The sequence below is a fragment of the Sinohyriopsis cumingii genome, unplaced genomic scaffold (genome assembly GCF_028554795.1).
Source record: "Sinohyriopsis cumingii isolate HCF-2022 unplaced genomic scaffold, ASM2855479v2 utg001101l, whole genome shotgun sequence".
NCBI classification, from domain to species: Eukaryota; Metazoa; Mollusca; class Bivalvia; order Unionida; family Unionidae; genus Sinohyriopsis; species Sinohyriopsis cumingii.
The window spans coordinates 683,594-755,682 of record NW_028315960.1 but is presented as its reverse complement, the minus strand read 5'-3'; the positions used below and the strand labels follow the sequence as shown (position 1 = coordinate 755,682).

Below are 72,089 nucleotides of genomic sequence, written 5' to 3'. Positions count from 1 at the left end.
ATTTCCTATGTTCATTGATGGCTATAAATCATTCAATAAAATGTATATTTTACATAAATAAAAGCAAATTAAGAAAGGTTCTGCTTGAGACAAGCGCGGTTGTCTGTATATAAAAGGTATGAATGCTTGAATATAAAAATTGCGACTACTTGTGTATAAAATGTATGAATGCTTGTATATATACGGTATGAACGCTTGTAGATAAAATGTATGTAATCTGTAAATAAAGGGCAATGAATATCAAATATATTGTCTATAGGTGAAAACTCTTCTATCTCATGTACAGAAGACCACATCTTTGAAAATTACAAATGACTTATAATGCAACAATCATGCAGTTATAGGCACTTTGTGCAATAGCATGTAGTCGTTTAATTAGGTGGAGTATGAAATATGAATCATAATCATGACCGCTTTAGAACGAGTACGCATGCTTAGTCATTGAATTCATATTCAATGATAACGACAAAAAAAGAAAGAGTGGGAGGAGAGTAGAGAAGTAGAGGAGAATATTACAACCAATAAAGTTGAAGAAAGAAAGATTACATACCACCATGGATTTCTCCAACTTCGTGACAAGAGGGTCCTGTTGCAACTGTTTCACATAACAGTTTATGAGTTCCTTGATAAATAGCTTAATATCAGATATGTATAAGTCGAGTGCATTTGAATTTGAGTGGGGTTCTCTATACAGATGTACTTGTTCCTGTTTCTATGCAAAGCACTCTCGTTGCGAATTATTGGGATCTAAATTTGAAGAAGCATGGGTTATGATGTCAGCACCCCTCCAATTTTTGAAGGAATCGTCCATTGCGTTAAACTTGATGGGCACTTAAGGTTGACGGTCTCTCTGTATATTTATCCATTTAAACGGATCTGACCACTCAATATATATAACTCAATATATATATATATATATATATATATATATATATATAACCCGGACACAAAATAATTGTTGACACTAGTTCCATTTTCGATACAGGCTAACCACAAAATATAACCTTAACACAACCACCGTAATGACTGAATCCTACAAATTTCAGGACTGTAGGAATTAGATATTCTCACGCCAGGACTAGTCATACTCCAAACATCGTAGAAATATGACTGAACAATTGTTAAAGCTACGTTAAGATCGAAATCACACACACAGTCATTTGAACTCGCTCGAAAATTTGTTTCAGTAATTGATTATAAATTTATTCAGGATTGTAGCATGAATGAACAGAAATATACCCAGAATATTTGACACTGTGACTCTTGGATACATAATTACAAGGTGTCAGCAACATCACTGACAAGGAAGAAAAATTGATGTATTGATATATATAGGTATTCGGGTTACAAATTTAAATAAATCAACTCGAATAAATGTATGCAAACATACTGGTACAATTTGTTCGCATTACTTTAGTGTTAGTTGTATCAATCGTCGTTTGTTCATTAAGGTAATAGACGAAATACACCTTTTTTGGCTAATGTTATTTAAACCCTTTATAAACGCCTTTCCGGTAATTGTTTGTCACACAGGTAAAATCTACTATTCTTTACATAGGTTGTCGCTAATTGCTTGCACAATTATCTAGAATGAGCTGTATATTTGTATATAAGCTACAGAACTTTACGTGGCACAACATATATTTCTGGTTGTTACATTGTAAAGGATTTATATAAATTTTGTAGGTATCAGTTTATAATGTGTTAGTATAAAACTAAAAATGCGCGTTTGGTAATAAAAACCACAAGTACACACTCATGGTATCTATGTTGTGTGGACTTCTTGTTGTGTGGACACAGTTGTGTGGACTTCTATCTGATCAGTGTAACGAAGGATATATCTCATCTGGCTGGGTTGAAAACTCTATGTATAACCGTGATGAAATCATCAATTCTAGAAAGTGTTTGAAGTGATTTTAAGTAGCATGTGCTTACGAAATGCTTGTAAAATTTCACTGAAATGTTTCTCTGCAAATAGCACCGATATTCATGTAGTGTATTTCAGTATAGTGGCCTAACGTTTTATAACAATATTTGGTGCTCCTAATGAAAATACACAGTGATTTGAATGAGGAGATCCTTGTAAAGGAGATGGAATGATAAGGCTGATTGCGTTATAAACAAACAAGTTGCTGAAATTACCTATACGTGCAGAGATTTTGTCAATCCTGTATTAATAGAATGTATCAGCTAGATTATCTCAAAGATTGACGCTGTTCTTTCAACAGTATACACTATATAAAAAGAGCTCAAAAGAGAATCGAAGAATTTTCACAAATTATTACATTCATCTTAGAAAGTGGTAATAACTACGAAGTTTATTTTACGCTATTAAGTACCATCTGCTATTTTGAAGTACATACATTTCAATAGAATCTGTTGTGATTTGAAGACTTTACACTTTTTAAAATGATATTGAATTCAAAATAGGTACATCATTCAAATGATCTGTAAAATATATCAATATCCTATATTATCATGCTGTAATTGCTCTAACATACACTAAAATACATTTATTTATGGAAGAGGAACGTTTTTGAACATCGGGCCATTGTATATAAAAAGCTGGTGTCACTTTTGTTACATAGTGAATGCAAATATAAAAATTACAACTAGAGCTTAATATAGTTATATTTTAAAACAAATAAATACATTAACAACCAAAAATGTAGAAAAGAAGTGCAACGTGACCGACTTCTTCAAAGAAGAGTAAAGCTGTCATTCATGGTTTTTATTTCAGAAATGGGAAAGGAAAAAATGAAAAGACATTTTACATTGCCCACACTCCAAGATAATGTTAGCACTTCGAAGCAGAAAAGGTAAGTCGTAGTAAGCAACGTATGTGTTCTGTCATTATATATATATATATATATATATATATATATATATATATATATATATATATATATATATATATATATATATAACTGAAATTATCATAAGCAGGGAAAGTGTTTAACATTTATCTTAGTCAGATTCAACAGATATCATGTATGTAAACAATTCAATCTAGTCTTGAAAGAAATGGATATAACCAATCTTAGCAGAACATACTAAACAAAACTATTCCCTCAGCGAGCTATTTCCACGGATTTCTAGTATTTTGCCAGCACGTGTATAAGTTACAATGGTCGATGTATGGGGCTAGGATTACATCGATGCGTGTGTTCTTTAAGTTCCATTGATATTGAAAATTCTCCATCAGTCTTTGCAAACATTAATTATCATGCTGAACATGATTCCATATTAAAATGACTATGATAAAACAACGTTAGCCCCTTCTCGACTCCTAACATGTTGACTTCAATCTTTGAAATACCTACCTACCTAACAACCTACCACAAGATGACACGAAAGAAATAAAATGAACATAATTTCACATGATTCCAATAATAGAAGTACTATAATTAATAAGTCCCAGGGATTCATGCTATTTTTCTATACAAAATATTTATTATTTCTTGAAAATCTGTTTTGGAACTTAGTGTTATTGTACCCGTCTGTCAGCCTAGTTTTCGTAGTAAAGTCACAGTCAATCGGAACCTTGGAGCAACAGCACCAGTAAATGCCAACTTAAGCAATAACGATTACCTTGATGCGTCACAACTAGTGATGCTTCCTAAGAAACTTGTAGTGTACTATTCTCACTCCTCTATGCATTCATATGTATAATAGACAGTTAACCTGTTTAGTATCAGCCACCACAATATTCAACTTTACCATTAAACAAACACTTGTATTGTTTCTGTTCACTTCACAGCTCATCATGAGACTACTACGCAAGATAGGATGTATCTAGTATGGATACTATGTGATGATAACTAAAACAACCACTTGGCCCATGTTAGGAAAACATAAATTGTAGGTCTCAGTGATCGCCTTGTATGTAGGCACGCTGCACTAGCATACATACGTGATTCCAATTAATATGTGTTATGATTGGAAAACAAAGGGACCCAATAAATGGACTTAAAACATACAATTTTGACAGAATTGCAAAAGCCAAATACATCGGTCGCACAGACCTCTTTTTGTAATACGTTTGTAGAACCTATCAAGATGCATCAACACATAAAGGTTCATTATTCTAAGCTCACGTTGTCATGATCTAAAAACGAAAACGTGACAAAACGCAATAAACGATGTAACTACAGATCACAATAATGTTGTGTTTAATAATGTATGAGATATTAAGTAAAATGCACATCACCATGGAACACAAAATTTGAGCTAGGTCCGTGAAGCCCAAAATATTATCCACAGTGATCTACAAATAAAATGAGAGACTTGTGCCCATTAAATGCAATTCCACACCTAGTGTCATGACTCTAAATAGGATAAATTGTATATAGCATACCAAACATAAACGTGGTCGTGAGCTACATGCATAGATTTAACATACACCGGTAAGTTGTGAAATGTAGGTCATCACGACCTTTTGTAGCAATATGTGATACTAATATAGGAGTATACACTTATCTAGTCAGATGATTTTCCCATACATAGTTCTTCAACCAAGTTAGTGAAGCGAGTTATATGTGGCACCGCGATTAACTTTTGTGATGAGGGTCTAATACTCCGCAAGATCCATCTCGTCAACAAGGTTCTAGAGTCTATATATAATAGGATGTATAAAGGTTTAAGAAATGAGCTGAACGCTACAAGAATCGTCGAAGGAATCCATGACAAGTTCATTTTTAGTTGTAATCCCAAGATATCTAGACATCCTATAAAGTATTTCAGTTAATATACCATTGAAGATGATTAACAAGAGCATGATTTCAAGATGGCCAATATGTCAACCATAATGGAAGCCATAGTATTGTAGTAAATTTAGAGTATGTGCACTTGGTTGTAGTGCCCCGTTTTAAGCAATTCTTAGATTTGTGTGATTACTTGTTTGATTATTGGAATTCGGCGCCATGGAAATATTCCTGGCCCGAACTAATGAGCTAATGAATAGGAGCAAACGTCACAGAGTGAAGTGTTAGTGTGTTTCCATGATGTCCCGGTTGACTAGTAGTGAATTCCGACCAAAACCGAATGAATGTCCCTGTCGTAAAATAGTACATATTAAAATCTAGTGGTATACATTGGTAGCGTGACTGCAAGGACAGTACTTACGGTATTAAACCGGTAAATTACACAAGGGCATAAATAAAAAGGGACTTGACAGACACCGTTCATGTCGCCATGTGGGCGAATATGGTGCAGTTATATCGGCGAAATGTGCCTGGAAAGCATACATTGACTGGCCTAAGGTGGCGGAGTTAAAATAGTTCCCATTGTTAGGGAGTACTCATATATGTTCTAAGGCGTGAACGGTTGGTAGCACGGAAACATAATGAAGCCAAAACACGCAGATGTACGGTTGATAGATAGTTGGCAGTTTGGTTTATCTGTGGTCTTGCATTAATTAGAGGAAAATTTAGGTATAGAATGGACACGTCGGGCTTTCTGATTTACAACTGAGGTTGTATGGAAGTCTTTGGAAAGTCGGGGAAACTTATGACTTCTAGCGAGAATCGCGCCAGGGTTTGACAACCGCTCGGTCAAGTAAATACCCGTGTGCGTGTAACAGTATAATCATATAAAAGCCTACTGTACAACATATGACGTCTTGCAGTGAAAACGCCATATCAGCATTATTTTGGATATCTGAGTGAGGCCACTTTTATTTATGACTAACCAGACAATAGGATGATTGTGTGGGTAAGGTTTCGTGGCAAACTTGGAGCTTAGGAGGAATAACGAAACAAAACGTGCGCTAACGGACTGACAGTGCAAAGTAAGTAAATTTAATCAAATAATATTGAAAAATGTTCAAGTCAGTCAGCCTGTAGATCATTTTATATTTTTCATAATGAGGAAATTCAGGCTTTTAATACTAGCGAAGGATATGAAATTTTTATTTGATTACCTTAAAAGCCTTATAGGTAATGACGACATTTATAAATTCATAAGGTCTTGAAACATGGGCAAAATGTCTGCACTGGATACAGTGAACGAGTGTGTATAATACGGTTGAACATATGTTGCCTTATTCACAGTTTTGTTTAATATATATTTTCATACTTTTAGTTTGTGATAGTAATTTATATCGTACACTTACATGAAAAATGCCTGATTACTGACATTGAAGGAATAGTTTTACTTAGTGCAATAAGAACGTTTTTACCCATGTTTCGAGAAAAAGACAATTATGTGGACACAAGAAAATGACTATATGTCCTGAGGATCAGGTTGGATTTAGGTCAGCTATGTATCTACTAATAGATAGCATATTTACTCTTAAAAATTCCAACGATATACAAACATTGTTTAGGAAGATTTAATATACATGCGTTCGAGTAGACCAAAGCAGCATTTCATGGCTAGTGAGAATTAATGGACTTATGTAAACACTTGGGTTTTGAGACCCTTGATTGCAGCAAGGAGTAGGTAGCATTGATGTCTTTGTTACAAGGAGTATTGTGTGGTTTGAAATAGTGCGTATGTTATTTTGACTTTTTAAGTATTTTTAATAATGTTTCAGTCATATCGCTACGATGTCTGCATTTTGCCAGTTTATAGCAATGTCTAGCATTGGGATATCATGCCGCAGACATTTAGCACAATATCTCACTCAGTTATATTGGCTGACACTAGGTCGACCAGTCTTAATACTAACCTCTTAATGCTGAGCGCCAAGCGAGGCAGCTTTTAGTACCAATTTTATAAGTCTTTAGTATGATTCGGTCGGGGTTCGATACCGCGAACTCCAGCATCGGAAGCTACAAGTGGATTTCTTGGCTTGACTCTTGTTTGATTATGCAAACTTTTGTTCTCTCATACAGAATTATTTCCTCTGATGAATTATTGAATCGCACTAAGTAAGCCGCTAAAGTCTTATTATAGACTGAATGTCAAAATAGATGTATAGACTGAGCCTCCAATAGTATAACATGAAAAGAAAGATGGATTTGTACAGTAATACGGGACGAATTTTAAATTTACAGTTTTCTTGTAATATGTACGCAAGTATCTACCTGAATAGTATGAGTCCAGATGTATCGATCACTCAAGTAATGCACAGAATAATAAAGTTATTTTACTTTCAGATCTTTTAGTGTTAATCGTTCATTTCTGTGTATTGTCTGTTCCAGACTAATGTTGTACCAATTAATAAATATTAATAATCATCATGATTCAAACATTAGTGTATATGCCAAAGTTATGAAAATGTTACTATTCTCAATTTCATAATGTTAATATATGTCTACCATAACTACATTTTTATATTATTTAATTTGCATACTTATGTTTGAAAAATCCCGATATCCTACAATTCAATAAAAATATTTTATTATTGTAGTTGTTTGTCTCTTGTATTCATCGTGTAGCATTGTGTGGGGCAAATAGTGGCATTTTGTGCATTCAGTATATCTTCTCATTTGATCATGTCTTTTGTTTTACCTCTTGTATGAGCTGATCGTTTTAATCCACTCAAAATCGATAATGTTCCCGAAATCTGTCTAAACAGATGTTTCAGTTGATAGTTAAACGGTGCACAATTATCTAAACCATACCAAGTTCAAATGCCAATCATCGCATAATAATAGCATTCGGTTAATGCACAAAATGACATAGAATGAAAAGAATCGGTTCACTAAGGATAGCTCACATTTCTCATCCCACCTCGTGTTTCATTGTCAAACAGTACAAATAAAAATAATTAAAGTTGGTCACATTCTTATGCAGAATTTGTTACTTATCGCCAGGCACGAAAAGCATTCATGTAGATTGTTCTTTCTTAACAATGGTATTTGAGGATACCGTTGCCAGGTATCAGATATTTTTGCTCGTCGAGACAGATATCAATTGAAAAGAACCATGACGCGCACAGTTTACTTAAAGGTAAAAGCGGCGACATAGTAATTGTACAAGTAAAATCAGAACATATTTATTTTTATATCGCGTTTTCTACGTTTGGATCATCAGAAGGTCACTGCAACCTGCATTTTTATCTTTTAACTAAAATTGGTGAAGTGTTACTGTTTATCGAAGGACAACATATTGTATCCATAATGTGTACAGCCTAGTCTACATGGTGGGCCCGTTCTGACTACTGTTGGATCATTATGTGCATTCAGTGTTAGACATCCTATATGAATTGTTATGCATTGTATATTGTGGTAGGTTTCCCTCAAATAGGTTAACATTGTACTGGACATGTAAATTGATATAGGAGTTAGGCAAGTGAGCTGCACACATTGCTTGTGAGGTCTTGCCCCATTTGATATTGTTGTTTCTCTAGAAATACTATTTCAGCCACAAGCAAAATTTTGTATGAATCTTCAAAATTGCCTGCTCGTACAATTACCTCATCTGCTGAGGTAACAACAAAACAATATCAATATCACCAAAAGGTCGACCTCGAAATCAAATGATCTGATTTGTCTTTTGGCTCCTTGCCTAGAAAATGTGTTCTTATTGCTTGATTTTTAACTGCATATGTGTGATTATTCTACAGACCTGATTGCTACGGTGGAACGAAGAGTCGAGTTGGGTCAGATGTTTGGTTGAGTGGTGTGGTGTGGGCAGGTATTAAATGAGACGAGCAGTGTCTTTTATAAATTGTCCGTTGTTTTTATTTTGTCTGCGTTATTCCAGCCTATAGTAGATCTCAACAGGAACAAATTCGGAAACTGACCAGAATGTATGTCGCCTTACTTTGCATATTATATTAAGTCGCCTTACATTACATATTATATTGCCGACTTTTTAACAATATTTGTCATATAATGTCCTTGCATTGTTCTGACCTAATGATGCTTTTCCAAGTTTAGAAATCAGGGTATTTTATCGCCAGTGCCAATCCCTCAATCACTATGTAAACGAGTATAAATCTGATTCATGGCGTCTCATTCTTAAAAACGGCAGTTATAGGTTCTCTAACATCCTAGTTACACAGCCCGCATTTCTGTTATCACCACTAATTGACAATGGCATAGGACGAGTCCAAAATAGTCGTTGATTCATATTCAAGTATTAATACAGGAATAAGATGTATGTCGATTTACGGCAAGTTGCAGAGCAAAACTTCTGATATTAAGAGACTTTTTGATGTTTCAGTATTTTAGGTCATTTTCATTGGATGTGCACGCCACTTCATGTCGTGAAACAAATGTTAAGCAACTGTAGAGGTTCTCTTAAAATTTGTGAATAGTGTGATCTCCAAAAATATATATGTGTTATGTCTTGCTAAGTAAGCTTATTGCGTGGCATACGTTTGATTTTTACATATTCATTTCAGTATCAAATAGACGGATTTATTTGTCGTTGCCAACGAGAATCATACGCGTTCCATGGGATGTGCCTGTACCGATAAGGGACACACTAATATTGCCTAAATAATAATATGGCACTACAATGTATCCAATTGAAGGAACAAAGCTTTGAAAAGTTGGAATTTATTATTCAAGTCTGATCTTTAATTCTGCGTTGATATATATTTAAAACGGCATTGTTTTGAATCTGCACGTTCAAAATATCTCTGTTCTCATTATGAATATTAACCACAGACACACCTGTTTGGATAGAAACATTTCGCATGTCATAAAAGAAACAAAACAATGTGCCTTTTGCAAAATAAGTAATTAATCGTGTAAACGAACTTTCCAACGCCTAATGATATCACAAGGCATATGTACTACCAGCATACACAAAAGTTTCCGACTAAGGATCTGCCAGAGATAAAATAGAAAATGATATTTTAAAGGTATTAGCGCAAGGATTTTGAAATGCAATTTGTCATTGAGCTCGTAGAAGACATAGTAGTAAGCATGTTTTATTATATGTAATACAGTCCTGGCTGCTCAAAAGAGAACATTGTAACAGAAAAACGTTTCTAATGACTAACAATATTATCACAAAATTAATTACCTTGTAGACCTAGCTGGACACACAAGTCAGACAAACAAAACCATTGCAAACCTCCACACAGATTACGTGCTAGAGTCTTGACAATGATGATCCATTTGTCTCAAAATATTTATAATAGTAAATAATTTATAATTATAACTTAGAATGAATTCGCCAACTTTGCAACGCAGTTTCAAAAGATCGCAAAAGACGCATTTTTCGAGTCAAAATCTCAGCTTATAGTCAATAAATGGCAAACAAAGTACGAAAATGGATCAATGCCTGACAGCTTGCGCTTGGTTAGATACGAGAATGTTTTCAAGGACACAATTAAAGGTGATTAAATCAAGACTAATGTTGATTGTGTTTTCTAATGTCTACATAATCTCGGAAATAGGTACTTCATTCTTAGATAAACACTCCGATATATTTGTTGTTAAACTAAGCCTGGGGAGAAGACCATTGAAGCTCAAGAGGCTTTGCGGCATTTGTACAGTCATTTCATACAAATTGCTTTGGACGTAATTCCTATTTGCCAGACTATACTAAAATTTCATAATTCTAGGTGCTACAGGATCAGAAACGTATCATCTTGAGACTTTTATATCGATTACGATATGTACATTGATGGTAATGTTCCCATCAGACGTTTGGCTTAATCAGTCCTCAGCTACCGTTCGTCTAATGTATTTCGGCAGACAAAACACATATATCTTCTATTATAGCTTGGAATTACCCAAATATGAACCGCGTACAGTGCCCATAGCATTGTTGTTTGAAATAAGGATTTTCATCACACAGCACTTGACCGACTCTTATCAACCTTCCGGCCCAGTCAGCAAAGCATACATTGGTAATAACCATGAAGTTGTTAAAATCAGAAACGAATCTGAGCCCTAGTAATTTAAACGAGCCAACCTGAAGCCCTTCTATATAAATAAGTAACCAAACATATAAATACAAATTCGAAAAAGATTTTTTTTAAACTTTTTCAACGGGTCTTTTTTTTAAATAATTTCATATCAGTAATTGGAGTTCGCTGATACGTTTTCAAACCCTAAGCATTTTCCAAGGATTACTGATTATTTTCAAGTAGTAAGCACCAATAAGCAGGCAACTTTTGCGTATCTGATAGCTATGACTTATGAAGTTTACATGTCAGAGCTTTAAAGTTTCGTTATTACCCTTAGTGCAAGCCATTTCCAATGCCTGTTCAAAAATCTTACAAAAGTTATTATGAAAACAAAACCCCACTTTTCTTACAATGACCTTCATCTACGTAATCACAATATCAGGACACTTATACCATATATTAAGTGTGAGCTCCATACAATTTGAGTCAAGGTAGGTGGTCTATGTGTAAGTCACCCACAAACGTTTGCTACGGGTAGATCCTCACGAACTCATATTTTTTCTGCTGAAAAGAGTTTTCTTTTTCTCACAGTAACCTTGATATTTTAAACCTGAAATCGATGGTTAGTTAATACCATCTCTAGTACGCCCTTCCGTAGAAGTGAAAGCACATTTTTCTTTAACATACCATATTTGACTGGTGGAACAGCATGGGGGTCCTTGACTAAGGAGGAACTTCCAGGTAGCCAGTATCCTCCGTTAACAATTAAGACGTCCCTCACATCGTTTGAGTTATACTTGCCAGACACTCGTAAAAGAGGGTAAGATATACACCCACGAACACAGCACGAGGTTGAGGAGTCAATCAACCGACGGGAGGATGGCATCAGGGTTACCAGATTTCTTGACCATTTTCGACGGACAAACAGCTATAGTGTTGTTCTTCATGTCAAGAGATGATAAGAAGTTCTTCGATTCCAGAAGCGCATCCGCTTCCTGAACAACGCCCTCCCGTGGAGGATCATGAGTACTTAAATGCAAGCCTAGAAGTTTTGGACAGATGTCTCCAGCATGCGCTATGGCGAATTTGGGAAAAAATGTAACTCTTCAGTAGCTGAGGGACGCTGTCGATAAAACGAAAGATGTATGCAAGCCTTTAGCGATAAGCATACGTTCCAATATGACGAGCGTCTAAACTTAGAGGCGGGGCTTGCTACCGATGAAAATGTTACCCTGAGATAAACTAACCCAGATGGGTAGTGGCTTTAAGGGCAAGGTACACGAGGCATCTCAATTTGGGATTCAAGGGACACAGTCCCTCCTGAAACTGCGAAGCAAACTCCGGACCCTAACAAAATCTTCGAGAACGGATCTTATCGTGAGGTAACTCCGAAACGTATCTCCAAACAGGAGATAATCATCTTGTCCTCTAAACCTGAGTGCTTGTGACACAAAGTCCAGGGCAAAAGACGAAAAAGTGCGTTAAACGCTGTATCATTCAATTAGATTTATGAGGCAGGGGACCTGGATTGAGGAGGAGGTGCTATCGCAACATGTTTTGTGTAAAACCCATTAAAGTATACTAAGACGACATAACGTTGTCGTCACGATCTTGATTCTGGGATTCAAACATTTGCGTCTCTATGTATCTCTGATGCCAGGAAGCAGACAGAGAGTGACACTGTTTCTTAACCTTCCTCGATTTTTGAAGAAGACCAGACTCCTTCATTAATTTTAGTTTTCGGAAAAAGCAGATGATACCGAGCATTGACTTGCAATACTAGCCCTGCAGGTCATAATGCCCATGGCTTCATAAATGGGAAGGACAATTTACTTCTCTCAAATCTAATTTCGTAGATATTAAGGGGGGTTATAGATAGCTAGGCAACAGGGAGTGGTCTTGACGTAATCCCTGTCCCCGTACCGACTGTGACCAGCACTAGCAGAACCGATGCCCGGTGCGGGGTTACAAGAAGGGAGGGACGTCCTTTCACTCGTGATTTTCTTCTCTTGAGAGAGACCCTGAAGCTAGCTTTAAAAGGCTCTGACTGAGTCCGGACAATCGTTAAGGGTCGAAAGGCGTTGTGTGTCTCCAAGGAGCTTAATCCCATATGCTCAATCAATTCTTTAAGAGATAAGGAGGAAGGAGGTCCTTTTATCGTCCCCTTACAGGTGCGTCTGCTCCTGCGATGTACACTTTTAGCCATTTGTATGCCTCCCTGTATCAAGAAGCACAAACTCGCAAAACACGTGTTAATTGTGGGAAATGCAAGTTGAAACGGCTGACTCTTTCAATATTTTACAAGTTCTAAATGTTCAAACAATGTACAGGAAATCATTAATAAAAAGTCTTGAAGTACTTACTTTTAGCTACATAACTCAATAATAGTGTCGGCAGTGCCTGTCATTCGCACAAATACCCTATTAAGTTTGGTCTTTAATTTTCCGAGTTTGTATCCTTTTCCCCACTTTTTAGAGGCCATAGCACGTTTTAAACATCATGTCATCGTATGTTGTGCTTTTTATCAATGCATATCATCAATTATATTTCAATCACAAGATTCCCTCCGAAGGTTTACACATGAAACTTGAATAAGCTGGTGAATTACCATTAATTTGTAGTTCAACCTTGAGCATCGATTATTATGATGTGGTTTTTTGGCTGATTGCTACGAAAAACAAATACTTCTGTCAACCATTCAAACAAGAAAACAATGAACCTGTTACCCGATAAATATCAACTGATTCAAACAGTAGCCTTTTTAGATGCTAAAAGATCAGTACTTGCTTAAATGAATTAGATGTTACTACCGACATCATGTACTGAATGAAACTTGAAATATGTGATGAGTAGCATTCCTAGTAATCATGAACATAATACATCCCCAGCAAAAACATTAATATTAAAATTTCCTTCGTTAGGGTACATAAATTCCAAACTTTTTCCATCTTTGTTGACCTAAATTTCAGTTGGTCCTAACATCAGCTTTTCAAACGCTCCTGAAAGTTTATAATGTTCTATCTCCTAAACATCAAATCTAAATAATGCATTCTGCCTTCGACTAACACAGGACACTGTATAAATTTTGCCTGGTATTTAACAGGATTTGACACAATACACCGTATCGCAGTCAAATCACACACACACACACACACACACACACACATATATATATATATATATATATATATATATATATATATATAAAGAGTGAAATGTGCATTTATAGTTACAATGACATTATCCCATAATAAGGGTATGGTACTAATAGATATGCACACAGTCATCTAATCTGATGATTCTATCGTGAGCTGAACTTTAGAAGAAAAAAATAATTTAAACGAAGTATATGAAGTATGAAAAATAGGTTATCGTCATATCGTTTTGTGTTGAGGGTGTAGTATTTCTCAGACACATTAACTCGCCGATGTTCATGAACACATACGTTCTCATGTAGTACTGTCAGTTGAATCCCCTGGAGATGTGTTAATGAAGAAGAGAGCATGGTTTACACAAAATCTTATCTCGTTTTCGTAAAAGATAGCTAAAATGCTGGTCATATATGAAAATGAGACTAAGCTACAAAGACAAGTTCACAGAAAATACAAAGTTCACCAAAAAACCGATTAGCCTGCCAGACGCATAGCCAGAGCTACTCTGGTTTAAATCCTGCTCCAACAAGGCTGGATCGGTCGCCCTGGTGTATTTCTTGACAAAAGCACATTATTTCACACACTTCTGCAAGTTATAATATTTCACTCTTGTGGTGACGTCAAATCCCCACCAAAACCAAATCATTGACCATGTAAGAAACATAAAGAGCTACATAATGAAATAGGCTCAGGCATTATTAGCACTTGCCGCAAGTATTATGTTAATGTGAATTTACATGTCTGTACTCGGATTATGGCGCCACAAATCTAGACACCCTCTCTGAATGAGCAGTTCCAAGGATTATGTAGCATGATCATTGCAATAAAATTTACGTTAGGGACAAATCACTAATATTATGCTGTTCTCATCCCCACCGAATTTGTTTCATTATACAGTCGTTCTTGGGTTACCAGTATATCAGTTTCATATTCTTTTAACTTCTTAACAACTTCACGGATGTATAGTCCGACAGAACTGGTTGAACAGATAATGATATTGATACTAATACTACTATTATTACTATTGCTAACAATAAGAAGAAGAAGAAAAAAAAGAAGAAGAAGAAGAAGAAGAAGAAGAAAAAGAGCAAGAAGATGAAAAAGAGGAAAGTTAATAATCTTCATTTAATCTGAACGGACTGTCTAGCCTAAGGTTTATCCAACAAAACGTCGAGATGTCTTAAAGTGCGCAGTATTTACCTTATGTAAATTAAAATATATGAATTAGATAAGAAAGGAATTGTCATGGATTGGAGGCATTAAAATAATACAGCTCGTAAAAGTATATATTTTGATCTAAAAGAACAGTTTTTATTTGTATTTAAAAACATCAAGATTTGAACAAAGTTTAACAACAACGGGAAATGTATTCCAAATTGTACGGACCACTGCATACGCATTCTGAGATGCTTAGTTGATTCACAAAAGGTCACTTGATTTGGTTATAAACATAATAGTACTGAGATTACCTAGTACCAGCTTGTTTTGAACTTCGTACGGGACAAATTGGTTGCATTCAGCTCTATCTTTGAAAGTTAATTATTCGAGAGTTTCAAGCAAAGTTTCATTGGGCGTTGAACATATTGTATATAAAAAAGCTATTGTCACATTCGTTTGCATGCTTCCACTTAATTTAAATAGAGAAAATAAAAAACGACTCCCGCTTTTGGAACAATTAATAAACTGAAGTAGCATGAAACAATTTCAAATGTGTTTATTGATCTTTCCTTTAAAATAAATAACATATTTACTAAAAAAATTTAAACGAAGGGTTATACCTGGATAGCTGACATCCTGACTAGAAAAAAGTATCTTCAAGATTGACAACCACAAAGATAGCACATGTTTAGCTCGTTTCATCGTGATAGCGTACAGTTACACCAGACTGAACACCAGAGAAGCATATAATGACAAACAGCAGAATGAATAATTACTCTTTTTCAAAAGGCAGGGTTATTTAAATATAGAATGTCATGACTCAGTGAGAAGCAGAGAATTCAAGAAGTGTTATCTCCTCCCTATACGTTAAAGGTTTGTTCTTCAGTCATCCGTGGAAATCATTTTTCTGTCAGACAATTTACGTCTAGTATCGTACAAATTTACTTTCATATTATTACCATAGTCAAAGATTTCAATAATCATGAGCAAACTTTTACTGTGTGGTGAGAGATGTTGTAGCTGTTTGCAGCTGATTCTCTGTGTTTCCGAAGAAAACATAATGATTCCCAGTTCCATTTGCAAATGACAATGTTACATTCAAGACTAAATGAAACAACTGCAACAAAAAGAAACTTGAATGACATTTACTTGAAGCGTGTCCAAAATGTAAACTAATTGTCAGTAACAATTTATAAACCTACAAATTTGAAAACCTTGCTTATTTTATAAGAACAAAAAACGATGTTCTTCTTAATATTACGACGTCGTCGATTTGGATCATTTTAGTGTTACATTTAGTGATATGTTAAAGAATCACAGGCAAGAGTAGACAACTCAGCAAAAGTAACAACAATCCCAAGAAATAACAAGAGAACATCCCATAGATTTGATCTATCTTTTTTACTATGAGCATCCCCAACACATGATTATTAACATTGTTAACTTCTATGCCGCAAAGCGAGTTTTGAAAAACAATGTATTTTGAAGTCTGTATTTTGTCAATACCGGACTTGCAGCGCGCTCAGATGGTGTCATGTGGAACTCTCTTCTTTAAATGGTCCTTCTCAAAGTTACCCAAAGGGACCCTTTTAGGCCCACCCAGGATTCTACTGCTCATTCTGTTTGCTAGTGTAAATATTAATCTTCCAAAACAACACTTGATAACAATTTGATAGTCTGCATGTGTATGTCTGGAGGTGAATATAAGTGCTGGTACCCTTCCATCTCATTCCCATGAGTATACGCGCTACTATAATTGTCTGATACCCTACCCACATTCATTTGGTACACGGGTGATGGCATGCTTTTGATATTGTCTATCTAACTGATCTCTTGTATTGTTAGTGATCATTCCATCGTAAAATGTAGACTTCAGTTATCACATCATTTCCGTCCCATGCTACCAACATTCCTAACCACAGTCTTCAATATCTATGAACGATGTGATTTTTATTTATCACTTCATTTACAGTAGATATCATCTTTGGTATATGGAATGTATAGTGTTCAAAAATGTTGAAATTAGTCAATCGGACACTATTTTAGTACTGTTATATCCATGTATCCTAAATAATGGTTAACAGTGGCCACCGTTTAGCATTACAAATGGTCATGTGATCTTTGAATTCAATGTTAAGTGACTCCTTATAGGCCTTATATCATCCGACTAAAATCAATTATTTCATCATCGGTTAAAAAGGTTAAGTGTTGGTCAGTGAAGCTAAATGTTGATCAGTCAGGTTGAAACTTGATTAATTAGAATAGGAGTTGCTCATTAAGAGTGGATCTCGGTCATAAAGAATATATGTTGGTCAAACAGATTTGGACTATGTAAGAAGAGATGTGTGTTGGATTTTCATTAAGTACGTTAGATATCCATGGTGACCTGCATAATGTTAAATACCGTCCAATAATGTTAAATTTCCGTAACCGCCTTATGGTTCCACACTGTAAAATTCCCACGACCGCTATGGTGCCACTAGTAACATCCAATTTTTATAAGCTCGATACAGCACCATATTAACTCCTTGGAACGTATATGATTCCAATAATAACTTCTTGAACAAGCAGTGATGTACGTATTATACTAACTGACAACGCTTACCATTTATGTGTACAAACATATTGAACACGGTATTTCTATTTGCAGCTGCCGAGAGCAAAGTTATTGATACACTTTTTCACGTGCTTATAGGGCATATTTACTAGAAACTTTTAACGATGTTACATGGAAAAAAGCTGGATACCACACAGTAATGTATCAGTTGTATAGTTCGCAAATATATAACTGGGACTTCGTTACAACGTGCTTGCTATCTTTTGCAGCCTAGCCTTCAGCCTATCCCATTGTCCGGTGGACAACGTATCTTAGAGTTAATAGATCATCTCATCCTCTGGTTAAACAGCATCATGGCCACATCAGCAGAAACCACAGTGAATGTTGATACTCTTGCACTGCATCCACGAGGTAAGCGAGTTTCTACCGCCGGCACAGTGTACGTGCCACAGTAAGTCAATAAGCCAACCGAGCAAAGCAAAAGCAATGGCACGATCGTCTAACAGAACCAAAAGAATACTACTATTGGTTACGACTTATGTGGCAAAGGGATACATAATATATCTAAATTCAAACACAAACTATTTGCCGATAGTTACATGGCATACATTTTCAGAGTCTATCTTTGATATGTAGTGAAATTATGTTACGATTTGAAGAGCTAAAGAGAGAGAGAGAGAGAGAGAGAGAGAGGGGGGCGGGTGGATGGGTGGGTGGGTGTGCAACATCGTAAACATAAAAATTGCTTATTTCCGTTATATCAGATGGTTGTATGGACACATTACTCTTTTTATTCACAACAAACATAAATATGTTTATTGATACAGGGCTTATAATGGACCCTCTTGTTAAATTGGTTCAATGTATGTTTCTCATGATACCAGTGTGTACATACACGGTTGCAAAGTGTAAATCTCATAGTTTCAAAGTTATTACAAAGAAGATAAGACACGTGTGGTAAGGATGGAAAATGTGGTCAAAGGTTATTGCATTTATTAATGTATCTTTTAATGACAGCTAAGTGTATACATGGTCCTATGATGTGTGCCTCAAGAGTTTCTATGTTATGACGCACGGAATAAGTCCCTGGCTAGTTATGGACCCTGGGATCAGTCATTAGCACCTAGACATTTTTATCTTCGTGCCTATATATATGGTAATAATGTGGGAGTACCGATGGCTTCATTTTTATACCCGACGAGATGGGTCCTTAGGGTAGGGTAAGTGTAAGTTAAATGTTCGATTATGATTTTTTTTTTCTTGTCGTTTATTTTAGGTGTGTATGTTGATACCGAGTGGGAATCGCAATAATTTCCATGCTATGAGCTAGAGACTAAGTTTGGGCTGGTAGGGATAGATACTGCGTATCACCAAGAGAATCCTATCCGTTATGTGTTATCATATGGGCCATTGATAACATGTGTCAGCTCTCAGACACGTGAGACATGCAAACACTTATTTGAAATGTAAACTAACCTCTTAACCGCCACCCCAGATTCCTTATCAGAATTAAAACCTGTAGGAACAATTTACAATTATAGGAATAGCGTCAACCCAAGTTATATTTGCTTATTTATAACGGTGTAGGAGACGTTCAAGCATATTTACACGCGTATGACCATACGTTTGCATCACAAAAACTCCAGTCTCCTTTGAAAATAATAGAGTGACAGCACTAGTTTCCACACAGAACCTATAATCACACGATCCTTACTTATTCGTCACTCTCTATTGTAATACTGCAATGCCCTGTACAAATGTCAAACTAAAAGTAACTACATAGAGGATATTTGCTTGAAACGAGTGAATAACGGATATATTTCATCGAGTGGATGAAAAACTCAGTATTTTCACGAGTTTTTCACCCACGAAATGTATCCGTTATTCACTCGTTTCAAGCAAATATTCTTTTTATTTTATGCTCACATAAGTTGGCTACCTAAAGTTTGTGACGCAGTAAATTAGCAGATTTCTTACGGTAATGTCAGCTGTTTACCGTACATGTTCTGCTGTGCTATGTGTACCTGCGCACAAAATTAGTTCCACATCAGAGTGATAAAAAAATAACTGATATTTCCAGACTAACAAACTACAAGTTTCAAGTATAACAGACAGGGATTATTAATAATGACAATGACATGTACATAAGTTAAAAGTAGTTCACTGACAGAAAATCAAAGGGAGGTAAGTATGTTTTGACCCAAAAAAGTAGTTCCTGTAGTGCAGTGAAATATCAATATTATTTTAATTAGAAAATCGAGTAATTCACTGCTTAGCATAAAATAAAAATATATATCTTCAGCTTACAAAAGTACCGCACACGACTAAGAAAAGTATGGCAACTGTTCCTATGTAACAAATGGCAAAATCTATATAATAATCATACTACTACTACTACTCCCACACATATTATTATTATTATTATTATTATTATAAGCGACAACAACTTGACGATACGAGGACGACGGTTTGACTGGTTGTGGTCATAAATCTGTGCCTATTTTTTAAGTTCAGAAATAGAATAAAATTCATTATTTGCATATGTATACGAGTTTTTAAATTATTTTATAAGAGTATACATGTTAGTATCGACGTCTTCATCTTTCTTTCACAGCTGACTATGAACCTTCATACACTGGTCTTGTAACGTTGTCTTCAAATAAGCTGATGGTAGTAGATAAAGATGCGTTAAGCATCTCGCTATACAGTCGCAGTGATGGAGATTTACTGGCTGGATTATACAATCTGGCGTCCAGGCCCTGGAATATATGCAGTTGTGTTGTACAGGGGAGAACGAATACATTCGCGTTGACATTGGACAACGGTCAGATACAATTCCTGTCAATTGTCGACACAGATCAATCAGTAGCCATTAAAACGGTGAAGACATTAAATTTAACGAAACTTTTTACCCGCTGTTTAGGAGTAAAAGCCCTGAATTCCGGTGATAATCTTCTGGTCAGTGGATTTATAGATGGATGGGTTTGTTGGGGAATAGTGTCAATTGAAAACGGTGATGGGAATACAGTTCACAAGGTCTGTGAAGGGAAGGAATGGAACTACTTGGCCACAAGTCCTAATTACACCACAGTCTACATATCGTGTCTTGCTGGTCTTGATTCCCCTAATAATGGAGTGTACGCGTTCGATGTTAGTACAGGTACTAGAAGGTTTGTGTACAAAGATAGTGAACTGAAGTACCCCAGTGGTATATCTGTGGACAAAAGGGGGTTTATATATGTGTGTAACTACGCTTCTAGCATTCATCAGCTATCAGAGAGCGGAGAAAAAATGAGAGTGCACAGTGATGAGACGCTATATGGCCTCTACGCCATATACTGGGAAGAACAGTCAGGAGATCTGTATGTGACATGCTATAGAAGCAAGGAGGTTAGAAGATTACCTCCTGAATTTAGTCATTTGAATGAACAAGGTAATCCTACTAGCAATTTTTATTTCAATGGGGGTAAACGTTTACTTTACAGAACAAAAAGCTACCGGTACATACTTCAAAAGATTTTGCATAATTTCAATGACTAAATTTCACATTTGTAAAATATGATCTAAAATAATAGAATTTTATCTTTCTCATCAAGGCGACAAGGTTGACATGATGTACAACATAACTGATGCTATTTATAAATTTGAGAAATATATGTTCCTTTTCCTGATTAATAAAGGTGACAATTTTATACAGACGTGTCTGATGGCAAAGATGAAATGTATTATACCAATGTGTAGTGCCTTAATATTTGTAATCCTGAAGTTAAATAAATTATTATCAATTATAAATTATTTGGTTTGTGAAATATAAACCAATTATTTCTAGGTCTAAGGGCTTTAAAGTAAGTCATCAGATATATTGCTTTCACTAATGTGCGAATCTTCATATAACTAGTTCCATACTATTTAGGAATTAAATGTTCAAAAGTTTCATTTGTAAATTTATAACAAAATAATTTAGTATTTGATATAGTACAGTACATAAGGTATTAATTATTCACCTTTCAGAGAATATATCCCTAATATTTGATCGAACCATGTTACATGAATGAATTTTTGTTGTTCTATAGAGACACCGTTGAACATTTTGTTACATTTTATGAATTCTTTAAAATGCGTTGGTATTATATACTAACTGATGCTTAAACAGACTTTGTTTCGGCATTTCCACACAAATCACAAGATCTGTACAGGTAAGGAAAGGGGTTTCTTTTAACGGTAATAGTCATGTACATACTGTGGGGGATAATGTCAGACGTTTTCAACAACAGTACATATCACCCTTGAAGATTTTGAATGCAGAAACTTAACACATTCTGTGGCGTTAACGCTCTACATGCAATTAAGTTATCATATTTGCCAAAGAGATATACATCTACATATGACATTCAAAGTCAGTGAAGAAGAAATCAGATGATATTCAATACCAACAAGCAGTAGATTTAACTAGTGATTTTCTTCTTTGTAAATGTAGGTAATAGCATATCTCTTTTTAGAAGAAATGTTGCATAATAAAATAATATTATCTAGGTTAATTCACAATGGAAAACGACATAATTATGTGTACTTATTCTTATGTTTTCGAGCAAACGATACTGGCAGAATTTGTCTCTGGTATTCTTTACTGCCGGGCATTACCTGTGTATTAATATTGCAATCAAACTTCACCATTTGAAATTTTAACACTGGAAAACATTATATTCTAGCAGGAAATAACATTTTATTCTTTGTATGTATGAATAAATGAAAACATTTGTATCCCAAAATGACACATTAGCCAGTTATAAAGATTAGGAAGAAACTTTATAACAATTGCAGATATTTCATACATGTCAGTTTCTTGAATGTTACTATAATCTCCATAGGTTTAGAAATGAAACTTTTATTTTAGGACCCTAATGTACTGTGTGTATCGCTATGGTTATAAATCCGTGATGATCTGACTAGAACGACTGTATTAGTAAATTTCCCCTGTACTGAAATTGTGATAAGGAAGATATAATAAACCTATAAGAGTTAAAGTCTGACAGTCGTGTTTAAATAGACAATTGTAATCCCCAGTCGATCACCCGCAACGTCATCTCATATACAGTGAGCTATTTAGAATATTTAAGCTGACTTGTAATTTCAAGGATAGTGTGTCTGTGTTGCGTTAACGCTGACAATAGGATGCATACTGCCACAAATACCCCCAAACCGTTCACATTCCATGTGGAATGCTCCAAATGAGTAATGCACCGGAAGTCGAACCTCTACGGTCAAAAGAAGAGACCGAGGTCAGCCTGAAGGTATTGAATCTGTGTAAGAATGAGAACAATCTCAAAAGTATTAAACACTGGCATGAGGCCTTGCAAGACTTAAGGAAAGATATACTAGCAGATATTTAGATCATTATAGTGGTAATTACATCAGTGAGAGAAAAGATGAAGGAATAGAAGAAAAAAATAAGTTCGGCATACAAAGAGAGATGCAGTTTGAAAAGAATGATACTTATTGTTTCCAATCAGAAAGGATGGTTTTACTCGAAATCAAGTAACACTGAGAAGAATAAAATAACCTTAAGTGAGAAATAGCTACTATTGGAAACTCAGGAGAAAGAGTGTAATTTCTAATATTTGGTGTTCTTGAATGCCTACAAGAAAAACCAAATTATGATGCTCGAAATGTTTTTGTAACTGACTTGCGGCTTCAAAATAATATCATCAATAATATCAGATCTCCTTTGCAATGCATAGAGGCTACCATAGGGAGATTTAAATATAGAGACTCTCGCATCAATCGTTATGATAATTTCCATTTATGATTATAATGAGTTAGCGATGCAAGGTCGGTTGCATCTGCATTTCAGGGCAATGCAATACAGGAGGGGAGTAAACTTTTAGAAATGGTTTACATGTTTAGACATGAGAAGGGCTTGACAATGAGAATAAAAGATATTGGTTTTACTATGGGTCTAGAAACTAGAGAGGGAAAGAGAAACCCCTCACTAAAAATAGAAGAAAGAGCACACACTGAAAAGTCCTCATTATTGAAAATGCCTGTTTGCTTCTATCGCTTTGGCTGAATAATTTAACCAAGCTTTCCACTCCATTATAGAATTGCTTTAATATCCATAAATATGCATATGTGTATTTTTATTCCAACGTGAAACAATACATGTATCTGCATGAGTACAGCTTTATGAAAATGGAATTCAAGTACAATAATAAATGATATTATGTGGCAGCTATGATCGTTACATGCTGTATATTTAAGGGCACTTTCCTGAGAATGTGTTCAAGAGGACCAAAGATACATTAATGTATATAACATTTATTTGCAGGTATTTTTCCTGAAATATAATATGTGTTACAACAATTATAATCTCGTTGTATTTCTTTCAGAGGAAATGGATTCTGGTGCACATCCGATTTCTTCAGAGCATGGGGGTAAGTACAAATCAGTCCAAATGCGTTTCTGTGTTTGAATGAATTTCGATTCATTTTATTTTTATTTTGAAAGCTTATGATGTTAGACGCGTTTTGATTTGATCTCATAAACTTGCATTTCTGCATTTTATAGATTGCCTTTCAGTTGCTTTTTAAACTCTGCTATAGTCCCTATAAACAGTGCCAACATTATATTTTTTCCTTATTTCATCTTGTTGTAAATGAATTCAATTGACGGTGAACGTTTTATATTTACATTCATATACAAGATTCACATTTAGCATACATTTAATTATATTTCTTTTGATATTTATTTTGAAAATAAATTCAAACTCATTGGTAACAATACGGTACAGATATTGTAAAATGTAATTTTGCTTTATTGATGATTACGTTTTGAACATTTGCATGTTTCGTTTTGCTCACATTATAGGACACCTTGTATTGTTTTTGTTGTTGTAGTTATTATTATTATTATTATTATTATTATTATATGTGCGTATGTTGTTTTCTGTATTAGGCTTCATATTTAAGTGTGCATCCATTTTAAATATATTTGCACACACGATTCATTTAATCTGATTATTTGCCATTCTATATATCAAATATTTTCCTTTTCCCTTCTCATTATGACACCTTCGCCAATCGGAACACATTGGCCAATATATATATATATATATATATATATATATATATATATATAACAAAACATTGCACCGTGCAGCATGACATGTTTTATGTATACGACGACGTTTAAAGCACTAATGTAGAAATTGTAGGTGTTGCTTAATAATCTACTTAAAAAATGACTGTCATAAATGCAGTTGAATCATCAACCAAAACAGCAAACGAAAGCCACTATTCTACAATCGTACCAGTGTCCACTTAAAGAACTCAACGATAGTGATCCAGAAATGACGGGCACTAACTTTGGTTTCTTTTTCCTGCTAGTGTTGCCTCCTGAAATACTCAATATGGATGAACGCTCTCAAATGGTATACACTGAGGCACTTGCAGCTGGAAAAGAAAAAGTCTACAACATTAGAGTGATGATTGTAGGGCACCAAGGCGTGGGAAAAACTTCTCTCACCAGACGCTTGATTGGAGAACAAGTCAAGGAAAATGATACGGAATCAACAGAGGGAATTGATGTACATACCAGATGTTGTCAGATAGATCATGCCACAAAAGAATGGACAAGGACAGTTAAGATAGGTTTGTATATTGTTGCAGAATCAGTCATAAATGAAAGCAAGACATAATCTGACTCTGCTAACGAACTACTATTTCAATACCAAACCATATGAGATTATAAAACTTAAAACAAACTAACAGTTAAAAATGTGCAATGTTTAAGACGTTAAACAAACCCGTTATAAGTTTACATTAATTGAAGCTGATGAACATACAGTTGTAACTTACTTATAAATTTACTCAGTTCACTCATACTGTGGTCCTCGAACTGAATAGTTCTGATGCCAACATTACACATTCACCCTCTACTGACTAATTTAGTATAATTAAACTTGTGTAATCACGTTTTATTGCTTTGATTGTGTAGGAATTTCCGCTTTCGATCTTCTGTACTAGATGTAATAGAATAGAATATGTTATGTACTCTTGATGCTTAAGTAAAACATAGTTTATATCCTAGCAGGCTACCCCGACGTTATTTTAATTTAAATCATGCTGAAACTTGTTCTATTGTAATTTCTGGCATTGCTTTATGATGCATTGATTGTTTACATTGTTTTCCAATGTCAAACTAAATTTCATTTCATGACATTTTTGCACAGAAAGCAGCGAAGAACCGAATGTAACCCAATAGTAAATCCTATCCCACAGCAAAGCAAACTTCTGATACATAACAATAATATGATAAAGCATCAACTTAAGAAAAGAATTTCGTACTATGGTATAGTGTTGGCAGCATAGTAGCAGAGCCTGACATAATATGGGACACTTATCCTGCAAACAATATCAATAGTGTAACCAAAACACAGAATTAAATTTAAATTTAAACAATATTAAATATCATTACGTAAGTATGCATATAAATATGGCTGATCTAATAACAAAGGGTTAGAGGTGAATTATTACTCCTATTATTTGTAGAGAAATGGAGCGAAAAGGAAAATATATTTGTCGCTTATTGTGATAACACTGGTTTCAACTGTAAGAATGTTTCTGGGGTGTTAGATGCTTTTTTGGAATAAAAACATGGCTTCTATTGGTTTTGTACATTTGAAGTCAAGTATCCAGTCACAAATATTTAGAAAAATTGAGTGATACAAACAGCGATGGATTTGTTCTCAAAAGGGCCAAGCTTCGAAATAGGTTGGGTCACATAAATGCCTGAAAACAATTGCTTAGCCTCTTTTTCATCCCAGTTACTCAAATCGTAACTAGTGCTTTGATAGTATTTACACACCAAACATTACATAAGTTATTCACGTTCGAACCAAAATAATTAAGTTCATAATGACATACGTTGCATGGAAAGTACCTGTTTTCACGTTTTTTACGTTTCTAACAGTCTCTAATAACCAAACATAACATGAAATGGGATATTTTGATTAGTTTCATATTATTTGTACTCAAATGGTAAATATCGAACAACGTCCCACGAAACAAAGATTAACATAACGTATTCTGTTGGGAGATGTCTTACACCATCATATTCTCAATTGTTTATACGTTTATACTTCCGCCGCCACAAGGTGGATTATGTTATTATGTCCATCCTCGTGAAAGTCTGTTATTATTTTCATTGCATTATTTATTTTTTGATGAAATGTATTAATAGCTTGCATAAGGTGTAAGGGAGAACTCTTTTGATTCGGAGACTAAAAGTCAAAGTTCACTGTGACTGAAATAAGAAATATGTTCCTCATTCTGTAAAATATTTCCTACATTACAAAAAACAAAGAAACCTTGTTGACACATTGTGCTTGAGGAAAAAAAGACTTTATTTGGGTTCAAAAGATCAAAGGTTCAATGCTAATAAAGGTAAGTAGAAATATGTTTTCTATATAAAATACCTGACCCATACCTGATCAGATACCTGACCCAGACCTTTTGGATAGAAGACATTAGGGTAATAGATCCTGTAGAATTAAGGGTCAGAAAAGAAAAGGTTACGATAACTATGACTGAAAGAGGAAGAAATGATTTCTGGAAATAATAATGGATAGCTACATAGAAGTCTACTGAAATGGGATGGGCGTTTAGTTTTCTATCCAAGATAATCGAATTCTTTCTTACTTTTTAATAATTTATTATTTCTCATTCGTTTTATGTTATAGTATGTTTAATATTTTCTCAGATGAACGTTCCATCAATGATCAACGAATAACCAGTATACTTAACAAATATGGGCGATCACCAAACAATACGGATGTAACTGAAGTTATGACGATTGACCCTGTAAATGATATATCCAATATGATAAGGTCATAACCTTCCCCTCGTGATGCAAAAAATGTATTGTCAACTTTTGATGTAGACATGCAAAGCATATTTTATAAACGTACATTCAGTGAAGAAGAAGAACCTGGCCATATTACAGTGGAGAATGGTACTCTACCAGTCTCCCATTTATCTGATGAGGAGCAAGTAGTAAAGATACAAAACGAAACGGAGAGAAGAACGCTTCCAGAGGAAATTCAACAATTTTTTGAGAGAGCGAAAACCTTACCGGTTCCAAAGAGTGAATCATCTGATGTTAGTCTCCTAGATTTTGCAGGCCAATCTACTTTCGGCACAACCCATCAGGCCTTTATGTCCTGGAGAACATTATACCTGCTTGTGACAGATATGAGCTTGCAGCTGACAGATGCAGTCGAGGAGGGGACATGTAGCCTTGATGTGAGTGGAAAAAGAACCTGCAGTATACAGGGTAAGACCTAACGATTTGCTGAGATAACCAGCTTTTAATTACTGTTTCACTGGAAATTTATCATGAAACAGTGTTTAATGGAAAGTAATTCATCAAAGCATTCTTTTTGACAAATACGTCTTTAAAATACACATTGAATGGGACGATAAGTAATAAAATAATGAATATAATGGCCATTAGTAGTATTAAAATCATCATTTTGACTTCTCTTTTCCAGAACACGTCACATTTTGGTTGAATTCAGTCCATTCACACGTCTTCATACCACAAGATGAAATAATGCAAAGAGAAGAAAAAAAAACCAAATTAGAAGAATGCAGAGCAACTGTTCAAGGAGCCACTGGGAATCGTCCATGTGTAATTCTTGTAGGAACGCACTCTGATGAAATTCCAAAGGTATAACAAAGTTTCCTTACGTAAAGTTTAATAGAAACTTTATTCGCCAGTATATATCTAGATGAATATGTCGTGTCTTATACCGGGTTACTACGAATTAACGCACGTACGGATATTTTAGTCAAGTAACGGAAACATTAATATAAAATTACAAAAGATTGAAATACATTAGTAATTTGAGTATGATAGTGATGTCGATCGTGTAAAGTATCATTGCTGGATAATTATACTGGTCAATTAATTTCAACCTGGTAAGTAGTATTACTCTACATTTTACAAAATGTTCTCTATGGGAGACTTAAATTGTGTTATTTTCTACTATTTTGTAGGATTCGTTAGACCAGAGAAAGAAGGAATATTTTAATGCCATCAGAAATGTCTTGAAGAACGGTCCTCTGCTTCTACATATTGCTGACGAGGAGTTTGCCATCAGTAATTTAGGATCTGATCCCAATATAGATGCATTGAAGTCTAAAATACTTCAGGTAGCTCAAAACCAGGTGTACTGGGGACAAGAAATTCCCGCTAGATGGATACTTCTCTCAAACGCACTCATGGAGAAAAGGAATAGTGGAACGCAGGTATATATATATATATATATATATATATATATATATATATATATATATATATATATATTAGTTTTCATGGCAGACTTCAATATAAATTTTGGTTAAATCAAAGTTTGTTTTCAATTCAGTGAGCATGTATGTAGCTGTACACCTTTAGCGTATTTCAATTATATACTAATATATATATATATATATATATATATATATATATATATATATATATATATATATATATATATATATATATATATATATATATGACATGGCCAAAGCTGTTTCAATTGAATTACATTGTAAATAAAGACCTATCAAGCTTTTTGCGAGTTTTGTCAAACAAATAGATAAACAATTTTCCAGGACCTGAAAGCAGCTAAACCGCAAGAAAAGGATATACAAAATATATAAGAGTATTTGGTTTCAAGTGTGAAACAATTTGGAATTATATCGCACAGGAAACTGCAACGGGTATCCCGACTGAGTTTCCTACAAATGACGCGGTAATGTTAATTGATTATTAAATATGTTATTAAACTTGGTTTCTGGACAACACGCATAGTGAAGTTTCAGATACTGTCCTATAGTTTGTTGCTGTTTTAAAATGTTGAAAAATTCGATTTGTTGTTGCAACAGTGATTTGATGAACCCGGTTTCAACCATGGTCACTCAAAAGTGTGCAGATATGGAATACTGGCTTAGACAGTGTGTTACCGAATACTGCTATTGAATTAAAACATTTCTGTTAGAAATAAACTACATAATCTACAGCGGAAATGTTTTTCATCTCGTGTTCTAGACGATGTCATGCTAAATTCACTTAAATGTTTACATTCTGATGGAATCCAAAAGTAATTTCAAACTCTTATTTTTAAGTATATATTTGTGCGTATCTGCAGGTTATCGATTATGATGAGGTGAACAGGCTCAACGAGATCCTTCAAGTCCGGATTGAAAAGCCAGAGGAAATTGATCTTTTTCTCAGGTTTGAACACGATATGGGAAACATCGTATTCTTCAAGTAAGTAGCGTAGTTAATCTAAATAACTAAAACCTTTTAATTTTATGGACACTGTATTTCAAACATTAGTGATTACCTTCAATATTACATGCAAGTTCCGGACATAAATTATATTTTGTACACAGCCTAAAGAACAAGAGAAAAGACACGTCAACTAAGGAATGCTTCACCTTACTGCAAATGGACGACCGTATCATATCTAATCCTCATTTTCAGAGACAATTCATTATACCTTAATTTATCTCGATCTTTATCAATTATTAATGTAACAGTTAATTAATAACTAAATAATTTATTTAATAATTTATTTATTTTCGATCTTGATTATTAGTAATGTGTAAAGTTTATCTTAGGTTAAATTCCATTAAACACTGCTTATTACCATTGGATAGCCACTGTAACAAGATAAACGAGTGCGATTTCCGATTTGCACCATAACACTTTTGATTGTGATACAAATACAATGTCTAATGATAAAAGACTTGAATGATCAAATAATTATGATTAATACGTGCGTATAATATCAAAATATTGGATCAGTTAACATAATCCGCACGAACTAAATAATAAAAATACAAATAAATGCAACGAAATCTTTGTACAATATATATAAATCACCCTCGGGCATCGTTGTATACAAAAACGAAACCTGAGTACATGTATTTAATAAACAAAAGGATTTATATAATTCCGTGACAGACACATTATATTAATTGTTAAGTAAAGAGTTTGCACCATAAAAAGAAGCAATAGTATCAAAGTGTCTAAGTAAGCCTGCTGTATAAGTAAAAAAAATGGATGATATGCAAATAGATTTAAAGACATATGAACATTTCACATTATTCGCTTATGTTTTTAACATGTCAATATGTACAGTTATGCACCGAAATAATCATCAAGATTCCAGTACTATCTAATCGGTGATGTAACGAAAACAGTAGTCATTTTCCCATCTAAAATAATCACGTGGTTCAGACTTTTCAGGTAATGTAATGCCAGGAGTTGTTAAGACATATCAATGACAAAAACCTCATAAAATGTGTTATGTGATAACAGTGTTCCTCTGCATGCACAGTTTTGAATTTTGCCTAGGTCTCTTCCTTGCAGAAGGACATATTCAGCTGCAATATAACAGACACGGAACTGTCTATAAAAGCATATCTAGTGCCAATTCTTTCTACATGAAAAATGCACAGATGGGAATTTTATCGTATATATGAATCAAACTTTCCAACTTCGTCTTCAAGTGATGAGTAAAACCTTTGCTCATAAAATTAAGCGAAATTTGAAATATTTCCTATAAGTACATGGAGATTTATACACAAAGTGTCTTGTTTGCTTTATTTGCAAAATATTGATTTAGTGTAACTTAGTTTACCTAAATAAATTTCATTTGTTTATAACTTGGAAGATGCATCGATGCACAAACATCTGTTACTTTTCTCCTTTCAATGTATTCCCCAATCACGTTTGGAAGCTAAACTGTTGTCTCAAGCATATAGTCCTTCCAAAGAAGGAACGACAATCTGTTATTTTGTCTATCTACCATATAGACAAATAGAAGAATCTCTTACCCATTACCTCCCCTTGCCCATATATAGGCGGCGCCAATTTTACGTTCTCGTTCAGTACTATCTACATAGTCCTGTAAAACCTCACGAAACCCTTTGAATAACTGATCTAAAACCATGTATGCAGAAACTCAATATAATATAGTTTATATTTACTAAATCTAGTAAACATTTTACTTTTTTAACTTTTAGTCAATATTTATTTGCTTATTTATGTTTTTGCAGCTCTGAACGTCGCTTATCCTGATCGATCTTTTGCGTGTTGCTCATTGTTATTCTCGCTCAATGCATATATATTTCCTATTTTGTAAATAACTTTTGCTGTGATTCTGGTTTGTGGGCATGTTTGGGCTGTTAATCACCTATTTTTCCTTCCTGTTCGATCAGAGTCTTGCTCATGACCGAGGTAATATTATTTATTTGCCAGTGGTGCAAAAAAGGTTAGTTCATGGCAGAAATTTGTCTGATAAAGTTTCAATCAAAACTTCTGGTATGTTCGGACTCCATTTCTTACGGTTGGGGAACCCACATATTGTCTTGCTTCGAGACGGTAAGCGGTTAGCGGATTCAGGAGGAAGCACGCTACACATCACATTATTGAAAATAATAATTGAAATCACTGCTTTTTATTTTTGGAAGGACCAGTTTTACTTGAATTAGTTGTCATCATGTCGAACAAGGTGGTAATAGTGATCTACCTTATCAAACAGGGGAGGGGAGGAGACCAAATGGCCCGATCTATGTATTCTGTTAAAGAACTTTCTGCGCTGGCCCCCTGAATTATCTGTACCCATACAAATCAGATAGGTTCAGGCCGACAAGCTGTCACAAAAGGCTAGATCCTTTGTACCGAATGATACATTCAGCAATTCATCTTTCATTGGATTTGTGCGCTTTTGGAACTTTCGATGATAAACTTTCCACAATGTTGAATTATGCATGGCCCACATGTGTCTCTCCGGTCCCAGAACTAAACGCCTATCAATCAGTTGCGATTGGTTTAGGAACTTTGCCTATCCCTCCCCTTCCTATCCGCCTCCTTCTCCATGGTTTTAATACCAAGGGTAATGCAGAAACTGAGAGATAGAACTGCAACCTAATTCTGAGAGACCCTCTTAAATGGGACACGTTTTGGGTCAACGATCTACTCGATCTAGCATCATACGTGTCCAGACAAAATCTCGGCGAAGAATAACCTACAAAGGCAATCGCGGGCACACGAATTTTATTTAAGTCATCTCTGTTTGGACGTGATCCTCCTTTATGCCTGGCACTTGTCAGCATAGATATGCAGCAAATGGAAGTTCAACCTTCGATTATGGAATTTCGCGAGATAAAAATCCCACAATTTTGATGTCGTACAAATTAAAAAGACCCATGTTTGTGGATTGGTGCAAAGTGAGCAACATCGTCGTTTTGAGTCTCACAGTTGGCTGACTTCCTTTTCTGGCTGTTCTGGTAGACACATTTACACACAGTTCCAATCAAATAATTTCTAAAATCATTAACCATCATGGCAGTGGATATATTCGTCATAAAAAAGACATATAATAAACGCCAGTCAATATTTACTTGAATAGGTTAAAAGAAACTCATTTATTCTGTTTCCCAAATGGAACCGCTGATGCGTTCTGACATGGCACGATTCCGACCAATTCAAGTCTTTAGCCACAACGACGCTGAAGCTATTATTGTACAAGACATACGTAACTTCGGAATGCAGGTGAACTAGTTACATGCTTCGCAATGGCCCTGAATTATCTTCAGTTCAGATTAGATCTCTAAGGCCACGATCAAGCTTTGTAGCTAAAAAATATGCTGCCATGAGTGTTCAATCAGAATCGTCATGGGTTTCTTCTCTTCGTTTGATCGGTTGAGAGAATCAACCACGAAATTCGAAGTCCGTTCTTATAAGTATTACTCGAAGCGCACAGAGAAAATGCGTAGAACAAGAAATGTTTCATTCATCCAGTGATGGCCAGGAAAGAGGATATCGCTTCTCAAGCCCAAACATCGTAGCTAAGGATGGTTATACGTTCTGACGTTTCGAAAACTTAGATTCGATTTCTTTCCTGAAATCAGAGACATCTCTACGGACCTCACGTTTGAACGTAACATCTCGATCTGAAACATAATAAGTCTGTCGGCGAGCAGACAGAGTCAACCTTTTCGATGTTTTATCTTCTGGATGTACCTTCGCAAAGACAAGATTTGAATCTGGTGGGTCCAGTTGCTGTTGAATATATGATCACCGGACCCAACTGACTTCAGCAAAACCTATTCACGGACAGCAGTTTATCGCTTTTGCTGGACTACTCCGTAAAATATATTGGTAATACAGTTCATTCATTTCTTTTGTTTTAATCCGGGTATATTTGTCACGGTTCATGTGACCATTGGTTATGTTCATGTCAGGTTTGCGAGCGCTTATGTTTCCTGTAATGAATCCTGCCATTTGTATATATTTAATGCGGAACAGATAATTTTAATCTCACAGAATGGGGACAATCAGGGAAACTTTTGTAAACTATTTGTTTCATGAGGAGGGGCATGACCCCTCTCTTTTGTACTCCTGCTCGAAACTTTCCTACCCACCCCGCGCTACTACCAACAAAACTACGTTTTGCCTAAAATTAATTTCCAATTATTGTGTACAAAATTTTACATGCACTAAGGTAAATGATAATTAAGGTCTGAATAAAGAATTTCATTCGATATTAAATAGAGGTAATTTGATATGACCATAGACATTTTAATACAGTTGTGACAGACTTTGCAAATGACGATAGTGCACATGCCGGCATATCTCATATCATGGCCTACGTGGTCATCTCTAGTATATCTCAATATATCCTGTTTTATCTTTCCAGCACTGAAAAGCTGAGAAAGATAGTTGTGCTTGATCCTGTGTGGCTCATCCATGGCGTGAGAATCTGGATAACATCTGACCAGGTCATAAAGAGGCATCCAGAACTCTCAGCACAATGGTTTGCTTTTAAGGACACTGGAAGGCTCACAAGTACTCTTATAGGTACCATAACTAGTCAATAAATATTTTGTTATGTGGATCCTTTCTTACTCCATCTATGCAAAAGTAAAATTGATCATGTAGAGATGGAAGTATACTAATTACAAACATTTCCAATAGAAAATAATGTGAGTTTTGTTTCTTCCTCAAAACAATAGAATGTACTCAGTTACAAAATTAATATCGTTTATAAGTAGTATCTTGACGAAAGACGAAAACGACCTGTGGCATGGTCCTGTTTCCATTGTGTCATGTCAGCAATTACTTTACATGCTGTATTTACGAACATTTTAAATACAACAAAATGAAATAAACTTTAAAGGTAGCTTTCTCTCAGTCAAGTTCGATATTAATGATCTGATATAAGTTCCGACTGCTTGACTTTTAGAAGTACAATAGCTGTACTTATAAACAGATTGTGACAAGCTTTTCTATATGAACAAGAGAAGTGACGAATTAGATAACCAACAAAACGAAACGCGTTGTTTAGTTTTGGTGATTAAACGTTGTGGATGTACCAGAATATTTATTTATGAACGAGGTTTTGATGGCTCTCATAAGAGTTCCTTAACCATCTAAATAGGCAAATATTGTTGAGTTAAACTAGAATGTGATTTGATGATGATGATGCAGATTATACTTTTATTAATGAAGCGATTTTGATGAAACTTATACTCGGTCAATATTTTATTTAGCAACAAAACCTATATATGTGACATAAGAGATCTCGGGACCTCCATTTCATCGTGTCATCTTTGTCATGATTTTGATTAATTCTTGTAGAAATTGTATAATTTCAGAAAAACTTTGGGCATCACACTCTGAAATTATTCAGTACAAAGAATACGTTTTGGACGTAATGGAAAAGCTGAATATAATTGCAAAGCCATTGCATAAGGAAGAAGTAAGTAGAGACGTACTCTATCTTTGCCTATATCTTGTGTATGTGTTTCATGCATAAATGTTAATTCTCATTATCAATTTGCAAAACTTACACTCTCGAACATAACGTATGGTATAATGGAACAAAACTGGTACATTGAAGGGTAACGTCTTCGATATAAAACGTCCTGTTAAAGTTTAAGTATGAATTTTGCCAATATACAAGTTACAAAACAGAACAATGTGATTTATACTAATACAAATAGGTAAAAACAGGTAAAGACAGATATCGTTTATGTTTCGTGACTTAATATGCTGTAAAGCAAAGTATTTGAAGCACGGTAGTCTAATTACCGTCTGTAACCTGTCCAAACATGGTTAAGCACTTCCAGACAAAATCCTGTCCACTGCAATGGAAAACACGGCTAAGCTCTTCAGAAAAGATGCACAATTTAACATAGATTCGCTCATGTTTGTTACTGCTGTGTCTCCCAATTATTTTTTGTGTCACTTTTTATAATGTTCATATACCTATAAATAAAACAAGTTTCGAAAATAGTTTAGAAATAGGCATTATCAAATATATTCTAATATAATGATAATTACAAAGGCATTCGAAATAACTAAATTATCTTCTGTAAAGCAAAATTAAATCGAATCTATTATTAAATAATGTCATGAAGGTACCATCCCGAATACATCTCCAAATGACATCATCAAGGTACCATCCCGAATCCATCACTAAGTGACGTCTCATATTGTTCTTGTAATATTATTTAAAATAGTAAATTGGAAATGTTATATTGCTGTTGTCAGTCAGTTATTTGATGTTGTATTGTTATTTACTTTCTGCTTAAATAAACCTTGCTTTTAAAACAGGGAGCCTCTTGTTTTCTCAAAATTATTAATGTTTAGATATACAAGACCTCTCTGACAAGGACTTACTATTCAAATGGTGCATGCTTGTCAATAGCTCAGTTAAGAGGATACAATAACTTCAGTGCATTTCTAAAATTGAATAACAGTAGCATCAATATCAAAAGCAACAACGACAATAAAATTAACAGTCCTGACTACATCAATCAACATACTGAAAACTTATTGTGCAAAGAATGAGATGATTATTATTATTATTATTATTATTATTATTATTATTCCTTTATCTTTTGGACATATTAAATCAGAGACACGATGTTTTGGGTTTCAAAGTAATTATGTAACAGAAGGCATCACCATAACATTCAAGAGATCTTTGTTCTTACTGTGTTTTCATAACATGTATGGATTATTATTAGCTCTTACTGTTCATGTGCAATGAGGTTGGAAGACCTGTTTTACGTATTCGAGTTTACATAGAATGAAAATAAAAAGTTTTCAACTCAGAATCCTCCTTTTTTTCTCTAAGCTCATGTTGTTGCACATCATGATGATGATTGTGGTGGTGGTGATCTTTCGTCTCTTCTTTGCTATTATCTTGATAGGAAAGATTACTTTCATCAGAAATATTATATGGTAACCATAACATAAACACGCATTCATGCATAATGATTTGATCTAGTTTTGATTTTTCTTAGGCTCATATTCTCTAGATACGAGAATGTCATGCGCATGAATTAAAATCATTAAATTTGACACAATGGTATAAGTAGTCTGTAACATAAAAATGTATACTTGGCTATTTGGCAACAGTCTAAAAAATTATTCTTTTCTGTCTTTCTTTTAAAAAATGTTACCTTCAAAAGGCATTTTGTATTCCTTTACTGTATTAAAGACTAGTTTATCTAAATCCTGTTGCAGGAAAAGAATGCAAACATTTTAATAACTTCCCGCTATAAATTTGTTGTCGCTTTATTGGCAAACATTCAAGTGGCATGACATTAATTAAGCTTTATTCACGTAGGATCGATTGAGCACAAGTTATTCCAAATTATACTAATGCATCTCTTGACAGTTAAGAAACTGGTGTAATATGGTCGTGTATGGTAGAATAATCAGATTAAAATGAATATAATTACAGGCCTTGGATGAGTGACTGATAACATGCCGGATTATGGTATTAAATGCGATACCACAGAGGAGCTACCTAACCATAATACCACTACAATATTCAGTCCACATATTCCATCTGAGTGTGACAATATTTTTGACATATTGCATTACTGCTAATAAGTTGTATAACATTAAATAAATGTTTGACATTTACGATAATTTGGCATAGACTGTTGCTGAATTTTCCATTCATTTTAAATTGAGTGAATCATTAGATTCTAAATTTATTTTACCTCAGACTGATTATTACTGGGTACCCTGTATGGTCAGCACACCTGCACCTGAAGATGTGAAGAAACTTCAACAGAATGAAGACACAACTATGACATCTACACTATGCTTCCGTTCCAAGACAAACTTCATCCATGTCGGAGTATTCCATCGCCTTCTTGCCACATGCTTGTCTAAATGGACGCCAGCGAAGGAAGGAAATAAATACCTCCTCTTTCGAGGACTTTGTGTATTTGATCTTGATGAGCAACATCAACTGCTACTTTCACTAAATGACTTCGTCATCCAGGCCACAGTAATCCGATTCACCCGAAAAGGACGAATCCCCGATCTTCATTTGTGTATGACTATAAGGGATGATCTATACAATGCTCTGTCCGAGATTTCCGAATGTTTGTGTCCAGGTTCTGAGATGGAGATCTGCATCAAATGTAAAGAATCATCATCACTGACTAACGAAGGCCTGCATTCGATCAATACTCTGCGAAATAACGATGAATTAAGATGCAGCACGCACAAAAAATCTCACTGCGTGGTGTCAAGGGAACTTTTAGGATTCTGGGAGGTAACTTAATCTCTTTTCCTTACCACAATATATTTCAACTGTTTTAAGTAAAGAGAAAACCTTCAGTTTGAAACAGTCCTGTGAATTTAACTATTACATAATGGTATTGTCCTAATATGCTGAAAACCTAGCATCTTAAACATAATTTATTCATGTATGCACCAACAGTCCGAATCGAGAAAATTAATACGAAACGTGGGGACCACACAATAAAATATTACCTTTGGCTAATATTACATTAAGCAATGGAAAAAGTATGCTATAAATCTATAGTAAGCATAATCATTGTTCAAAATTTGAAGTTTCCCATAGGAGTCAAACGTTTCGAAAATAAAATTCAAATTCAAATTTTATTAGTTTCAGATAAATCATCTTCTACAAGAAAATTAAAATTGGATACTAAATGGGAGTTAGGGTCGGGTGGTAATCGGACTATTATTTATCCAACGAGTTTTCTACAGATGCATAAACCTTTAAGCTCTTACAAATAACATGATTGCACCGTAAACATTTTTAGTAACTGAAATATTTTATTACACCTGTTATATGCACTACAATTTTAGGGTTTTAAGCCTTTAAGCCTGTATAAGGGATTTGTATTCATTCATTTATTATCCTTACTTTGTGTCATCGCTTACGTTTTTCCTAGAAGAGGTGTTTATTTTTATATGGTTTAACTGTATTTTGTTTTACAAGAAGTTACCAAAAATACTGGTTGCATCCTTCCTCACTCCAATGATACAATGCCTGCAATTGGTTTTCTTTAAGCTTCTATCATTCAAATATTATCTGAGCTCAGACTACTTGCTTTATCGTTTGTACTCTTTCTTTCTATATTTTATTATTTTCTCCAGGAGAACAACCACAGGGAGAGTGAGTATTTCTAATTCATTTCCTATTAAACTTTATGAGCAGTGTACCCCAACGCCAAATTTATTCTGGGATGCTTTTAACATAAGAGCCAACTGTTCTACTTAAAGACAAAAAATTCGTTTAAACCTAAGTTTCTTTCTGTTAAAAGAAATATTCCTCCTGAATGTCATTTTGAAAACATATACTGTATGCTTTTACATCTGCAAAAATCTGTTATGAAGAACATCGAACGTTAACACATTAAACATACTTTTGAGTTGAATATAATTATAAACTTATTTGTCTAAATATCTAATTCTGTACTCGTTCGTATTATTGATCAGCAAGAATTCCACCTTTACTAAGGATACTGTATTTACATGAATAGATTGAAAAGGATACATATTGCTTATTTACTCTTTGGTTATGTAGAGCGTATTACTGAAAAGACAGGTAATCGTCAGGAGTGGTAAATGAGGCAACTCGAGACATTACGACAATCCACTGATTTTGAAGTGTGTGTGTGTGTGTGTGTGTGTGTGTGTGTGTGTGTGTGTGATTTGGAATTTTAACGTAACTATAACAAAAATATTCAGTCATATCGCTACGATGTCTGAAGTGTGGCAGTTTATAGTGATGTCTAGCACTGGGGCATCATGCCACAAACATGTAGCATCATGTCCCACCAGTTACATTATCCTGACACCAGGCCGACCAGTCCTAACACTACCCTCGTAATGCTGAGCGCCTAGCGAGGCAAATGTTAGTACCATTTTATCAGCCTTTGGTATGACTCTGTCGGAATTCGAACCCGCGACAACCCGATCCAAGGCGGACGCTCTAACGCTCTAATTTTTCAGTCATATCGCTATGACGTCTGCGGTGTGGCAGTTTAGAGTGATGTCTAGCACTGGGGCATCATGCTGCAGATATGTGGCATGATCTCCCACCCAGTCACACTATCCTGACACCAGGCCGACCAGTCCTAACAGTAACCTCTTAATACCTCTTTGGTATGACTCGGCCGGGGTTCGAACCCGCGACCTTCCGCATCCGGATCGGACGCTCTAACCACTTGGCCACCGGAGCAGTCCACATTGAAAGGATTATGTCAGACAGGTGATTATGATTTTATAACCCACAATTTGTCGTTCAGCTATCAAGAGTTTTAAAATTTCTATCGATTCTAAACCTTTGTGAATAAGGAGAACAAGTCTAAACCGAAATATTATATTTCAGTCCTACTGCTCCGGTGGCCTAGTGGTTAGAGCGTCCGCCTCGGATGCGGGAGGTCGTAGGTTCGATCCCCGGCCGAGTCATACCAGAGACTTAAAAAATGGTACTAACAGCTGCCTCGCTTGGCGTTCAGCATTAAGAGGTTAGTGTTAGGACTGGTCGGCCTGGTGTCAGTATAATGTGAATGGGTGGGACACCATGTTATATGTCTGCGGCATGATGCCCCAGTGCTAGACATCACTATAAACTGCCACATTGCAGACATCGTAGCGATATGACTGAAAAATTGTTAAAGCTACGTTAAAAATAAAAATCACATCACATCACATATATTTCAGTCCCTGTCAATGTGTTACCCGAACGTTTAGCCCGTGCAACAGAGCGATTCACACGACTTTCTTCCCTGGTCATTGATATTGGGACCAAAGTTCTCAGAAAGGTATTGCTTCACTACACCAATATTTCACTTGACCAGTACATGAAAAACATGAAATCTGATATCCTAGAGCTTCAGTCGAAGAAGGTCTTTACTCAAGCTCAAATGGATATTATATTCCCACAAAGTGGACAGACGGATCCAGATCAATATGACATTACCCTTGCATCTGCTCTTCTGAATAACATATATCCTTCACTCGGTAAGCAGGAGAAGCAACTAATAGCAGACCTGCGTACACAGCGAAATGACCTAGCGCATTATTCCTCAACGAGGATGAGTGAACACGACTTCAAAGCAAAGTGGACACAGGTTACCCGCACACTGACAGATCTCAGCAATCTTTGTAAGGACCCCGACTTCGAAAAGAATATTCAGAAAGATATTAAAGATATTCAACAGACTCGGCCATTTGCAATCCTTTCTCACCTACCAGAAATTACGAAAGAATTGAAAAGAGTGTACAAAATGCTTGAAGAGATAGCAACAATATAGATAGAAACAGCTTTGGCATAAGCTGCTCAAGAAAAAGATTGAATATAGACCGGAACATGTGTTTTATAAACTCCTTAAAGAGACAGGGACCACAAAGAGCTCGGAACGTGTGTATTATATTCATAATTGTTCATAATTCTACCGTGTGATGGGTGTTATTTTATTCCAAAGAAGATCATCTGTATTAATCCACTGACTGGTCAAGTTGATCTCCTTGTAAAGCTGTACAAAAGAGAAAAATTGGTGTGGGGCTTTTTTAAACATAATATACATTTGCAACAATTTTAGAATATTAAGAAAATGTCTAATCTTCCACAGGGGGTGGGGATTAAATTTAAATGTCAGTTATCAGCATGTCAAGCTGCAAATCCAACAAATTATAATAATTCAAGTTAACTGTCTCATTTTCATAGCCAAGAAATCCAACTGAGTTTTATCAATTCAATTCTTCTGAACTGTTTGAGGTCAGGTGTACTGAATTAGCGTGCTGCCAACACTGTCCTTAGAGAAAACAGAGAAGGAATTAAATGCTGAATGCAATAATTGGGAGACCAAATGATGCATTCAGTACAGATTTACAGCAACCAACCACTACTATGCATTTGTTTTATTAATTTAGCCACAGCCATTGCTTGATCTTATCAGTACCTTTACTCTGTCCATGTGTCTTAACACTACAAAACAAATGAGGCAGTAAAAATAAATACAGAAATATATTTAACATTAGCAATCACGTGACATCATCAGTTTGTTATGTCGTGGAATTATTTAATTTTTTAGTTGTCATGGCCATAGGACCAAGTGAATTTATGGCATGGTCCCGTCTACTTGAAAACATATTCCATTCAAATACCATGCAAAAAGATTAGAAACAAATTCATTTTATTTCCATATACAGTCAAAATCAACCGAAGGCAATGATTTGTGCTGAAAGATTTAAATTACTTGCAGTGGCAGATTAAGTCCTCCACACCCACTCCATCTCTCAGCTGGACATTCAGAACATTTTGAGCTGTGTGAAAAAGGTACTTTAACATTCTCCATGCTCATGCAAAGGGTCTGTCACATGTAGAGAATCCTTATGAGGAGGCTAATCCATTAACTACTCCACTAGCCATCAATTTGTGTTTGCAAAGAACAACAATTATTTGCATGTATTAACATCGTAATGTAAATATTGATGCTTTTCATTTCACACACAATTTATGAGAAATATAGATCTTCAATTTATCACAGAAAAACAAGTTTTGAGGGACTAAATGCATTCTAACTTCGACGACTAATTGTTCTACCACATGTGTCATGTGGAAATAAATGATGTCTTCCTATTGATATCAGTCTGTAGAAAAGAACACGTAAAGAAGTAAATAAAAGCAGTCAGTCTGATAAAAAGCCACAATAAAACCTCTAACCAAAACTAACTTATGTTCATATCTCATAATTTGCACACCGCAACGTATTGAACTTCCAGCTTTCATTAAAATCAAATTGTCCATTTGAAAAGTAAAAGTATTATTTGGTGAGCAACATGTTTTGTATCTGATTGTAAAATATTGTGGTATGTACTGATCGACTTGCTTAATCTTTTTATGTGTATAAATTCACATATTTCATAACTCTCCCACGTATCTCTTATTAAGTACATTCATCTATTGTTTGCCTGTTCATTCTTTCATTTATTTTTTCTTGACTAATCTTATGCTTGCCAAATTCCTTCTGTTTGTTCATTCGTTATTTGTGAATTCATTTGACCATACACCTGAGGGGTCAAATATAAACTTAAATGAAGTAGGTTTATGACATCAGTTGTTGTAGATAATTGTCTGAAGATTATTAGACTAAGGAAAATATGCTCTGGAAATAAATGTTGTCTATCCATGTCAACCATGTCTGATAATGTGTAAATAAAATAAAAATATGAATATTGTCACAAAAACAGATACTGTCCCGTGACGAATGCTGCATTGTTGTGAGGTAGTAAAGAAAGCAAACTGTTGGACAAATACAGATAATATCCCGTGTAGAATATCGCATTATTCTGAGATAGCAAAGAATGCAAGCTGTTTGACAAATTTATAACAGCTTTTATATTATTTTTACTTTTCGGTAATAATAAAAAATTAAGTGTTCTCTTTGAAGATCTATGTTCAAAAACATTTTATGATAACTTGACTGAAAGTGTGTTTCATTTGAAATAATAGTTACCACCATGGTTTGTATTATGAAAAATCATATCGTTCATTAGAAGAATAGTTGATGATTTATTTCAACTTTTCATGATTGGCATAAGAGGAGAGTCATCAGTTCGTTAGACCATACAACTCTGTACTTGTATAAAGTGACCTAGTAGACCTGTCATTTTTATTGCAGAGTTGTGGATTAAAAGAATAATTTCTCGTCAACTGATTATATAATCGCACCTGTCTCTGCTTACTAAATACAATTATTTTGTATGAAACGGTGATTAATTCATTTCACTTATTCAGTCGACAAGATTGACTGGAACAATTCTCCTTCAAATGTCATATGATGCATTTTCATATCTTCTCAAGCGAAGAGTAATCAGGGGAGAGAACACCATGTGAAACTCGTCGATTGTTCTGTGTCCAGTTTTAGTACCTCTGTTGATTCAATCCCTCCCTCAAGGTATACCAGGTGTTCAATACATAATACGTTAATTGTTCTATAATCAATAGTGTTACTGTGCCCGATTAAAGACTAATCAATGAGGTCAAAGACTAATTAATAAGGCCAGACAAAGTGTGCCGAATTTGTACAACCTATTTTTTTCCTTATAGATAAATTTCAAAAGGAGACAAGCTGAAGCTTTGCAAGTAAACAGGAAAATGTCCCAAATGTAATTGTTATAAACGACGATTCAATCCTTAAGGCAACCAGTCATTTATGGTAATCACCTTTTGTGGAACCAGAGTTAAATGTGAATAGGACAATGTATCTATATAGATATTATCGACAATGTACTTATTATGTTCCATTTATGTTGCTCCGGTACATCCATCGATATGTAAGTCAGTAAATTCATCCATTCGTCCGTTTATCCATTCAATATTTTGAGCCTGTACAGCCATGCATCTGTAGGTCAGTAAATTCATCCATCTATCTATCTATCCATTCCAGATTTGTTATAGCTAGATAGCATAATCGTATAAAACTCGGAGCCACACAGTATTACACACTCTGTCATATGAGAAAGGGCTGATTAGAATTGCAAAATGTTACAGCAAGTTTTCAAATACTTACACATATTTTTAACTTTCTAGAACTATTACTTTTATGAAAACATTCATAGAACATTTAAGCAAATACTACCTGAGACAGACACTAACAATGTTTTCGAATATTTGTATACATATTTAAAGAGCCTGATTACATTGAAGGCCGTTAACAAAATATTTTCATTTTTGTACATCCTTTTCAATATTATGTATCTCATCTACTTTGTTTGACAGAAACTACTTGAGATCATCAAATGAAATTTAATCGTCATTTTTGTATTGTATGTAGGTGACTTGTCTAGATGTAGCTGTTAATCCGTATTTTTGTATTTTGTGTTGATCACATGTATAGAAAAAACGGTTCATCCGTATTGTTGTATTTTATGTCGATCACCTATTTAGATGTAGCGGTCAATCAGTATATTTGTATGTTATATAGCTGTTAATCAGCATTTTTTGTATTTTATGTGGATGAACTGTTTAGATGTTGCGGTTAATCAGTATTGTTGTAGTTTATGTAGATGACCTGTTTAAATGTAGCGGTTAATCAATATTGTTGTAGTTTATGTAGATGACCTGTTTAAATGTAGCGGTTAATCAGCATTGTTGTAGTTTATGTACATGACCTGTTTAGATGTAGCGGTTAATCAGTATTGTTGTAGTTTATGTAGATGACCTGTTTAAATGTAGCGGTTAATCAGCATTGTTGTAGTTTATGTACATGACCTGTATAGATGTAGAGGTTAATCAGTATTGTTCTAGTTTATGTAGATGACCTGTTTAAATGCAGCGGTTAATCAATATTGTTGTAGTTTATGTAGATGACCTGTTTAGATGTAGCGGTTAATCAATATTGTTGTAGTTTATGTAGATGACCTGTATAGATGTAGAGGTTAATCAGTATTGTTATAGTTTATATACATGACCTGTTTAGATGTAGCGGTTAATCAGTATTGTTGTAGTTTATGTACATGACCTGTTTAGATGTAGCGGTTAATCAGTAGTGTTGTAGTTTATATAGATATAGATCATCTGTTTATATGTAGCGGTTAATCAGTATTGTTGTAGTTTATGTAGATGACCTGTATAGATGTAGAGGTTAATCAGTATTGTTCTAGTTTATGTAGATGACCTGTATAGATGTAGAGGTTAATCAGCATTGTTCTAGTTTATGTAGATGACCTGTATAGATGTAGAGGTTAATCAGTATTGTTGTAGTTTATGTAGATGACCTGTATAGATGTAGAGGTTAATCAGTATTGTTGTAGTTTATGTAGATGACCTGTTTAGATGTAGAGGTTAATCAGTATTGTTGTAGTTTATATAGATATAGATCATCTGTTTATATATAGTGGTTAATCAGTATTTTTTATTTTGTATAGATGACCTATTTAGATGTAGTTGTTAATCAGTATTTGTTATTTTATGTACATGGCCTGTTTAGATGTAGCGGTTAGTTAAAAGAAAACGCTTAAACCCAAGGAAGATAAACCTTTCCAAACAAATGTGGCATCCAAAGGCACCCGAACACAAACGTGGTTTTATGGTGTCAATGTAAGGTAAAGATTAAAAAAGGTAAAATACAAGAGTTGCATAAAAGCCATAGAAAGGTAAAACCTGGCAATAAATGAAAACACGAATTATGAATTACTTCCTTGCTTCCAATGTTAAAAATGAGCTAGTATGCACGGATGCTTTAGCGCCCAATGGCATCCCAGCGCAAAAAAAAACTATGAAGAGCAAGAAAACAAGTTTAAGAAAGTAGAAACCAAGAAGAACACAAAATCCTTATTAAGGTAAACTATTCCAAAATCCCATCCAAACAAATGCAAAGAGGGATATGGGTATCTAACATGATTCAAATATTTAAAAAAATGAGATTATACAATAATGACGATGATGGTAACAATTAAATGTAAAGCATGTAATAACCAGTAAGTATTCAAAACCACCAGGAAGATAAACCATTCCAAACACGAAAAAGGAAACAGGTGTCCATTCCTCTTGATTCAAGCTGCCAAGTCTAAGAGTTCTGTGTCCACGCATCAAATAAGTTTCATTTGCTTTTGAGTCTGGGCTATTCCCCGTCAGGATAACATCGTTACCGTGGTGGCGAGCGGAAGATAAGTGATCTGTAACAGGGCTTCGTATAGATAAGTGATCTGTAACAGGGCTTCGTATAGATAAGTGATCTGTAACAGGGCTTCGTATAGATAAGTGATCTGTAACAGGGCTTCGTATAGATACTTTGATTAGTCAATCAGGTCTATCTAGGTTCATGCTACTGTTTGCTTTTTCGGTATCCTCCATATATTAATTGAGTATATCCCATTTTGTTTTGCATAGGTGATGGGGCTGCTGTGAATACTGAGTATGTATATATGTATATCTGTGGTGTGTGAATTAATTTTGATCTTTATACATGTTTGTTACCAGATGCAAATGAATGATTTTATATCATGTTTCTCTGTGTGTGTGTGTGTGTGTGTACGCTGCTATCAGTGATATGAAACGAATAGCTAGAGTATTCTATTTTTATGTTTATTGTGAATATGTGACATGTGCTGAAGAGATTTGCTACTTTTCAACTATTGTTTAATTGTCAGGTTTATAGCTAGCAATAAAGCTCAAAAAGGTTTGTGTTTTACTTTGCTGTGGCTTGTATCGTCAAAACAAAAATAAATTGCTTTACTTTTCTCCAATAACTTTTGTATCATTTGACATGTTTCTTTATACTTTTCTGGCAATCAGATTTTTAGTATTTTCTTATCTGATGGTTAATTTCATGTTGTCAGTTCTACCCAATTAATGTGACTGTTTCTTTTTATTTATTTACTGAATCTTCCGAATTTTCACTTATTTTGTTCTATTTAGAATTTATCTTCAAATAATGTGAAAATTTAAAATATTAATAACTAAAATATATTTCCAATGCCATACATTTTCTCTTTGAATATTTACATTTTGCCTTAATAAGTTTTAGAGAAAGTCATCATCATTTTATTTTCAAGGCCTTAATTCGTGTTAAAGAATGTCATTGGCTTGTGTAGTTTCAATGCAAGACATTTAAAAGGTAGAATGTAAATTATTTATTTTGTTGACGTTGATAAAAATCGTCCGCATTTTTGTATCTGCTTACACTAGATGCAACTTTTAATTTACGATTTTGACTTAACGCAACTTTTAATTTACGATTTTGATTTGACGAAACAAAGATACTCCTGGCCTTTGGGACGTAATCTCTCGCATGAGTAAATCCATAACAAGTCTTGACGAGACTTGGAACAACTTCGTATTAATATTTATTTGGGAAATTTAAACAATCGACCATTACTCATTTTGGATTATCCGCGAATGTAAAGGGAAGTAACTAAAGATGCAATAAATATAAGAACTTCAGGCTGCATGGATTAGCTATTATTGTTCCTTGCTAGTTTATTCACATTTCACACGATATAATTTATCCTTTATCTAATTTAAATAATTAATAATCACTGCACCATACTAAAATAGGCAACTAATCCCCGCGAAAAGAAATTAAACATATCGGTGTTTACCAGGGGAGTCGGCTACGGTTGCTTTTTTAGAAATATTTGCATGCACGAATTGTACTTTTGATGCAGGTGGCACTTTGCCTTTTCGAATCAGATGGCGCCTTGCATTCCGTTTTGATGCCGGTGTCACTTTGCCTTTTTAAAATCTAGCTGGAACACTGTGATTTATTTACATAAAATTATACATTATTAATTCATTATTATAATTCTCCCCTCGTGATTGTTATGATTAATATACTCCTAAATTTCATAATCTGACTTTGTCGTATCTTTCGCTAGTATCACCTCTTCTTCCATTAACGTCATAGATACGACGAAGTGATCTCACGAACTGATGGATCTGACAGACTTAAAGAGACCTACATTTTGTTGACAACCTCTATGAGTTTCTTTAATTGTGTGATCTGCGTCTCTGTATTGAAACATCTATTTTAAAAGAGTTCACGTCAGTATCTTAATTACTTCTGACATATCTGTTTTCCGTAATGAACTTTTAAAGCCACTAATGTCTCGGACGGTGCATGTAAACTATGAGTATTTTTTTTTTTTAATTCGGGATGAAAACCTTCAGAAATATCTGCACTTTTCTTTTTTACCCCCTTCGACAGACCACGACTTCTCCTCCTCCAAATCTATAATAATATCCTAGATATAATTAGGATTCTAAACCTTGGTTTGTATCGATGAATCATTTTGAAAAATCAAACCTAATATGGTCAAACTGCCTTAATCAGTGTAGAGTGAGTTCAGGTTTCAAGGAAACGTCAAAACAAAACATGATGATACTGTTTTAATCAGTGTAGGTGGAGCTCAGGTCACAATAATACGTCATACCAAATATGAATCTATCCCTTTAATCAGAGTAGGTGGAGCTCAGGTCACAATAATACGTCATACCAATTATGAATCTATCCCTTTAATCATTGTAGGTGGAGCTCAGGTCACAATAATACGTCATACCAAATATGAATTTATCCCCTTAATCATTGTAGGTGGAGCTCAGGTTACTAAGTAACCTCAAATCAAATATTATCATACGCCCTTGATCAGTATAGAGGGAGTACAGGTTATATGGAAACGGTTATAATTCTCACCAATAATGCAAACAAAAGGGGGGAACAACTGTTTTGACTATTGCTAAAATCATCACTAAACAACTCTCATTTACAAGAAGAGACGTGAGCCTCATAGTTACCTAAGTAACTGCAACGTATTTCGTTTAACTAATTAAGCAACTGCCCCGCTCATAGTATGGTCATCATTTCTGAGAATTGTCATGACAAGAAAAGAAAACAAAAGTAAGGTAGAAAATTGTTAAACGTTGATATTGCAAGAAACAAAAGATTCATCCGGGTAACCAAATACACTATCGGCATGAACTTCAGTAATTCTACGACAAACAGCAGAAACAATATGTAAGTAAGAAAATATACTATTTTCACATATAAAAAGTCTTAATAACTCTGTCCTGTTTAAACCCGTAGGTGTTTTATTTTATTTTATTTTTTTCTTTTTAACAAGTTTTGATAATGTTACTGAAATTTATACAATACACTGTAAGCTTCGAAAAACAAAACAAAATAAAAGCGAACTCTTGTTTAAAATTGTAATAACATCGTAACCTTGGGGAAATAATAACGTCATTTTTTAATATGTGAAGACGTGCAGGCAAGGCGATGGGTGTCGTTTACCCGCGGATCTGGTTTCGAATCTCAGTAGAGTACGAATTAAAAATTCTCTAACCTGTATGACAGTATTAATTGTATTAAAATATTAATTCTGCCTATTATTATCCAACAGTCTTCTATAGAATCTCGGGATAACAATTTCCATTCTGTCTGGTGTATATTTATAATTCTCTATAATTAATTCTATATACCTTGATCTGTTTCATAGGAATCTGGAATGACTGTGTAGATACATGAAAATTAATTACTAGGTCGTCATGCTAGTGTGCCTGCTACACACGAGTGCATATAACACCGATTGAGTAGCATTATGTTTTGGTCATGTGTGCTTAGTCGTGAGGGAATATGTGCTCGTGTCTACATGTTCGAATCTCAGCAGAGTACGAATTAAAAATTCTCTAACCTGCATGATTTTATTAAGATACTATTTGTATTAAAATATTAAGTCTGCCTGCTAGTATCAATCATTCTTCTATAGAATCCAGGGATAGCACTTTCCGTTCTGTCTGGTGTATATTATAATTTTCTCTCTCTCTCTCTCTCTCTCTCTCTCTCTCTCTCTCTCTCTCTCTCTATATATATATATATATATATATATATATATATATATATATATATATATATATATATATATTGCTGTAAATTGATGCCAAAGTTTGTTAGTCATCGTTCGATAGAGAATGAATGTGTGTGCAGTAGAAATCTGAAAATCAAGACAGACATAACGTTTTACATTGGTGCACTTGAATCAGAGATCTCCAATCCAAGAAACAAATCCTGCCATATACTAAGTCGAGCAGTGAAAGACATACTGACCCCATCAAAAATACGGTTCATCAAATTACCTGATTGCCACATGAAACAATTTTTGGCTACTTACCAAAACGGATAAACCAATGGTTTGCTTTCCAGTCAGTGATCTTTCCCACATCTTCCGGATTCTCTTTAGAACATTGTTATAAAGGCTGGTATTATATCAGCTTGTACTATCTCTGGAAAAGCTCGTGAGGTTAGATGTTAAAAACAAATACAAATATCTAGTCTACAATAAGAGTGAAATGGGTCTGTTAACTGTACAGGTATTGAAAGAAACACAAGATGGCAGTGACAAATAACTGATTGAGTTTCGGGTGTTTACTTGTGAATTCGACAAAAAGAAAACCTAATGTATAAGTGCCTCCCCACCCCACCCCACCCGTTCAATGATAAGAAATTTATCATCATTAAATCCAAAGGAAATGGTTTCAATCCTCAAGAGTATAGATGTAGATTTAAGAAAGTAGTGTCCACCATAGCTGGACTCAGCAGGATATGGGATGATTGTGAAGCATGGTCAGAATTTGAACACTGTTATATTAGCCAAACAGATTATGCAAGGTTCATAAATCTCTCCCCCACCCCGCCACAAAAATAAATAAATAAGCACAGACAGGCAAAATTAGTTCTTTTCAGAATGCATATCTGATTAAAACCGTTGTGCACTCTCGTGACCAAGACAGTGTAGAGCAAGGAATGTGTCAACAATGAATTTAACGTTAAAAACTTGCAACAGAAATCACTCGCTGCACAGGCGCTGATTTGTAACGATGTTAAGCATTTGGGTGGGGTTCTAAATGTTTCCACTTCAAGATCGCTGTTAAAATTTCATTTTTGATGCAGCCACTGTTCTATAAGATTCGTGATTTTTTAAATAATTTAATGCAAATCTTGAATGGTATACATCATGATGGTAAATATTTTCTTTTTTAGTGGGGGAGGCAAACAAAACATAACTCATATCATGTCAGATTTATAAACATTTAGACCTATATTAATATTATTTTAAATTAGCAGTTCAATGAAGTCCGTCATGTTAAAGAAATAAAACTTTCAACACTTTAACACAAGGTTTGTTCAGGATGATGCAGCGAGCTCTGCGTAAGACCGTGACTCGAGAGCCTCGTGAAACACCGGCAAGGGTCTAAAATTTACACTGATATGTATAGACAAGTGCGTCTGCACCAAAGTCCACGATTTAATGAATAGGTGACATAAGACATAAAACCTTCTGTCGGTCTCAGCGCAGGTTTGATGGGAGAGTTGCTTTTACAGACTATGCTTAAACAGGTGAGACACGGAAGACAAAATCTCATAACATGCAAACGTTAGATTTATAATGATATTCCAAAGTTTTAGTTTAATGAATTCACTGATATAGAAGATATGCGACTTCGAAAAACTTGAATACACAAATTTAACATTGTTCAATTTGATGCTAGAAAATCCTTGCATACAACAACTTAAACTTTAGACACATCGCGATATTATGCCAACGTTTCACTTAAGTGCAGCCACTGTTGTAGAAGATATTTTACTTTCACAAACTTGAACACCAACTTTCAACATGTCGATGCCGTCGGCGCCAGAAATGTCACTTCTACGTCTTAGCATGCTTATGCAGGTGAGAAAAAGCCACTTTCTCAATTTGCTTTATCATGTTTTGTTTCAAAAAAATTCCATAATTTTTATCTTTGTTTTGTCGAACTAGCGTAAATTTGTCTCGTAAAGTTCACAAGATCCTAAAGCTGCACTGTAAATGTAATAAACATTTATTAATGTATTTCCCCGGATCAAATACGTAATCTATAATTTCTCTTATTGCACCTTTATAACCACCTTGCTACCAGGATTGATCCTACTTATCTAATTCATAGCGTCACTGAAATTCATATCTAAACCTGACAGTTTTAGAAAGCATTTAAATATACTTCTTTGTTTAAAACCAGCTATAAGCATTTGTATTCACTTCAATGTTCTTCTTCAACATAAATAGTTTTAACCAAACTTTGAGCCTTTCAAAAACTATTCAACAAATACCTCTTGATCCTGATATTGTTGCCGTTATGGTAAACTCGATGAATATTTCTATAAATGATCCGAAAACAGCTGAATTCAAAACAATGTATAATTGTGACATTGTTTATATTTGTCAATTACTTTCAAGTTGTTCAAAGACAATTTAAAATGACAAACTAGTCTCTAGTCCAGAAGTTTCAAAATTAAGATATCTTTCGGTGGTCTTACCTCTCCAATTTACTAATGTACGGCTCTAAACTTTAACACTGAAGTTTTAAAATTCAAAGAAATATGCTGTGGTCAAGCGATATTCTCGTACAATATGTAAGAAACACAGAATTACGAATGGTCAAAAGTCAATTAATTCGTCTAATATTACTACAGCTAATGATAATGATGTTACCGCGACTCCTTCTTGTGCTAAAGCTGCTGCTGCTACTACTACTACTATAACTACTACGACCACTACCATTACCACTACTGCCTAAACTACCACCACTACTACCACTACTTATACCACTACTATAACGACTACTACTACTAATGCAACCACCAGCATCACCACTGCTACTACTATGACTACTACAAAACACCATTGCCACTAATATTAACACCAATATTACCACCCCTATTACTGTCACCACTGTTTATCCTAGCACTACTACCACCACCACTACTAATACTACTATCACGTCTAAAACAACAACAATTCTAGTACTAACACCACTTCTACTGCCGTTACTGCTATCAATTTCCAGTAAATGAAAGATAAATTATGGTGGTTTTATGTTGTGCTCTAAACAAACAAGTTGATTCTTAGACTGTTTTTGAAATGCCGTTACAAAGTTTCAAAGGCTTTATAATGTTTGACCAAACGTACAAGAGTCATCTGTCCTGTTCTGATTAGCTTCGTGATAGGCAGGCATGTACAGTGTGACAGAGGTATCAGAAGCTTCGTAATAAGCAGGTATGTACAGTGTGACAGCGGTATCAGAAACTTTGTGATAAGCAGTTATGTATAGTATGACAGAGGTATCATAAGCTTCGTGATAAGCAGGCATGTACAGTGTGACAGAGGTATCAGGATCTTCGTGATAAGCAGTTATGTACAGTGTGACAGCGGTATCAGAAGCTTCGTGATAAGCAGGCATGTAAGGTGTGACAGAGGTATCAGAAGCTTTGTGATAAGCAGTTATGTATAGTATGACAGAGGTATCATAAGCTTCGTGATAAGCAGGCATGTACAGTGTGACAGAGGTATCAGACGCTTGGTGATAAGCAGTTATGTACAGTGTGACAGCGGTATCAGAAGCTTCGTGATAAGCAGGCATGTAAGGTGTGACAGCGGTATCAGAAGCTTTGTGATAAGCAGTTATGTATAGTATGACAGAGGTATCATAAGCTTCGTGATAAGCAGGCATGTACAGTGTGACAGAGGTATCAGACGCTTGGTGATAAGCAGTTATGTACAGTGTGACAGCGGTATCAGAAGCTTCGTGATAAGCAGGCATGCAAGGTGTGACAGCGGTATCAGAAGCTTTGTGATAAGCAGTTATGTATAGTATGACAGAGGTATCATAAGCTTCGTGATAAGCAGGCATGTACAGTGTGACAGAGGTATCAGGATCTTCGTGATAAGCAGGCATGTACAGTATGACAGACGTATCAGTAGCTTTGTGATAAGCAGTGTGACAGAGGTATCAGAAGTAATGTGTATGGTTATTATACTGGTCGTTCAAATTTCCTGAGCATTGGAAATATAATCTAATTATTAGAAAGATATTTTGACGTGTTAAACTTGTATTATGACGTAACAGAGCATGATTAAACTATATTGTTTCAGAATCTATCATGATGAAGACTAATGTCTTTGTACATCTCTAAGTTGGAATCTTTATTTTGAACGTTATTGGTGTATTATAACTAGCAATGGATAATCTTCTTCATTTTAAATGGAAAAGCATCATTGTCAGAAATAAAAAATGATTTTTCATGCATTTCATCAAATAATTATTTAATTAAATAATTTATTAATAACGAATAGTTCAAGATAATTTCTAATACAGTCAGTTTTCATGGAATCATATTTCCTGTAAAATTAATTTTTATTTTTGAAGGTAAGAGGCAGCAATATATCTGAAAATTAACTCGACATCATGCTTTAGAGTTTAGTGTTCTATTAGGTTATCATTAAGAAGAGCGTTAAGTCTCACAACAAATCAGATTTTGCTCGGGTCACTTTTCGGGACAGTCATAACATCATGTCATTAATGATAAAAGATGAACTTGTGCCTTCAGAATATCACTGAACTGCGCAAAACATCGTGGCCACTGACTGTTGTCATGCCATAGTCCAATAAATCAACCCCACTGATACTGATGGACGATGTTGTGGGTATGATGCCACCTGTTCATTATTATGTGCAATTTTGCTGCATGCAAATCATTCCGGAACAGACCTGCGTACACTTTAGACACACACCGGTAATTGGTAATAGCCATATCAAGCGCGAAATTCAGAATGTCCACAGGACAGATAGTTGTGCTATTCCAGATGGATTTACAGCTCACCAAGCATATGATTTGCTTAGGAAATATAAAATCTACATGTCATCAAAAGAACCCTTCAGCCGACAGTAGCTGCACAGCCACGAGAAATACCGGTAAGTGTATAGCATGTACACTTATGTGTGCAGCCAAATGTGAATGCAGATGATTGCAGCTTTTAATGAATAGGTGATATCAGCCAGCAGCAGAGGGGACGGACAGACCGAAACTAACTTTTTAAACAAAAACCCTTTATGAAACTATTCTTCGATTTTGACGAAATAAACCCTTCTATTCAGAATACAAAACAAAAAAAAAATGTCCCCCGAAAACTTGAAGAGTTGCCAGGGACAAACTCGTTGAATTTCCGCTGGCAACTTGGTTTACTTCAATAAATCTGAAACAGTTTCCGTGGCGGGGTCGTCATTGAAAAATCCATGGTCGGTCCAGCCCCCTCTGCTGCTCTACGAAATGAGTTTCCAAGAAAACATTTTTATGTCGCAAATAGTGTATCAAGGCCGACGCGGTATCGTGTACGCGGGTCGTGTAAATTTATTGTCACAAATCCGTGATGTTTTCTTTGAGCGTGACTAAAGAAATTCTTAAATTTGTTTAAATCCATATCGCCACCACACCAGGTTTGATGAATATTTCTCAGCGTATGAACATCAACTCCATTAAACACAGCAAGAAGATTACAGTTATCCCTGATTACTTTTGGTATTTGTGTGTAACGTTGAGTAACATAAATGACATCAGTGTTTTTGTGACGACCCCGGGAAAATATTCTTGCAGGATTTTTTTGCTTGTCCAGCATCACATCATCATACACTACTAGGTTATTTATTTCCCCGTTAAGGTCTTCAACGCTGGGAGCTTCTTCAATATCAGTTATAAATTCAACAACATCCTCGCCGTCTTCACTCAGCGCTTTTGCACTCTCATTAAAATCTTTTATAACATCATAACAACGTTGATCATCCACAGACGGAGCTATCAAGTATAGTTTGTCCCATTTCATCCACTTCATTATCATGTTCAGTAGCAGTTGCGTTTTACCTGATCCTGACGGTCCTATGATGATCATTCTGATAGAATTTGGTAGCACGGAATTATGCTTGACTGGTTCTTTCCTTCGCGTCGCAGAAAAATCAGTGATCTCCATTTGTATATAAGGAATAATAATTATGGATTTATATTGTGTAAAGTGTAAGGCACGAACCCCTACAAACGACATAACAACCATTACAACAAAAAATAACAGACAAGCACTTTCTGGTAAGTGTGCGCGATGTGGCACAAAAAAATTTAGATTTCAAAAAAAAAGCCTGACAAAGTCAGCGGAGGTGACATTGCAGCAACCCTCGGACGACTTCCAGGTACCCCTTGGGCTAAGTATCCCGGAGAAAAGCATCTCCCAGGATACAATTACTGCGGTCCAGGGACCCGACTAGATATCAGACTTGATGAACAGTCTAAACCAAAACCGGGAGAGTATCCGATAAACGCTATCGACGCAGCGTGTCACATACATGATGTTGCTTATCGAAGTAAAGATCTACAAGACAGGCATATCGCGGATGTGAAATTAATTCATGCACTAAGCGCCATAAAAAATAAATCATTTAAGGAGTCACTCGCTAATTGGTTAGTAAGATCAGCGATGAAATCTAAATTAGCATTAGGCGCTGGATAATTAAATAAAAATGCAAGCGATTTATTATTCCCCAATCGGATACTGGAGAGGTAATGCAGCAATTAATAAACTCGCCAACGCGGCATCAGTAACACGCGAGGTTGCCAAAAAATGGCTGTCAAAACAAGCAATATGGCAAATCTACTTACCACCACCTCGACAAATCAACTTTGCACATTTTGATGTTAGTACCCCCAATGAAGTTCATCAGGCTGACATACTATTCCTGCCTCATGATACTGTCCGTAGAAAAACATACAAATACGCGCTAACAGTAGTTGATGTTGCTAGTAGATACAAAGAAGCAGAACCGTTAGCGACTAAAACAGCCGCTGAAGTTGCCTCTGCGTTTAAACGAATTTATCAGCGAGGACCTCTAAGCTGGCCCCGATTATTACAAGTTGATCCTGGTAAAGAATTTCAGGGCGCGGTATCATCACTGACAAAGCAGCATAACGTTGTTATACGACGAGGGCATACTGAAATTCATCGGGATCAGGCAATTGTTGAGCGATTTAATAGAACACTCGCTGAGAGATTATTCGGATACCAGTACGCGAGGGAATTCATTTACGATACGAGATCTCATGAATGGGTTGCAAGACTGCCAAACGTGATAGCCGCGCTGAATAATGAAATTACCAGAACAACAAACATGAGACCTGTAAATGCAATCACAAAAAAATATATACCCCGCGTCAGTGAACGCGGACATGTTTCAACGCAGCCACGGACGCTAGCGTCCCCACTGCTGGGTAATGTCACCGTTAGGTATTTATACGAACCAGGCGAACTAGAAGGAGGAAAAAAGAGAGCAACTGATCCTATATGGAGCGTTACAACACACAAGATATCTAGCATAACCAGATCAACTGGGAGAAACGCAATCTACAGATTAGATTCAACTGCTCCTCAGCGTGGATTTACACGCGAGCAACTTCAGGTGATTCCCACGGATACACAATTACCACCCCGATCACTTAAATAACTGCAGCAGCACCTCTGCGTCGATTACACTCAAGACAGGTCAGCATTACATTTTCACGCGTATGACCGCGATTACTATCTATTCTATCTACGGTAAATTGCCTTGGATTATTTTTCGAATACTGCCACAGCAATAAACAATTACAACTCGCGCAGTGATTATTCTGCTGTTGTTGTAATTGTATAATAAATGCTTCGTCGAGATCAAACTCGTTACCATTTTTTTTGTCGCTCTGTTTGTAACCGGCTAATTTCTTTCTTATTGTATCATCAGCGATTGATCTGTTGATGCTGTCGTTGACAACATCATCTAATACAATTCTTTGTAACTGAGCTATCCTTCTTACTCTTGACACGGCTAAATAAACTAAATTTGACCACTCGATGCGATCATCAACAATCCAAACTGTTGTATCTGAAATAGTTAGTCCCTGCGAACTGTGGATGGTCATAGCGTATCCTAGCGTCCACGGGGATTTGCTCATTTTCAGTGCCTGTTCAACAGCATCAACATCAACTGTGACAATATCATTTAATACTAAATTCTGTTTCTCCGGACCCGACGCAGATACGCGCGTTGGAATATCAACATCAATATTCTGCAATCGCGTATCAGCTGGTCTATAACACAACGGCACGCCCAACATGGGAAATTTCTTCTGATGTAACTGAAATAACCGCTGCTGAAGTGTGTCCCTGACTATCTTTCTACTTGCCACAATTAAATCACCTGGTTTCCACGTTTCCCAAAAGTCGCTCAGCGAAGTCTCTGGAATTATTTCACGCATTATCTCACACTGGACTTTATTGGTTTGTAGCCTGATCAGTGTCTTAAACTCTTTCAGCGTTTCATCGAGTGCTCTAACATCGTTAGTTATTTCCTCATAATAATCTACAAAAGTTTTCAGCCACTCGTGTGGAGATTCACCCGTAAATGGCGGTGGTTGACCATGATCGCCGCACATCACCACTGCGGTATTTTTCTTTAGCAACCAATCCAGAAACTGTTTTAATATATCTAACGGCACAGTGTCTATCTCATCCCAGATGATTTTCTCGGGAATATATTTCGTTCCCATTCGTTCAGGTGTCCACGTGCCGCCGCTGTATTTGAAAAAACTGTGATACGTGCACGCGTTAACATCCCGTTGTCTCATCTCCCTGGCAAGTCTGTGTGTGGGAGTCAGCACGACCAGGTCAGAACCGCGAAATAATTCAATCGCCCGAGTTGTCTTACCAGAACCACCAGGACCGTTTAGATAAACTGTTTTGTGTCTTGTAACAGGATCGTGCACCGGCGGCAACAACGAAGTTGCCCCCGACGAAACCGTCGAAGACATTTCTGCGCTGCGATACTCATCCACGATTTCAACGTCAGCTGATTCACAATATCCTTGTAACATTTCATTCTTTATTCTCCACGAGCCCCACGATGGATCATCCGATATAACATTATCCAACACCGCTAAGTGTTTTTTATTAATATAAAATGAATCCGTTGCAACTCTCACTGCGACAACAGGGAATCTATTAATCATCGACAACAAATTTATGGATACATAAGCCAGCATCGAAGATCTCAAATGTGTGTACTGAGATGATTCTCCGTCGATATAACTAAAAACAGTCCCTAGTTTTTCCCCGTTTGACAGAAACACATCTTCGCGGTTACAGAACATGTTGTTCGTGGCTGCATCAGCGACAACAAGATCCAATTCAGTCTTGTCCATGATTAATCGACTGTGATGTTGTTTATGATCATACGCTCCACCTTGAGTGAATTTCCCTATTATTCTTCGTCCTAGATCTTTTGCTGTGCTTTCATCATTTCTGAGTTTGTTTTTAAGTACTTCAGGAGCTTCCTTGATGATAGCGTCGATAGAAGTTTCTGGATGTTCTCGTGACCAATCTTCGATGACTTCTTCTAACGTAACCGGCGTTGGAGTTGGCAACCAAACTTCGGTTTGACGACAATAACATATAATCGCTTCGCTGACCGTCAGTGACAACAGTATTCGACTGTCAAGCATGTATCGCAATAACACTATCGGTGCCCATCGCTTCTCAACGAAATGTCTGCCAAACCAAACATAACACACAGGATGTAAATCCTTAGCGAATTTAAACGACGACACACAAGCAAATCCGGTCAAGTCAAAATCAGGCAATGGTCCGTTTACAGCAACTCTTGTCATCGAGTTTGTAACGTGGCCAAACCGTTTAAAATATTCGCTGCATTCTCCACGCCCAAGGAAACTTCCTGGATAACACGCCGTCATGTCCACGGATATCATACCGCGGTGATCATACTGAGTATTCCACAAACCGCCGTGTCCGTATTCGACACAGCTCTGCTGGATATCCCCAAGGAAACTTTTCGGAGTTGGTCTCCATGAATTTCGTTCCCGGGCTACATGTGCGGCAACACCCGGGACAGTAAAACAGTGTGTCAGTAATGTATCAGTGTTGCCCGCATGATATTTTTCTGCGAGTTTTTTCATTTCCTGCTGTAACGCCGTTGTTCTGTATATTTCCCCGTCGGGTCTCACAAACTGATCATATTCTCCATCTTCACTACTTCTGAATAACCACACAGACACTGGATCGGTTTTACTTATCTGATAAATAAAATCAAACATACCCGTGGAGTGCCTTGCACTCTCCCCGCTAGCGGTTCCCATGCTCGGCAATTCCGGATAATACTTCACAACACGGTCTCGCGGGAAGATCCTAACCGAGTCAGTCCAGGCGTGACTGTTATGATCGATAATAGTTATTGGTGCTCCACGGGAATTGTATTTACACTCATACAATACCGTACCGGTTAACGATGAAACCGTTATAGGAAATTTTAGTAATCGCTCTAGCTCAGCAACATCATTTATTGACGCTCCTTTATCCGCTACGTGTGTCGCCCACGCTGTTATTTTAGTTTGTCTTAGCGGTGTTAGGCCGTTTCCTCGCATTACATTTTTAAAATGTTCCATTACTCGCTCAGCTACACAATTCATCTTTGACTCTGTCAACGGCGACACCTTCATCGGTTTGAGTTTATCAACGCGTGGTTTCTTCATCGGATAAATTCCATAAATGACTGCGGTCACAGGATACGCTCTGGCATAATATGGTATATCAATCCCAACAAGTACTCCCGGGTTTGAGTCTTTACTTAACAGAACGGTTTTTCCACGAACGCCTCTGGCATCAAGAACAGGGTCTAGTTTGTCTCTGATAATCCACTTTCCGTCGTCGACTCCAACAATAAATTTTATCCGTATGAAATATCTTCTATCGTCGAGATACCCAATTATGTTACGCGCGATTGTATCGTTCATGGTAGCATCAATGATACGGCCACGAGAAATGTCCGCATCGGGGATAATTTTATACGAAGACCACGTGTGTGCGGCACCATCACGACGAAACTCTTCTTTGGCGTTCTTGATAACACCAATTACCGTTGCTAACTCTCTTCGTCGTGGATCAGCGGTTAACCGGTCAAGATCGAATCGAGAACCTGATACGGGTTTTATTCTGGATAGTCTTTCAAATTCCTCCATATTATAATTAAGACAAGTATTTAAATAGACAAAAATATTATATATAATGAACGGAAACTCAAAGAGTTTCTCATGCAAGTGGATTAAACTAAATTCATCAGCGCCGTGTAGCAGACGTTGCAGAGGCGAATACTGTGGACAACATGCTCAACAGGTCCGCGGTGGGAGTCTAGGACCGATACCGTGTATCAGATGCGGCATTGGAGTACGAGGAAAAACGCAATTATGTTCAGCGTGTGGTGGAAAACGCTATCGAGAACTAAAACGGTATTATGATAAAAAAAATCCAGACTCGAACACTCTCTCGGAGCGTGATTACATAAATAAGTTTTCAGACAAATTATGAATTAGACAAATGATTTGCTTATAGTATAATGAATCAAGAATTCGTCCCCGAACAGGAATTTGTTCCACATCCAACTATTCCCAATTATGAGGCAAACCGAGATGGCATAGTACGACACTGCACGCGAAGACGACCAGTTGGTGGAGTTAATAATAATGGTTATTTAAGATTTACTGCCGCGTGCTCAAAGAGGTATTTATGTCATCGTTTCGTCTATGAATGTTTCTTTGGAGTGATCCCTAAGGGGTTTGTCATTGATCACATTAACGGTAACATACTTGATAACTCCATAAACAATCTTCGCATGGTCACTCAGAGCAAGAACTGCCTACTGGGTAACACAGGGCGTTGTAAAACAGTTGCAAGAAGAGTTATTAAATCTATAAACGCAATTACAGGTGAAGAAATGATATTTCAATCAATGGCCGCAGCCGGTAGGTATTTCGGTATTTGTCCACCTGTTGTACAGCGTGTCGCAACCGGGATCTACAAAACAGCATTTTCCAAGAAGCTCAAACAGAAGATTTCATTCTGTTATAACTCCGCCGATGTTGTAACCCCCCCAAAAATAAACGGTAACATGAAGGTCTAATATTAGACCAGGAAAAAAAAACAAAGCATCGTCGGAAACTCTTCGATGAGAAATGCAAAGCATCGTTGGAAACGCTAGCGTTTCTCTCTGGAAGTCCAAGGGACTTCTCATGCAAAGAATTTCCACGCATTTAAAAATATGAAAATATATAATAATATGAATCACGAAAACATAAATACCATACTTGTTGAAATTAAAGAATTACAACAGCGAGGTTTTAATATTTTACTAGACACTGAAACAATTATGTCAGATTTTGAATCCCTGAATGAGCTATCACGGTCCGGGAAGAACAATCTCCCTGCGTGTTATAGGTTCATTAAAAATATACAGAATCACGTTTACAAATCACTTGCGTCGATAACGTCCAATCAGGTATCTGAATTTATTCCACTGTGCGTTGCAGTTGAGAAGATCAGGCTTGAATTGTCATCCGAGTATGAGACTCGAAAATTAATTAACACCAGGGTGAGACTGTTAAAAGGGTTTATAAAGAATCTAAGCGTGGTGAACCACGTCGACGCGGAAATGCCTACGAATACTAGTATTTGTGACGCCCAAGTATAAATACCACCCCGATCACTAAAGTGATCGGACTCACACCAGGGAATTATATTCCGCATGTGTAAAGCACATCGGGGGATGAATTCCCGGTAAAAAAAAAGTGTATTATTTTTTTTTGCCCGAGCGATGCTAGCATCGCCAATTTCAGATTTTGGAAATGTTTTACATTTTCAGGATTTGCTCGAGCGCGGGCGCATCAATACAACAATGAGAATAGTTCATAATCTGTTCTCGTTGACACCAAGCTGTGATCATATGATTTTGCTGTAGCTCTGTTAATTGCGACGGAGTTAACAAGAAGTCTTCGTCGCCATACACGTCAACGATTATTTTAACGGGGAAATACTGTCCCGAGAAACTCTTTGAGTTTCCAAATGCGGTTTTTATTGCCTCGTGAAGAATTTGCTTATCATGAATATGAACTCGTGCGTGAATGTATTCACATTGATACATTATATACAACCGTTTTTTTTTAAATGCGCGCTTGCGTGCTAAGCACTCGCACGAGAAGTCCAAGGGACTTCCGGAGAAACTCTTTGAGGAGAAATGCTTTGCATTTCCAACGATAACTTATGAACCACCTGGCGATGCTAGCACGAGAAACTCTTCGAGTTTCCACGCCCAGTAGAGCATTTTAGGATTTCACCAGTAAGTTCACGGAGACAGTCTCGCCACGCAGGTCCAACAAATTGCCCCGTTGGTCGGTGAGTTTAAAATTTATCGTTGACAACCATGGGTTATTACACCGCAGATAGACCACATTGATTGGTTCTTGCACAATCAGAAAACCAGGGGGGTCTTTTGGTGTGAACGTGTACAGGATAAACCCCTGTTGGGCCGTCGTTGTGTCAGCGCTAGCGCTGCCTGCGCTGTAGCTACCGTCGATGACGTCACATACAAGATTGACCGCGATAACATCTGTGATATTTACGATCCCGGGTGAGATGTGTCTGCCATCGGATGCTATACTGTTGTCGTGTCTTAAAATAACAGGTTGTGGTTTTGTTCTCGTGTACGTGGCAGAAATATCTTCGAAAGATTCCGCGATGAGATCCTGGACTGATTTTCTCAGCGTGTGCGCGTTATATCCAGGAAGTTTAAAATCTAAAATATCCTTCACGGGAATACCAAATCGGGCTGGAAACTCCGATCTTTTTTGGTTTCCGTAATCGCCCTTGAGATTCAGTAGATACTGAATTATTTTTAGATTTATAATTTCCATCGCGGATGCGAGTTTGTTTAGTTTTTCTATGGCTGTGATAATTTTATTGCGAGAACTGCTTGTAGAAACGCTAGCGTTTCCAGTTCCAGGACTTGTTAAATCAGAAATATAATCCTGAAAATATACTCGCAACAGTTCTAGCTGTTGTTTATGTGCTTGTTTGATCGGATTAAAAAAATGAGCTTCTATATCCTCTATAAGGTATTGACGGTATTCCCCCCCCCGTGAAAGCTGCCTCTATATCAAAGGGGGGATCTGATTTTGCAAACCAGGCTTCTCCTGATTGTAATTGATCTGAAAATAATAAATAATTGCCGTACACGAGGTCGTGTAGTTCTTGTTTATCGGTCATAAAATCCGATTTTTTAGGTTTTGGTGGACCCGGTTCGACCTCGGGTCGTTTTTGTGGCCATCCTAATACGGCCCTGATTGAGCTGCTATAAATATCCACGGCGTATCCCGGTGTTGAGATTTCAATGACCGTAGACAGCGTTGGTTCATGAGCTGTTATAGATATTTTGGCTTCCTTGCCGGTGATTTGTTTTATTTGGCGTTGTATCTCATTGTTGATTTCTTCGATCTGATAACTCCCAGTGGGTAGCGTAATTGTATCCCAGTCGAATTCGTCAGAGTCGGCTTTGGTTTTCCACGAAAACACAAACGAATTATTTGGCTGCTGACCACCAAATGATGCCGCTCTGACATTAGGCCAGCTGTGATACGCACTGAGCTTTGCTAATGCGATTTCACTCACACGAATTGGAGTTCGAAAATTAATGCTGAATTCTGGTGTCGTCGAGGACACTGAGATCATTGTGGTCCTTACCGGTGTTGTGTTTGTGACTATTTGCTGAAGCAGTTCTTGTGGCGTTGCCATCATTGACATTATTTATTTGTTTAGTTTTCAAATAGTCATTGTACGCATCTGACATTAGTTTGAATTCAGAATCTGATATCAACGCAGCATCGCTACTTTGCACGTCTAACGATGATGATATCAGCGATGATAATTTCTGATATGCGGTCGTGGCTGTATTTAATTTTGTCGTGTAATCGTGTAATTTTGTGTTAGCACACGAGGATATTTTTTTTGCTATGATGCCGAAAACTCCTGCCGTGGTTGTGGTCGCACAAACAGAGATCGTGGCAGCGACTACTGCTGTTACCGGAGTGACCGCTGATAGTATTACTCCCGCGGATGCAACAACGGCAGATACTGAATAAACCATAATATCCAGCACTGTTATGCGGCGCTTGTATTTTTTTACTTTTTGACTGGTTACTTCGATGACAGTTTTTAACTCAGATTGCCACTCACGGACTTGATTGTATCGATATTGTTGAGCATCTGGCGTCGTTGACATTTATTTAAAAATCGCTGCCGATTTTCAATTACGCGGTAACCAATCGAGGCGTTGCAGCGACGAATTCCAAACACCACCAGTAAGATGTTGCTGTTAAACTATCGTCCTCGGCTTCAAGCATAAATGTTTCCTCGGTTCCGCTGTTTAGTATTACAGTGCAAACCCCGGAATACTTATCGGTGGAATGTCTCCAAGGATATGTTGTGAAGATTTCAAATTTAGCGGCTGAAAACACAGACAACCTGTAAACACCGGTGGCTGTTGCTGTATATTTGATAGTGCTATTTTGTCGTGACCATGTTGCGAATCCCGATGATACCGTGAATACGATGTTGGTGATATGCCCGGGAGTAACTCCAGTGGGAACTTTAATCAAACTGGTTTTGTTAACGATCTCAGGAATTCCCGATACGATATCCTGCTGTGTTTGTTTGATCGTGCTGATGTCGGTCTTTACATCAGCGAGTTTCACATCGACGTCTGGGGGAGTTCCAAAGAACTTATCCACGGTCTCATCAGTTTTTGCGAAGTTTCTTTGGAGTCTTTTAAACCCGTTTACGTGAACATCATACTCTGACCGCAGCGTATTTAGTTTACCGTTGATGATGTCCACGTATTGTTTGTTTGACGCATCCTGGTCGGATTCGGGATTCGCTAACGCGGTTATTTTGTTGCCGCTCATGCTGAGTTCGCCGGTCATTACGTCGCCGGATTTTATTACTCTGTCGATGATTAGGCCAGCAACGAGTTGGTACTGCGTGTCGACGTATTGTTTATTTGCGGCATCTTCGAGACCTTCCGGATTTTTTAGAACGGTTATTTTGTTGCCGTTCATGCTGAGTTCGCCGGTCATTACGTCGCCGGTTTTTTTCACGCACTTGTCAACACCTTTATCAATACTGTCTTTGATGCTTGCGATTGATATGTTCGAGTCCTTGATCCGGCCGCCATCACTAAATGCAACGAAGTTATCCTTGGTAGCTCCAAGAACTCTGCGAATTATATCATTCCACTTAATGTTGCTCGTTCTTAGTTTTCCCTGCTTGTCCTGAAAAATAGCAACTTCATCTGGGTCAACTCCGGCTAGATTCAAAAGATTATCGACTTCATCTCGGGTCGCATATTTTGAGAGATCAGCATCTGTGCTTGGTTTACCTCTTCGTGTGAAAGGTCTTCCGTAAATATCCACCATTATTCTTATTGCTGTTTTTCAAATGCGAGCATGAAAATGCTAAGCATTTCTCGATGCGGTATATTCATACACTACTCGATGCGGAGGAGTTGCTGGATTTCTTGAGATTGCATCAAGAACATTTAAAACCTCGCTCCCACAAATGGGCGGATCAATTAATGTTTGTGTTGGTAGCGTCGACTGCCACACTGGAACATTAAAAAATCTGCTGTTGAGAGTGCGAGGCACTCCGCGGACATACTTGAGAAACTCAGTTGGCGGTGCTAAACCGTACGAATCGAAATAGATAATTCCACGTGGATCGATCGCGTAAGCAACCCAGTGAGTTCCAGGACCGTCTTTGTTGTCGAGATTGATAATGCCAGTTTCTGGATTATTCGGTTGTTGCGGTAATTGATCTCGCATAAATACTCCTCTGAAATGTTTTATACGCAATCGCTTAACTGCATCGAGTAAATCAAAATTAGAAGCTGGAAGCTTCAACATCGGGGACACTTTGTGTTTCAGCGTTAGAATTTTTTTGGATACCATGATGCGGGAGTTCCCGGTAGTCTTAGCCCTGATCCGCGAGCGGATCTCCCCTTTTTTTTGTATCCTTTTCCCGTTGCCTTTTTTAGTGCCATTCCAGCTGCAGTTCCAACTGCACCGAGTGCTGCGGCTTTTGCTACGGCTGGTGCTGCCGCGGCAATCAACGCCGGTATTGCTGCGAGAAGAGGAAATATTCCACCGGTTTTAGTCATGTCCTTGATAGCTGCAGCAGAGAAATCAAGTCGGACACCGGTTTTTGCTGTTAGTGCCTTATTAAAATGTTTAATCTGAGTATTAGTCAACGACAGCTTGTCTGGACCACCAACAAGTTGATCTCGTTTTAGTGTTATTGATGTCCCGCACGTGCTTGCGTTCTTCGATTGCAATTTCTTTGTCTGACCGGAAGTCAAGGTGACATTAACGTGACTGTATGACATTATATTTCAGAAACTAATCTAATTGTTACATGTTTTCTACTGGAGCGTCAATAACTCTCATTCGTCCGCCAACACCTTCAAGTAGCATTGCTTTATCGGAGAGTATGACAGCGATCGCTCTAAAACCAGCAGGCGGGCCGAGGGGAAACTCACCTACACGAGCTTTGAAGTGTATATCAACGACAGATTGTTTTGTTAGATCCAAATGTTCCAGCGAAAAGTAATAAATCGGATACAGCGTTGTAAAATCCAGTTGTGATATCTGCAACCCGGTATCAATATTTTGATCACGTCCCATAAATGTCATCAAACGATGATACGCACGCGCGACCTGATTGTTTGTATAATCTATCAGTATATCCTCGGATGGTTCCTGATGCCCGTTTATTCGCAGCGAAACCTCAGAGACATTAAGTTTGTCAAATATCATATGACTCTGTAGTTGGGAAGTCAACCTCGCATTTTGCTGGAGTGCAACAAAAATATGTCGCGGCGCTGATATTCCCTGTTGTGATGCTATGTGCCACGTAAACTGCCCGAGACCGGCACCTTGAATGGAATCTGTTGTTGTTGTTAACCACGATATCAGTGATTTACCGCCTGTGTCCATGAAAGAGAGTAATCGTTGCTCTTCAGTGATCGATGGGGACATCACTGGCATCCACAAAGCAAGCTTGAATAATATTACTTTACCGCCAGCAACACCGTCTTCTCGCCAGATAGCGTCAACGTCATCACTTTTTCGGTTAAGTACAACTGTATGATTGGCTCCAAAAATAACCTTTCTGACATGTCTGCAAAATCCAAAGATGTGAGACAGTGGAATTGCGCATGAAAATCTCCTACGTTCACCTGATAACATTAATTTACGTGTAGCAAAACCTAAATTGTAATCTGGACTAGGCCTTAATATTGGAAATGCAGCACCTGGTCTGGCCGGAAATCCAGCCGGTTGCGGGTCCGTAGCAGTGCCTTGTGCTGTTTGTACTTGAATAGTAGATCTGTGTTCAGGATGATCAGAATTATCCTTAGCGAACATCATAGTCGGACCAGCTGATCTAGTGTAATCATCTGAGTATCTCGCTAATCCCAGGATTGTTGTAGCAACGTCGACATTATCCTGAATTATTTCAATTTCTCTTCCGTCAATGCTGTATGAAGCACTTTTGAACAGCGCCATGATACCGTTATTAACAAAACCAACTCGAACATTTTCTCCGTATGCTGTATTAGCGACAACATCTGTTACAAGTTCACCCGTGACTTCAAGAAATGCTTCAGCGGGCAGGAAATATCTACTTGTATCCTGGACTCGTAATTCAATTCGTCCGCGTTGATTAGGTACTGTTGCCTCATAAGAATAATACTGATAATCGCGCACGGACTCATCTTTTAGTGTTGGTGCATCCATGTCGAACGCTGGATCAGATATAGGTTTGAACATTATATAAAATTATTGTCTTCTAAAACGAAATCCGCTTCCTGATATCAGGCTTGTATTTATTTGTTCGGGTGTTTGGGTTACAAGCTCTGCAAGTTTTTGATTGGCAGCCTGATTTATTACTTTACTGACGTCCGCGGGCATAAGTTCAGTACTGGCCAGTTTCACCGGTGGCGGTTTTTTTGATCTACGAGTTAACCGTAACAGTCTATCCTTGATTGACGCGAATGCCTTCCCGGCGAGATCACCAACAGATCCAAGGGCTTTATCCTTGACAACATCAATAGCTTTCATCGACAATTGTTTTGCAATCGGTAACACCTTAGGGGCTATTCTTGAAAACAAACCAGTAACTGTATCACCGAGACCATCTCCGTAGGTTGCTCTGTAGACTGGTAATCGCGAGTTCACTACGCGGACTGGTAACACGCTAGCGTGTCTAGGTTGAGAATTGTGCACGATCATTTTATTTAATTATTGTTTCTCTAACTAAATTTGCTAGTCGCTGTAGTAACCATCCGCGAGTTCATCAATGAGTCCCCGGTAAATGCCGATATCCATAATGCCACGCTGAAATAGTCTCTGACAGATATCTGCGGCTTCATTTATAATTTCCGGAGAGTTGTTTCCGGCACGTCTTCCTCCGATGAGAACTTCCAACCGTGATACGTCATTGACGATATTATCAGGGCAAGCAATAAAACCGGATCCTAAACCCTTTCCTGTTGATGGTACAATTCTTGGGGATAAAATGTCTTGAGGCAAACTTTCAGAAGATGTTGTTAAGCTAATTATCGGCGACCTAGTTTGTTTGAATTTTTGGCCCCGCGGACTTCCTTCAGATGCAGCCTCGTATTCACTTAACGGAGTTAGGTCAGGATCTATTGCTCTTTGCCGTGAAGGATATTGTTGTCGTTCTGTGTGTTGCAACGGTGATTTTTCTTCTTGAGGTTGCGATGGTGGAATTTCAAGTTTACGTATAGCATCTACAAGTCTATCGTATTTTGTATCATCTCTGTTGATTTGTTTTTTGATTTCACGTATACGATACGAATATTTGATAAAATTATCATCTGTCATAGAACCGTGTTCTGGGTTTAAAGACACATCTCTTCTAATCAATCCTAACAGTATTGTCTCAGGTAATTTCTCTTCTGGTACATTTTTAAGAAGTTCAATATAATCCGGCGTAAATCTTTCGGCGGGGTCAGTAATTCTCTCTGTTGCTCGCTTACCAGTAGGTACTGACACAACAACTTCATCAGGTGGAGGCGGGGGTTTAAGTCCAGCTGAAATATCCTGTAAAATTTTCCTTTGCTCTATTAAAGCCTCTTTGGTAACAGCTGCGGATTTTTCAGTAGCTTTGGTCACGGGTTTAAATAATTCCTCCGTAGTCTCTGCAAAGCCTTCCCGTGCTTGCTGTCTTAGTTGTAATTTTTGTCTGACACTATCACGGACAGGAAGAAATTTCTGAATTGCTTCGAGACGTTCTCGAGCTAATCTAGTAGTAAGTGCTTCTCCGATATTTGCCATTATTTATTTGTCAATGATTTAATTCCGCTAACATAAAAATGTTTTCTTGGAAACTCATTTCGTAGAGCAGCAGAGGGGGCTGGACCGACCATGGATTTTTCAATGACGACCCCGCCACGGAAACTGTTTCAGATTTATTGAAGTAAACCAAGTTGCCAGCGGAAATTCAACGAGTTTGTCCCTGGCAACTCTTCAAGTTTTCGGGGGACATTTTTTTTTTGTTTTGTATTCTGAATAGAAGGGTTTATTTCGTCAAAATCGAAGAATAGTTTCATAAAGGGTTTTTGTTTAAAAAGTTAGTTTCGGTCTGTCCGTCCCCTCTGCTGCTCAGCCTCTCATCCGAAAATCAATATCATCACGGATAAAGAGCTGATTTATCGGCCTTGTCATGCCACTATTGTGGTTTTTAGGGTGACTCGGCAAAACTTCATGGACACTGACTGCTGTCATGCCACTACTATGGTTTTCATGGTAGTTATTTTTACCTTATGTTTGCAATATATGTCTTACTTGTATATGTATCGATCCATATTTGATTTCATGACATTATGGCAATAGAATACTACAAGATATTTCACTTCTTGCATAAAACCTTACTAATTTAAAGTCATTTGGATCTTCGGGTTCATTTCTAAGCAAAAGAAGCAATTGATAGATGGAGTTGGCCCATTTTTGTAGTTGATGAATTAAATAAGTTAATTATTTTCATTTTCATTTTTTTAGCTTAAACTTATATTTTATTTTATACAAATTTGGCGCTGGAGATTCGGATATTTTCAATATGTAAGTAATCAGATTTAAACTAAAGTCAGCGGTTTATAAGGTTTTTATTTTTTGGCAATGCTTTTTTTTTTAAGTGAATATATAGCAGATGATACTTGTTGTTAATAACGGAAATTTAAATTGTTCAATGTCAACAGTATCTGAGCTATTAAAAAAAACCATTAGCATGTAACTTAGGCTCTGAGATGGACAACGAAGGAACTGGTTTAAAAACAAGGATAAAGAAAAGAAAGAAGATAAATGGAGAAACTGTTAACATTGTGGATAGAGTTTTTTTTTTAAATAACAGAAACAAAACGGAAAGAAAAAAGAAAAATGTGATATTATAGGTGATCAGCACTTCCCTGTGTTCCCTGTTGAACGGTTCCTTTGCAAAAACGATGACCAATTTATTTTTTTGTGGTAGGAGAAACTGGAAATTCTGTTTATGACCCATGGAAGTGCATGCGTATTAGTACAAATGAGTTTAAGTGAATCGTGTTGACTTTTAAAATAAATTTATCACAGAGCATGGAAAATGTTAATATTTTCTTGATATAGTAGCATTGTATCAAGAATGTATTTAACGTTAAACATCCATATGATGTGAGTGGAGAAAAAGAAGTATTGTGTACATATCACATCAAAAAAAAGGTAATCTAGATACATTCTTGGCAAATGAATGTTAATTAACTGAACTGTAATTTGTCCAGAGTCGAGTATTA

At 36.4% G+C, this 72,089-nt stretch overlaps 1 protein-coding gene and 1 long non-coding RNA gene across 2 annotated transcripts in view; one reads left to right on the top strand and one right to left on the bottom strand.

Moving 5' to 3' along the window:
• Nucleotides 1-692, bottom strand: part of LOC149772847 (uncharacterized) — a 2,065-nt gene extending 1,373 nt beyond the window's left edge. Inside the window, exon 1 of the long non-coding RNA XR_016417573.1 lies at nt 551-692. This is a non-coding gene — a long non-coding RNA (uncharacterized LOC149772847). The remainder of the gene's footprint in view (nt 1-550) is intronic.
• Nucleotides 693-24,007: 23,315 nt separating this feature from the next.
• LOC149772846 (uncharacterized) lies at nt 24,008-47,213 on the top strand. The gene is made up of 11 exons (XM_089947211.1): nt 24,008-24,054; nt 25,006-25,269; nt 27,380-27,952; nt 28,170-28,348; nt 28,678-28,929; nt 29,814-29,935; nt 34,377-34,537; nt 35,335-35,438; nt 37,704-38,261; nt 39,116-39,134; nt 40,688-47,213. The coding sequence occupies exons 3-11, from the start codon at nt 27,562-27,564 to the stop codon at nt 41,278-41,280; spliced, it is 2,379 nt and encodes a 792-aa protein (XP_089803337.1). The 5' UTR covers nt 24,008-24,054; nt 25,006-25,269; nt 27,380-27,561; the 3' UTR covers nt 41,281-47,213.
• Nucleotides 47,214-72,089: the final 24,876 nt, after the last annotated feature.

Bases quoted from the DNA above. Each gene is read 5' to 3' on its own strand.
- LOC149772846 (XM_089947211.1), top strand. From the start codon at position 27,562: ATGCAAAGCATATTTTATAAACGTACATTCAGTGAAGAAGAAGAACCT. The intron at 29,936-34,376 runs GTAAGTAGCGTA...TTATCTTTCCAG, and splicing joins GGAAACATCGTATTCTTCAA to CACTGAAAAGCTGAGAAAGA. The intron at 35,439-37,703 runs GTAAGTAGAGAC...ATTTTACCTCAG, and splicing joins AGCCATTGCATAAGGAAGAA to ACTGATTATTACTGGGTACC.